This window comes from Chenopodium album, chromosome 1, assembly GCF_948465745.1.
Source record: "Chenopodium album chromosome 1, dcCheAlbu1.1, whole genome shotgun sequence".
Lineage (NCBI taxonomy): Eukaryota > Viridiplantae > Streptophyta > Magnoliopsida > Caryophyllales > Amaranthaceae > Chenopodium > Chenopodium album.
Window position 1 is genome coordinate 62,617,224 of NC_137834.1, and position 72,089 is coordinate 62,689,312.

At 35.2% G+C, this 72,089-nt stretch overlaps 3 protein-coding genes and 2 long non-coding RNA genes across 5 annotated transcripts; 4 read left to right on the plus strand and 1 right to left on the minus strand.

Moving 5' to 3' along the window:
* Positions 1-24,958: 24,958 nt before the first annotated feature.
* On the plus strand, positions 24,959-26,725 carry LOC145594590 (putative transmembrane ascorbate ferrireductase 3). The gene is made up of 4 exons (XM_081650948.1): positions 24,959-25,201; positions 25,300-25,348; positions 25,941-26,140; positions 26,240-26,725. The coding sequence occupies exons 1-4, from the start codon at positions 25,040-25,042 to the stop codon at positions 26,495-26,497; spliced, it is 669 nt and encodes a 222-aa protein (XP_081507074.1). The 5' UTR covers positions 24,959-25,039; the 3' UTR covers positions 26,498-26,725.
* Positions 26,726-28,844: 2,119 nt separating this feature from the next.
* LOC145556935 (microtubule-associated protein 70-2-like) lies at positions 28,845-36,390 on the minus strand. Its single transcript, XM_081618483.1, has 11 exons — positions 35,817-36,390; positions 35,609-35,694; positions 34,481-34,546; positions 34,229-34,399; positions 33,970-34,140; positions 33,683-33,838; positions 33,118-33,264; positions 32,865-32,936; positions 32,251-32,778; positions 31,975-32,162; positions 28,845-29,392 (listed from the first exon to the last, which is right to left on the minus strand). The coding sequence occupies exons 1-11, from the start codon at positions 36,109-36,111 to the stop codon at positions 29,353-29,355; spliced, it is 1,920 nt and encodes a 639-aa protein (XP_081474609.1). The 5' UTR covers positions 36,112-36,390; the 3' UTR covers positions 28,845-29,352.
* Positions 36,391-38,352: 1,962 nt separating this feature from the next.
* Positions 38,353-39,617, plus strand: LOC145594684 (uncharacterized). Its single transcript, XR_014102863.1, has 3 exons — positions 38,353-38,573; positions 38,700-38,782; positions 39,606-39,617. It is a non-coding gene; the product is annotated as an uncharacterized LOC145594684 (long non-coding RNA).
* Positions 39,618-43,602: 3,985 nt separating this feature from the next.
* Positions 43,603-44,257, plus strand: LOC145594750 (uncharacterized). The gene is made up of 3 exons (XR_014102870.1): positions 43,603-43,670; positions 43,758-43,877; positions 43,958-44,257. It is a non-coding gene; the product is annotated as an uncharacterized LOC145594750 (long non-coding RNA).
* Positions 44,258-51,244: 6,987 nt separating this feature from the next.
* LOC145634107 (protein FAR1-RELATED SEQUENCE 5-like) lies at positions 51,245-53,663 on the plus strand. Its single transcript, XM_081685556.1, has 2 exons — positions 51,245-52,031; positions 52,585-53,663. The coding sequence occupies exons 1-2, from the start codon at positions 51,245-51,247 to the stop codon at positions 53,661-53,663; spliced, it is 1,866 nt and encodes a 621-aa protein (XP_081541682.1).
* Positions 53,664-72,089: the final 18,426 nt, after the last annotated feature.

The window sequence follows — 72,089 nt, forward strand, 5'->3', positions numbered from 1 at the left end:
AACCGGTTTAGGTTCCTTTTTAATCTTGTTGTTTAATTGAAGTGATCACAATATTTTAGAATAATGTGTGCATTAATATTAAACCAATTTAGCTTAATAATAGTTTGGAGCGAATTGAATATTTTGTTTGTATGCCTTTGAGATCGCAGGAATCACTTTTCACTATAAGAATCGAGTAGAGGCCAATACGGGCGAATGTGACTCCATGACTCACTTCGTACCATCATCCCCGATCCTCCTTTCGTGGTTCCGAACCATATGGAGTTAGTAATCTCATGGATTATGAATGGGGTGTAACCTTCACGGGTCAATCGTTGTTGTCCCTTATTCGTGGTTGCCTTTTATGATCCGTGAACGGTTTACAAGTTCCTTAAAAACTTGTTGGCGGCTCCCTACTTTCCTTGTCCCTAATCGTGTCCCTTATAGTATTATGTCAATTCCCACTTCCTATGAGTGCTAAGCATATTCACACATGCTTTTAACGTAGGCGCACTTCGAGCAACGCCTACAATTTGGCGACTCCACCGGGGAGGATTCTTGGTTATTTATCGATTTGAGTGATCGATATTTAATTAAGATGAGTGGATGAGACTTGAAAGATTCTTGAAAAATATTCCTGTGATTAATTTGGCATTTTTGCATATGCATAGACGTTTTAACGTCGCATTTAGGTCTGTCCCGTAGGAAAAATTGAATAACTTGATTGCGTACGAATGAAAACAGGGCACCAGTCAGATTTTCTGACTGCCGTGCCACGGCAAAATCTGCCGTGTCACGGTACAGTGCACCGTCTGACGGTGTGTTGTACCGTGGCACGGGAATCTTTGCCGTGTCACGACAGTCCTAAAATCAGTCTGGTGGCTTATTTTCTCTTCTCACAGTCAACTTCCTTTGGTTTTTCTAAAAAAAACGTGTGTGTTCTACATACGTCTTATCCCCAGGGGATTTAAGCTCTATCAACCCTAAAACGCTCATGGCAATAAGGGTTCATCCGAGTTATTAAATCCACCCAAACCATGGAGTCGAGTTCGATTTCATCACGAACTCGCGGAGCCGCCCGTTGGCATACACCCTCAAGGGAGGATGCCTTGCTAACGCGTCCAAACTCTTAACCATGGTACCCTTTGACACCAAATAAACTTGACCATACTCGAACATAGAACTTGACCTTAGGTTGCGAACTATTCTTTGCATCATTGTGCCTACGTGTTTTATGTTTGGTCGTTCTGATCCTAACCTTAACGATCTTTCTTTGTCTATGGTGGATTATTTTATGACTAACGATTGCCAATGGACCGTACTCACTTAGTAATTAGCAAAAAAAAAAAAAAAAAAAAAAAAAAAAAAAAGGAAGGGTTGCCGCGACACGGGACTGACCACCGTGTCACGACACAGTCCACCGTGGCGCGGTGAACCTGCAGAAAAAAAAAAAAAAAAAAAAAAAAAAAAAAAAAAAGTCTGCCGCGCCACGGGAAACTCTACCGTGTCACGGCAACTTTCCACCGTGACACGGTGGATTTCTTAAAAAAAAAAAAAAAGAAAGAAAAAAAAGGGGGGGGGGGGGGGGGGGGGAAGGGTTGCCGCGACACGGGACTGTCCACCGTGTCACAGCACAGTCCACCGTGGCACGGGAATGTTTACCGTGGCACGGGAAAGTTCACCGTGTCACGGCAATTTCCACCGTGACACGGTGGATTTTCCACACAAAAAAAAAAAAAAAAAAAAAAAACCAAACCGCGTCAGTCAAGTCTTCCGTGTTAATTTGGTCCTCGCGTCAGTCATTTTGGTTATTGTTCACATGTCTAGCCATACGATCATACCACGAGTCTTATAACATCACTTAGTCCCTCACGAGTCAAGTATAGTCCACACACTTTCTTTATGTTCCGACTCGAGTCGTGCACCAGGTCGTTTATGATCGTATATTAGGTTCATGCACCCTTTTTTCGTCATAATAAAAAAATGAGTGGAGTTTTCTCACCTGTTTTCAAATGTCTATTTTTTTTTCCTTCCTATCTTGAGCAATGAGTCAAACAATTAAGTGAATTATTTTATTTCACAGTACTTAGTCAAGGAACAGGGATAGATTAATATAGTTCGAGTCATTACCGCAACAATCTCTCAGATCTAATAGGCGTTCAAAGAGAACTTTGTCATCTCCATTACTCATCACCTTACAATGGCCACTAAAGAAGATATTGAGAACATCAACAAATCCATCGAGGCACTTTCTTCCATGATGCAAACCCTTACCACTAGGATCACTACCATGGAACAAAACAAGGTCACTGTTTCCACCCTTGACAAACTGAAGGAACAAATGAGTAAGATTTATGAGGATTTCACTTATGTGGAACGGCCTCCCACTCCTTTGGATGCGAAAGACAAACTACCTGAAAAGTTCTCCACTGCTGATATTCCAAAGTTCAAGCCTACTGACAATCCAATATTCCATTTGAAGGCGTTCTCTACAACCATGGCTCTTAAGGGATTAGACGTAACACTCTTCCCTACGGTGTTCCCTCTCTCCTTAGAACATGCTTGCCAACAATGGTTCTATTCCCTAGATGCCAAGCGTACTACGACTTGGCAAGATGTCACCGAAAGTTTCATGAATCGTTACAAGTGTAACATTCAAACTAAAACTTCTGAACGTGAACTCTCCATTCTCAAACAGAAAGAGAATGAAGGCTTCACCGCTTATCTGAACAGGTGGAGGGAAACGGCTTCACTCTTGGTAGATCCTCCCAAAGAAAGAGAGATGGTTCGCCTCTTTATTCAAAATCTGACTCACAAGTATAGGGAACATCTCAAATTTCTTCCACTGAACACTTTCGAAGCTGTATACGACATCGGCATCAATATCGAGGATGAGCTAATAAAGACTGCTGGTAGTAACAATAATAACACTTGGAAAAACAAGAAGAACGACCATCCTTCTTCTTCGTCTTCTAAGCACGAAAATACTACCAACAATATAAGCCAAGTTGATATCAATGAAGTGTTAGCTTTTGATGCTCCATTGCCCAAGAAGAAAAGAACTTACACTCATTTAGGAATGACTTATGATGCGGCCTTTGATCGCCTTTACGGTCAAGGCTTGATCACACCTATTGGACCATTTCCAGAGCCAAAACCTGAAGAAAGGAGCGCCAAATGGAATCCCAATGCCTATTGCAAGTACCATCAAGGAAGGGGCCACACTACGGAGCAATGTTGGAATTTGAAGGACGTCATTCAAGACTTGATGGATGCAAACAAACTTCTTGTCCCTTCAGGCGGCAAGAAGTAATGAATACAAGGCACACAGATCCTTCGTGCAAGTTTTCATGATTTCTTTCTTTATCATTCTTCTCCATTCCCCCATTCATGTCTAGCATAGGTTTTCCACTTTGAATTTTTTTTATATGTTTCATGTGTTTCGTTCACCTTTTCCATTAATAAAATGAGCAATTTTCCTTTACATCTCGATCATAGAATTTTTCATTCATTCATTCATTCTCAATAAAAAAAAAATCAATTACCGAACTAAACCCAAGGTACACCAATGACTTGAGGCACCTTTGCAACCCTGTCATTCCCTGTTAACCGTTCAATCACATTCCATTTCTTCATCAACCATTTTGAGCCTCGTCTAACGTTTGGCCTTCATTTCTTCAACCCACATTCACTTAACCCTGGGATTGGAAGATGTGTAATTGTATAACATTCAAAAAGCAAGTATAAAAATAAAAAATAAAAAAAGCAGCAAAGAAACAATAAAACAATGTCTAAAGGCAAATGTTCCAATGTCTTTGATATGAACATGTCTCAAATTGCGTCTCTCATCGAGTGCTTGGTACCGTGCCTGAGAAACATGAATGCTAAGTGAGTGATGGACCGCATGATCTGAGATTGCCTACATTGATTCAAAAGAATAAAAAAAAAAAAAGAATGAAAAAAAATATACTGAAAATAAACTTGCAAAATTCAAAATTTTCAAATTCACAATTACACATCTTGGGAGCTTCTCTCGGGTCTTGAGCCTTTTACCCCTTTCTCCCTTAAACCATCAACTTAACCACATTAAAACCCTTGAAAGACCTCTTTGAGGTGTACATACACTTGTGCAAAGTTCGGTTAGAGCTACGTTCGGCCTGATTCCTAACGGATACGTAGGCAACCTCACATTGAGGTGCGGCCACATTCATATTCATATCTATACATGATCGAGTCAAAGAATATCCAATGCTTATCTCTATATACCTACCCATTTAGAGCTAGACTTGTGGGCTTGAACCCACATCACATTAGCTTACCCAGCCTAAAGAGTCACCATTTTGACTCTTCTCACATAAATTTCCATCACCGTAACCTTTGCAGCCAGTCTTAGTATCACTTTCACACACTTCTTTCACACATACATATCCATATCATCTTTCCCTTAGGAACCCTTTATCATGAAATCTTGTTTCCCTAACGCGCATGCTTCATCATCTTTCAAGACAACATTCATTAAAAGAAACATTGTATACTTGCTTAGCTTCTTGACCTGAGCAATGTTCATTATTTCATGCATCGCATAATGTACTAAGAAACATTTATATATCAATGATTTTTAATCATACAAAGCATATCGTGCTTAGCTCCTTGACCTAAGCAACGTTCATTATGCAATAATCACTTCATCTGTATACGTGCTTAGCTTCCAGACCTAAGTGACGTTCAAGATCGTTTCTTGATGCTTAGCTCCATGACTTAAGTTCATTCATCTATTGTGTCACATGATGTAATTGTCCTTAGCCTCCTGGCCTAAGAACATGCATCATGCATACATTACTTTCAAGAAAAGCAATCCAATCCATGCGATTCATTTTGTCTTGCTCAACGAGGAAGTTCAAAACTTCTTTCCTTTTTCGCGTCTTTTCTTTTGGGGAAGTTAAAAAAAAAAACTTTTTCCAAATTTTCTCATCGAGGGAAGTTCGAAAATAAAAGTTCAGTTTTCACATCTTTTTTTTCGGGAGAAAGTCGGTACCCTCCACTCATGACAAAAATTGACGGAAAATTTTTTTCTTTTGCATCTTCGTTTGCTTGTGTCTACACACACACACACACACTCACAAGTCATACACATGTCATGTCACATCAAGTCAAACTTGGTCAAGTTAGTGGTCAAGTCAATCACAGTATATACGAGTCCATTGGCAAATTTATTTTTGCAGGTCTTATCTACAGCCCACGTCCGGGGACAAACGGACCATTTACAGCCCACGTCCGGGGACAAGCGGACCATCTACAACCCACGTCCGGGGACAAGCAGACCATCTACAGCCCACGTCCGGGGACAAGCGGACCACCATCATTTCATGACGCAAGGTTCTCGATACACAGAGACTTGCAATCTCATCATCTTTCGACTTTCCTCAAGCATGGAAAGTATTATCCGGTGGATTTTTCTTCAAGTATAGAAAACCACCAAATCGGCTTTCCTCAAGCATGGAAGGCATTATCGGTGGAATTCTTCAAGCATAGAATGACACCATATTCATCAGTCGGCTTTCCTCAGGCCTGGAAAGCGTTATCGGTGGTTTTTTCTTCAAGTATAGAAAACCGCCAAGTCGGCTTTCCTCAAGCTTGGAAAGCGTTATCGGTGGATTTTTCTTCAAATATAGAAAACCGCCAAGTCGGCTTTCCTCAAGCATGGAAAGCATCATCGGTGGATTTCTTCAAGCATAGAATGACACCAAATTCAAACGTCGACTTTCCTCAAGCATGGAAAGTATTATCCGGTAGGTTTCTTCAGGCTTAGAAAACTACCAAACTCCTCAGTCGGCTTTCCTCAGGCATGGAAAGCGTTTCAACAGACGTCATCCGGTGGATTCCTTCAAGCATAGGAAGCTACCAAGCTCATTTGCCACCAATACACTGGTGTTAGATAAGCATTATATCCCTTTACTCTTTTATCTGTAGAACTAACATTTTTCTGCAGGTATCGGCGTATACTGAATGATTTAGGATCGCAGAACGTCTTTAATCATTCTTCGTCCCTATCGCCTACTTTGACTATCGTTTTCGAAACTGACGTTTCTACAAACTCAATCAAAGTGGGGGCTTCTGTAGACACCTAAAAATGTCTCCCCAAAGCCAAACCCGTTGATGAACACCTTTCACAGCCATTATTGGTCGAGTTGAGTATTTAATCTTTGGGGTGCTTAAATACATGTTCTATCCAATATATTTCATGAACCAATCCAATTTCTAGCTCATTTCCCTAAACCATAACCTATTTTCCACTTTTCGTGTCCACTGAGAGAAACTGATTTTATGGATATACAATTTTGATCCAATTATTATTTTTTTGTATAGGCCTTTAAATAAGCTTTACAACCATATATCATAAGCCTAATTCCGAGCTATAACGAAAAAAAATATGAGCAAAACACCAAACTCGGCCTAAAACCGACACCCTTCCACTAAAACGGCCATATCTTAAAATTTACATATTATTTTGACTTGATTCTAATTGGGTTGGAAAGTAGACTTTATAAGCTTTCCAATAATATATTATATGCCTCATTCCGAGTTACGGATCAAAAGTTATGATGGTTTTAAAAACGGGTAAAAACCTGGAATCACCGCGCACAGTGCAATTCCACCGTGTCACGGGAAATTGCACCGTCTGACGGTGGGAATCCCCGTGACACGGTGCCCTTGCTGTGACGCGGGGCTATTCCGTGTCCTATTTGCGTTCTTAGTACCTAAACAACTCCCGCGTCACGGCATTTTCCACCGTGTCACGGGAATTTACACCGTCTGACGGTGGGATTCCCCGTGACACGGAGCTGTTTCCGTGTAATTTCCGCGTCTCCCATACCGTGACACGGTGCACTGTACCGTGTCACGGTGGATACTGCCGTGTCACGGTACCTGTGCCGTGTCACGGTACCTGTGCCGTGTCACGGGACATTCCGCGTCTTTTCCGCGTAAACCCTTAACGCGTTTTCCTTCCCGTAACCTAAATATTTCCCGTGTCACGCAAATTTGTACCGTGTCACGGGAAAGTTTCCCGTCTGACGGTGGGATTTCTCGTGTCACGGTACACTTTGCCGTGTCGCGGGATACTTTTTTAGGGTTTTTATCATTTTAGGGTTCCGTGTGCTCCCTCAGCACATTTTCTCTATAAATACCCCCTCATTTCTGATGTACGGGGCACCAATAATCATTCTCTCTCACCTTACACCAAAAATCATTCTCTTCTCCCTCTTTAACCTAATTTCTAGCCTCCTTATTCTTTCATAACAATTCCCCTAAGCACTCCAAGGAGTCTATACTTAACCCGAGGTTCCGTCCTTAAACCAAGGCGTGAAAGGTACAAATAACTGAGGGTTTAGACCAAATCAAATCTAATATTTATTTAATTTAATTTAAATTTACTTTATATTTTTTATTGAAGTTACTAACAGTTTATTCATGATGTAGCAATTTAAAGGAACGCACGGAATGTGAGTAATTAATTAATTTAATTACTCTTATTTTATTTTCTTATTGCTAGTATCATGATTAGGTTATTTCATATTTAATTTGACTAACGCTATTATTGTTGAATTGCTTCCAATATTAATGTTGTTCTATTATTATTATGATCACCATATTGCATGTTTAAAGGGAATATGTAATTGAAAATCACGCCTAATAAGATAATTTGGACAACCGGTTTAGGTTCCTTTTTAATCTTGTTGTTTAATTGAAGTGATCACAATATTTTAGAATAATGTGTGCATTAATATTAAACCAATTTAGCTTAATAATAGTTTGGAGCGAATTGAATATTTTGTTTGTATGCCTTTGAGATCGCAGGAATCACTTTTCACTATAAGAATCGAGTAGAGGCCAATACGGGCGAATGTGACTCCATGACTCACTTCGTACCATCATCCCCGATCCTCCTTTCGTGGTTCCGAACCATATGGAGTTAGTAATCTCATGGATTATGAATGGGGTGTAACCTTCACGGGTCAATCGTTGTTGCCTATCGTTGTCCCTTATTCGTGGTTGCCTTTTATGATCCGTGAACGGTTTACAAGTTCCTTAAAAACTTGTTGGCGGCTCCCTACTTTCCTTGTCCCTAATCGTGTCCCTTATAGTATTATGTCAATTCCCACTTCCTATGAGTGCTAAGCATATTCACACATGCTTTTAACGTAGGCGCACTTCGAGCAACGCCTACAATTTGGCGACTCCACCGGGGAGGATTCTTGGTTATTTATCGATTTGAGTGATCGATATTTAATTAAGATGAGTGGATGAGACTTGAAAGATTCTTGAAAAATATTCCTGTGATTAATTTGGCATTTTTGCATATGCATAGACGTTTTAACGTCGCATTTAGGTCTGTCCCGTAGGAAAAATTGAATAACTTGATTGCGTACGAATGAAAACAGGGCACCAGTCAGATTTTCTGACTGCCGTGCCACGGCAAAATCTGCCGTGTCACGGTACAGTGCACCGTCTGACGGTGTGTTGTACCGTGGCACGGGAATCTTTGCCGTGTCACGACAGTCCTAAAATCAGTCTGGTGGCTTATTTTCTCTTCTCACAGTCAACTTCCTTTGATTTTTCTAAAAAAAACGTGTGTGTTCTACATACGTCTTATCCCCAGGGGATTTAAGCTCTATCAACCCTAAAACGCTCATGGCAATAAGGGTTCATCCGAGTTATTAAATCCACCCAAACCATGGAGTCGAGTTCGATTTCATCACGAACTCGCGGAGCCGCCCGTTGGCATACACCCTCAAGGGAGGATGCCTTGCTAACGCGTCCAAACTCTTAACCATGGTACCCTTTGACACCAAATAAACTTGACCATACTCGAACATAGAACTTGACCTTAGGTTGCGAACTATTCTTTGCATCATTGTGCCTACGTGTTTTATGTTTGGTCGTTCTGATCCTAACCTTAACGATCTTTCTTTGTCTATGGTGGATTATTTTATGACTAACGATTGCTAATGGACCGTACTCACTTAGTAATTAGCAAAAAAAAAAAAAAGGAAGGGTTGCCGCGACACGGGACTGACCACCGTGTCACGACACAGTCCACCGTGGCGCGGTGGACCTGCAGAAAAAAAAAAAAAGTCTGCCGCGCCACGGGAAACTCTACCGTGTCACGGCAACTTTCCACCGTGACACGGTGGATTTCTTAAAAAAAAAAAAAAAAAGAAAGAAAAAAAAGGGGGGGGGGAAGGGTTGCCGCGACACGGGACTGTCCACCGTGTCACAGCACAGTCCACCGTGGCACGGGAATGTTTACCGTGGCACGGGAAAGTTCACCGTGTCACGGCAATTTCCACCGTGACACGGTGGATTTTCCACACAAAAAAAAAAAAAAAAAAAAACCAAACCGCGTCAGTCAAGTCTTCCGTGTTAATTTGGTCCTCGCGTCAGTCATTTTGGTTATTGTTCACATGTCTAGCCATACGATCATACCACGAGTCTTATAACATCACTTAGTCCCTCACGAGTCAAGTATAGTCCACACACTTTCTTTATGTTCCGACTCGAGTCGTGCACCAGGTCGTTTATGATCGTATATTAGGTTCATGCACCCTTTTTTCGTCATAATAAAAAAATGAGTGGAGTTTTCTCACCTGTTTTCAAATGTCTATTTTTTTTTCCTTCCTATCTTGAGCAATGAGTCAAACAATTAAGTGAATTATTTTATTTCACAGTACTTAGTCAAGGAACAGGGATAGATTAATATAGTTCGAGTCATTACCGCAACAATCTCTCAGATCTAATAGGCGTTCAAAGAGAACTTTGTCATCTCCATTACTCATCACCTTACAATGGCCACTAAAGAAGATATTGAGAACATCAACAAATCCATCGAGGCACTTTCTTCCATGATGCAAACCCTTACCACTAGGATCACTACCATGGAACAAAACAAGGTCACTGTTTCCACCCTTGACAAACTGAAGGAACAAATGAGTAAGATTTATGAGGATTTCACTTATGTGGAACGGCCTCCCACTCCTTTGGATGCGAAAGACAAACTACCTGAAAAGTTCTCCACTGCTGATATTCCAAAGTTCAAGCCTACTGACAATCCAATATTCCATTTGAAGGCGTTCTCTGCAACCATGGCTCTTAAGGGATTAGACGTAACACTCTTCCCTACGGTGTTCCCTCTCTCCTTAGAACATGCTTGCCAACAATGGTTCTATTCCCTAGATGCCAAGCGTACTACGACTTGGCAAGATGTCACCGAAAGTTTCATGAATCGTTACAAGTGTAACATTCAAACTAAAACTTCTGAACGTGAACTCTCCATTCTCAAACAGAAAGAGAATGAAGGCTTCACCGCTTATCTGAACAGGTGGAGGGAAACGGCTTCACTCTTGGTAGATCCTCCCAAAGAAAGAGAGATGGTTCGCCTCTTTATTCAAAATCTGACTCACAAGTATAGGGAACATCTCAAATTTCTTCCACTGAACACTTTCGAAGCTGTATACGACATCGGCATCAATATCGAGGATGAGCTAATAAAGACTGCTGGTAGTAACAATAATAACACTTGGAAAAACAAGAAGAACGACCATCCTTCTTCTTCGTCTTCTAAGCACGAAAATACTACCAACAATATAAGCCAAGTTGATATCAATGAAGTGTTAGCTTTTGATGCTCCATTGCCCAAGAAGAAAAGAACTTACACTCATTTAGGAATGACTTATGATGCGGCCTTTGATCGCCTTTACGGTCAAGGCTTGATCACACCTATTGGACCATTTCCAGAGCCAAAACCTGAAGAAAGGAGCGCCAAATGGAATCCCAATGCCTATTGCAAGTACCATCAAGGAAGGGGCCACACTACGGAGCAATGTTGGAATTTGAAGGACGTCATTCAAGACTTGATGGATGCAAACAAACTTCTTGTCCCTTCAGGCGGCAAGAAGTAATGAATACAAGGCACACAGATCCTTCGTGCAAGTTTTCATGATTTCTTTCTTTATCATTCTTCTCCATTCCCCCATTCATGTCTAGCATAGGTTTTCCACTTTGAATTTTTTTTATATGTTTCATGTGTTTCGTTCACCTTTTCCATTAATAAAATGAGCAATTTTCCTTTACATCTCGATCATAGAATTTTTCATTCATTCATTCATTCTCAATAAAAAAAAAATCAATTACCGAACTAAACCCAAGGTACACCAATGACTTGAGGCACCTTTGCAACCCTGTCATTCCCTGTTAACCGTTCAATCACATTCCATTTCTTCATCAACCATTTTGAGCCTCGTCTAACGTTTGGCCTTCATTTCTTCAACCCACATTCACTTAACCCTGGGATTGGAAGATGTGTAATTGTATAACATTCAAAAAGCAAGTATAAAAATAAAAAATAAAAAAAGCAGCAAAGAAACAATAAAACAATGTCTAAAGGCAAATGTTCCAATGTCTTTGATATGAACATGTCTCAAATTGCGTCTCTCATCGAGTGCTTGGTACCGTGCCTGAGAAACATGAATGCTAAGTGAGTGATGGACCGCATGATCTGAGATTGCCTACATTGATTCAAAAGAATAAAAAAAAAAAAAAAGAATGAAAAAAAATATACTGAAAATAAACTTGCAAAATTCAAAATTTTCAAATTCACAATTACACATCTTGGGAGCTTCTCTCGGGTCTTGAGCCTTTTACCCCTTTCTCCCTTAAACCATCAACTTAACCACATTAAAACCCTTGAAAGACCTCTTTGAGGTGTACATACACTTGTGCAAAGTTCGGTTAGAGCTACGTTCGGCCTGATTCCTAACGGATACGTAGGCAACCTCACATTGAGGTGCGGCCACATTCATATTCATATCTATACATGATCGAGTCAAAGAATATCCAATGCTTATCTCTATATACCTACCCATTTAGAGCTAGACTTGTGGGCTTGAACCCACATCACATTAGCTTACCCAGCCTAAAGAGTCACCATTTTGACTCTTCTCACATAAATTTCCATCACCGTAACCTTTGCAGCCAGTCTTAGTATCACTTTCACACACTTCTTTCACACATACATATCCATATCATCTTTCCCTTAGGAACCCTTTATCATGAAATCTTGTTTCCCTAACGCGCATGCTTCATCATCTTTCAAGACAACATTCATTAAAAGAAACATTGTATACTTGCTTAGCTTCTTGACCTGAGCAATGTTCATTATTTCATGCATCGCATAATGTACTAAGAAACATTTATATATCAATGATTTTTAATCATACAAAGCATATCGTGCTTAGCTCCTTGACCTAAGCAACGTTCATTATGCAATAATCACTTCATCTGTATACGTGCTTAGCTTCCAGACCTAAGTGACGTTCAAGATCGTTTCTTGATGCTTAGCTCCATGACTTAAGTTCATTCATCTATTGTGTCACATGATGTAATTGTCCTTAGCCTCCTGGCCTAAGAACATGCATCATGCATACATTACTTTCAAGAAAAGCAATCCAATCCATGCGATTCATTTTGTCTTGCTCAACGAGGAAGTTCAAAACTTCTTTCCTTTTTCGCGTCTTTTCTTTTGGGGAAGTTAAAAAAAAAACTTTTTCCAAATTTTCTCATCGAGGGAAGTTCGAAAATAAAAGTTCAGTTTTCACATCTTTTTTTTCGGGAGAAAGTCGGTACCCTCCACTCATGACAAAAATTGACGGAAAATTTTTTTCTTTTGCATCTTCGTTTGCTTGTGTCTACACACACACACACACACTCACAAGTCATACACATGTCATGTCACATCAAGTCAAACTTGGTCAAGTTAGTGGTCAAGTCAATCACAGTATATACGAGTCCATTGGCAAATTTATTTTTGCAGGTCTTATCTACAGCCCACGTCCGGGGACAAACGGACCATTTACAGCCCACGTCCGGGGACAAGCGGACCATCTACAACCCACGTCCGGGGACAAGCGGACCATCTACAGCCCACGTCCGGGGACAAGCGGACCACCATCATTTCATGACGCAAGGTTCTCGATACACAGAGACTTGCAATCTCATCATCTTTCGACTTTCCTCAAGTATGGAAAGTATTATCCGGTGGATTTTTCTTCAAGTATAGAAAACCACCAAATCGGCTTTCCTCAAGCATGGAAGGCATTATCGGTGGAATTCTTCAAGCATAGAATGACACCATATTCATCAGTCGGCTTTCCTCAGGCCTGGAAAGCGTTATCGGTGGTTTTTTCTTCAAGTATAGAAAACCGCCAAGTCGGCTTTCCTCAAGCTTGGAAAGCGTTATCGGTGGATTTTTCTTCAAATATAGAAAACCGCCAAGTCGGCTTTCCTCAAGCATGGAAAGCATCATCGGTGGATTTCTTCAAGCATAGAATGACACCAAATTCAAACGTCGACTTTCCTCAAGCATGGAAAGTATTATCCGGTAGGTTTCTTCAGGCTTAGAAAACTACCAAACTCCTCAGTCGGCTTTCCTCAGGCATGGAAAGCGTTTCAACAGACGTCATCCGGTGGATTCCTTCAAGCATAGGAAGCTACCAAGCTCATTTGCCACCAATACACTGGTGTTAGATAAGCATTATATCCCTTTACTCTTTTATCTGTAGAACTAACATTTTTCTGCAGGTATCGGCGTATACTGAATGATTTAGGATCGCAGAACGTCTTTAATCATTCTTCGTCCCTATCGCCTACTTTGACTATCGTTTTCGAAACTGACGTTTCTACAAACTCAATCAAAGTGGGGGCTTCTGTAGACACCTAAAAATGTCTCCCCAAAGCCAAACCCGTTGATGAACACCTTTCACAGCCATTATTGGTCGAGTTGAGTATTTAATCTTTGGGGTGCTTAAATACATGTTCTATCCAATATATTTCATGAACCAATCCAATTTCTAGCTCATTTCCCTAAACCATAACCTATTTTCCACTTTTCGTGTCCACTGAGAGAAACTGATTTTATGGATATACAATTTTGATCCAATTATTATTTTTTTGTATAGGCCTTTAAATAAGCTTTACAACCATATATCATAAGCCTAATTCCGAGCTATAACGAAAAAAAATATGAGCAAAACACCAAACTCGGCCTAAAACCGACACCCTTCCACTAAAACGGCCATATCTTAAAATTTACATATTATTTTGACTTGATTCTAATTGGGTTGGAAAGTAGACTTTATAAGCTTTCCAATAATATATTATATGCCTCATTCCGAGTTACGGATCAAAAGTTATGATGGTTTTAAAAACGGGTAAAAACCTGGAATCACCGCGCACAGTGCAATTCCACCGTGTCACGGGAAATTGCACCGTCTGACGGTGGGAATCCCCGTGACACGGTGCCCTTGCTGTGACGCGGGGCTATTCCGTGTCCTATTTGCGTTCTTAGTACCTAAACAACTCCCGCGTCACGGCATTTTCCACCGTGTCACGGGAATTTACACCGTCTGACGGTGGGATTCCCCGTGACACGGAGCTGTTTCCGTGTAATTTCCGCGTCTCCCATACCGTGACACGGTGCACTGTACCGTGTCACGGTGGATACTGCCGTGTCACGGTACCTGTGCCGTGTCACGGTACCTGTGCCGTGTCACGGGACATTCCGCGTCTTTTCCGCGTAAACCCTTAACGCGTTTTCCTTCCCGTAACCTAAATATTTCCCGTGTCACGCAAATTTGTACCGTGTCACGGGAAAGTTTCCCGTCTGACGGTGGGATTTCTCGTGTCACGGTACACTTTGCCGTGTCGCGGGATACTTTTTTAGGGTTTTTATCATTTTAGGGTTCCGTGTGCTCCCTCAGCACATTTTCTCTATAAATACCCCCTCATTTCTGATGTACGGGGCACCAATAATCATTCTCTCTCACCTTACACCAAAAATCATTCTCTTCTCCCTCTTTAACCTAATTTCTAGCCTCCTTATTCTTTCATAACAATTCCCCTAAGCACTCCAAGGAGTCTATACTTAACCCGAGGTTCCGTCCTTAAACCAAGGCGTGAAAGGTACAAATAACTGAGGGTTTAGACCAAATCAAATCTAATATTTATTTAATTTAATTTAAATTTACTTTATATTTTTTATTGAAGTTACTAACAGTTTATTCATGATGTAGCAATTTAAAGGAACGCACGGAATGTGAGTAATTAATTAATTTAATTACTCTTATTTTATTTTCTTATTGCTAGTATCATGATTAGGTTATTTCATATTTAATTTGACTAACGCTATTATTGTTGAATTGCTTCCAATATTAATGTTGTTCTATTATTATTATGATCACCATATTGCATGTTTAAAGGGAATATGTAATTGAAAATCACGCCTAATAAGATAATTTGGACAACCGGTTTAGGTTCCTTTTTAATCTTGTTGTTTAATTGAAGTGATCACAATATTTTAGAATAATGTGTGCATTAATATTAAACCAATTTAGCTTAATAATAGTTTGGAGCGAATTGAATATTTTGTTTGTATGCCTTTGAGATCGCAGGAATCACTTTTCACTATAAGAATCGAGTAGAGGCCAATACGGGCGAATGTGACTCCATGACTCACTTCGTACCATCATCCCCGATCCTCCTTTCGTGGTTCCGAACCATATGGAGTTAGTAATCTCATGGATTATGAATGGGGTGTAACCTTCACGGGTCAATCGTTGTTGCCTATCGTTGTCCCTTATTCGTGGTTGCCTTTTATGATCCGTGAACGGTTTACAAGTTCCTTAAAAACTTGTTGGCGGCTCCCTACTTTCCTTGTCCCTAATCGTGTCCCTTATAGTATTATGTCAATTCCCACTTCCTATGAGTGCTAAGCATATTCACACATGCTTTTAACGTAGGCGCACTTCGAGCAACGCCTACAATTTGGCGACTCCACCGGGGAGGATTCTTGGTTATTTATCGATTTGAGTGATCGATATTTAATTAAGATGAGTGGATGAGACTTGAAAGATTCTTGAAAAATATTCCTGTGATTAATTTGGCATTTTTGCATATGCATAGACGTTTTAACGTCGCATTTAGGTCTGTCCCGTAGGAAAAATTGAATAACTTGATTGCGTACGAATGAAAACAGGGCACCAGTCAGATTTTCTGACTGCCGTGCCACGGCAAAATCTGCCGTGTCACGGTACAGTGCACCGTCTGACGGTGTGTTGTACCGTGGCACGGGAATCTTTGCCGTGTCACGACAGTCCTAAAATCAGTCTGGTGGCTTATTTTCTCTTCTCACAGTCAACTTCCTTTGATTTTTCTAAAAAAAACGTGTGTGTTCTACATACGTCTTATCCCCAGGGGATTTAAGCTCTATCAACCCTAAAACGCTCATGGCAATAAGGGTTCATCCGAGTTATTAAATCCACCCAAACCATGGAGTCGAGTTCGATTTCATCACGAACTCGCGGAGCCGCCCGTTGGCATACACCCTCAAGGGAGGATGCCTTGCTAACGCGTCCAAACTCTTAACCATGGTACCCTTTGACACCAAATAAACTTGACCATACTCGAACATAGAACTTGACCTTAGGTTGCGAACTATTCTTTGCATCATTGTGCCTACGTGTTTTATGTTTGGTCGTTCTGATCCTAACCTTAACGATCTTTCTTTGTCTATGGTGGATTATTTTATGACTAACGATTGCTAATGGACCGTACTCACTTAGTAATTAGCAAAAAAAAAAAAAAGGAAGGGTTGCCGCGACACGGGACTGACCACCGTGTCACGACACAGTCCACCGTGGCGCGGTGGACCTGCAGAAAAAAAAAAAAAGTCTGCCGCGCCACGGGAAACTCTACCGTGTCACGGCAACTTTCCACCGTGACACGGTGGATTTCTTAAAAAAAAAAAAAAAAAGAAAGAAAAAAAAGGGGGGGGGGAAGGGTTGCCGCGACACGGGACTGTCCACCGTGTCACAGCACAGTCCACCGTGGCACGGGAATGTTTACCGTGGCACGGGAAAGTTCACCGTGTCACGGCAATTTCCACCGTGACACGGTGGATTTTCCACACAAAAAAAAAAAAAAAAAAAAACCAAACCGCGTCAGTCAAGTCTTCCGTGTTAATTTGGTCCTCGCGTCAGTCATTTTGGTTATTGTTCACATGTCTAGCCATACGATCATACCACGAGTCTTATAACATCACTTAGTCCCTCACGAGTCAAGTATAGTCCACACACTTTCTTTATGTTCCGACTCGAGTCGTGCACCAGGTCGTTTATGATCGTATATTAGGTTCATGCACCCTTTTTTCGTCATAATAAAAAAATGAGTGGAGTTTTCTCACCTGTTTTCAAATGTCTATTTTTTTTTCCTTCCTATCTTGAGCAATGAGTCAAACAATTAAGTGAATTATTTTATTTCACAGTACTTAGTCAAGGAACAGGGATAGATTAATATAGTTCGAGTCATTACCGCAACAATCTCTCAGATCTAATAGGCGTTCAAAGAGAACTTTGTCATCTCCATTACTCATCACCTTACAATGGCCACTAAAGAAGATATTGAGAACATCAACAAATCCATCGAGGCACTTTCTTCCATGATGCAAACCCTTACCACTAGGATCACTACCATGGAACAAAACAAGGTCACTGTTTCCACCCTTGACAAACTGAAGGAACAAATGAGTAAGATTTATGAGGATTTCACTTATGTGGAACGGCCTCCCACTCCTTTGGATGCGAAAGACAAACTACCTGAAAAGTTCTCCACTGCTGATATTCCAAAGTTCAAGCCTACTGACAATCCAATATTCCATTTGAAGGCGTTCTCTGCAACCATGGCTCTTAAGGGATTAGACGTAACACTCTTCCCTACGGTGTTCCCTCTCTCCTTAGAACATGCTTGCCAACAATGGTTCTATTCCCTAGATGCCAAGCGTACTACGACTTGGCAAGATGTCACCGAAAGTTTCATGAATCGTTACAAGTGTAACATTCAAACTAAAACTTCTGAACGTGAACTCTCCATTCTCAAACAGAAAGAGAATGAAGGCTTCACCGCTTATCTGAACAGGTGGAGGGAAACGGCTTCACTCTTGGTAGATCCTCCCAAAGAAAGAGAGATGGTTCGCCTCTTTATTCAAAATCTGACTCACAAGTATAGGGAACATCTCAAATTTCTTCCACTGAACACTTTCGAAGCTGTATACGACATCGGCATCAATATCGAGGATGAGCTAATAAAGACTGCTGGTAGTAACAATAATAACACTTGGAAAAACAAGAAGAACGACCATCCTTCTTCTTCGTCTTCTAAGCACGAAAATACTACCAACAATATAAGCCAAGTTGATATCAATGAAGTGTTAGCTTTTGATGCTCCATTGCCCAAGAAGAAAAGAACTTACACTCATTTAGGAATGACTTATGATGCGGCCTTTGATCGCCTTTACGGTCAAGGCTTGATCACACCTATTGGACCATTTCCAGAGCCAAAACCTGAAGAAAGGAGCGCCAAATGGAATCCCAATGCCTATTGCAAGTACCATCAAGGAAGGGGCCACACTACGGAGCAATGTTGGAATTTGAAGGACGTCATTCAAGACTTGATGGATGCAAACAAACTTCTTGTCCCTTCAGGCGGCAAGAAGTAATGAATACAAGGCACACAGATCCTTCGTGCAAGTTTTCATGATTTCTTTCTTTATCATTCTTCTCCATTCCCCCATTCATGTCTAGCATAGGTTTTCCACTTTGAATTTTTTTTATATGTTTCATGTGTTTCGTTCACCTTTTCCATTAATAAAATGAGCAATTTTCCTTTACATCTCGATCATAGAATTTTTCATTCATTCATTCATTCTCAATAAAAAAAAAATCAATTACCGAACTAAACCCAAGGTACACCAATGACTTGAGGCACCTTTGCAACCCTGTCATTCCCTGTTAACCGTTCAATCACATTCCATTTCTTCATCAACCATTTTGAGCCTCGTCTAACGTTTGGCCTTCATTTCTTCAACCCACATTCACTTAACCCTGGGATTGGAAGATGTGTAATTGTATAACATTCAAAAAGCAAGTATAAAAATAAAAAATAAAAAAAGCAGCAAAGAAACAATAAAACAATGTCTAAAGGCAAATGTTCCAATGTCTTTGATATGAACATGTCTCAAATTGCGTCTCTCATCGAGTGCTTGGTACCGTGCCTGAGAAACATGAATGCTAAGTGAGTGATGGACCGCATGATCTGAGATTGCCTACATTGATTCAAAAGAATAAAAAAAAAAAAAAAGAATGAAAAAAAATATACTGAAAATAAACTTGCAAAATTCAAAATTTTCAAATTCACAATTACACATCTTGGGAGCTTCTCTCGGGTCTTGAGCCTTTTACCCCTTTCTCCCTTAAACCATCAACTTAACCACATTAAAACCCTTGAAAGACCTCTTTGAGGTGTACATACACTTGTGCAAAGTTCGGTTAGAGCTACGTTCGGCCTGATTCCTAACGGATACGTAGGCAACCTCACATTGAGGTGCGGCCACATTCATATTCATATCTATACATGATCGAGTCAAAGAATATCCAATGCTTATCTCTATATACCTACCCATTTAGAGCTAGACTTGTGGGCTTGAACCCACATCACATTAGCTTACCCAGCCTAAAGAGTCACCATTTTGACTCTTCTCACATAAATTTCCATCACCGTAACCTTTGCAGCCAGTCTTAGTATCACTTTCACACACTTCTTTCACACATACATATCCATATCATCTTTCCCTTAGGAACCCTTTATCATGAAATCTTGTTTCCCTAACGCGCATGCTTCATCATCTTTCAAGACAACATTCATTAAAAGAAACATTGTATACTTGCTTAGCTTCTTGACCTGAGCAATGTTCATTATTTCATGCATCGCATAATGTACTAAGAAACATTTATATATCAATGATTTTTAATCATACAAAGCATATCGTGCTTAGCTCCTTGACCTAAGCAACGTTCATTATGCAATAATCACTTCATCTGTATACGTGCTTAGCTTCCAGACCTAAGTGACGTTCAAGATCGTTTCTTGATGCTTAGCTCCATGACTTAAGTTCATTCATCTATTGTGTCACATGATGTAATTGTCCTTAGCCTCCTGGCCTAAGAACATGCATCATGCATACATTACTTTCAAGAAAAGCAATCCAATCCATGCGATTCATTTTGTCTTGCTCAACGAGGAAGTTCAAAACTTCTTTCCTTTTTCGCGTCTTTTCTTTTGGGGAAGTTAAAAAAAAAACTTTTTCCAAATTTTCTCATCGAGGGAAGTTCGAAAATAAAAGTTCAGTTTTCACATCTTTTTTTTCGGGAGAAAGTCGGTACCCTCCACTCATGACAAAAATTGACGGAAAATTTTTTTCTTTTGCATCTTCGTTTGCTTGTGTCTACACACACACACACACACTCACAAGTCATACACATGTCATGTCACATCAAGTCAAACTTGGTCAAGTTAGTGGTCAAGTCAATCACAGTATATACGAGTCCATTGGCAAATTTATTTTTGCAGGTCTTATCTACAGCCCACGTCCGGGGACAAACGGACCATTTACAGCCCACGTCCGGGGACAAGCGGACCATCTACAACCCACGTCCGGGGACAAGCGGACCATCTACAGCCCACGTCCGGGGACAAGCGGACCACCATCATTTCATGACGCAAGGTTCTCGATACACAGAGACTTGCAATCTCATCATCTTTCGACTTTCCTCAAGTATGGAAAGTATTATCCGGTGGATTTTTCTTCAAGTATAGAAAACCACCAAATCGGCTTTCCTCAAGCATGGAAGGCATTATCGGTGGAATTCTTCAAGCATAGAATGACACCATATTCATCAGTCGGCTTTCCTCAGGCCTGGAAAGCGTTATCGGTGGTTTTTTCTTCAAGTATAGAAAACCGCCAAGTCGGCTTTCCTCAAGCTTGGAAAGCGTTATCGGTGGATTTTTCTTCAAATATAGAAAACCGCCAAGTCGGCTTTCCTCAAGCATGGAAAGCATCATCGGTGGATTTCTTCAAGCATAGAATGACACCAAATTCAAACGTCGACTTTCCTCAAGCATGGAAAGTATTATCCGGTAGGTTTCTTCAGGCTTAGAAAACTACCAAACTCCTCAGTCGGCTTTCCTCAGGCATGGAAAGCGTTTCAACAGACGTCATCCGGTGGATTCCTTCAAGCATAGGAAGCTACCAAGCTCATTTGCCACCAATACACTGGTGTTAGATAAGCATTATATCCCTTTACTCTTTTATCTGTAGAACTAACATTTTTCTGCAGGTATCGGCGTATACTGAATGATTTAGGATCGCAGAACGTCTTTAATCATTCTTCGTCCCTATCGCCTACTTTGACTATCGTTTTCGAAACTGACGTTTCTACAAACTCAATCAAAGTGGGGGCTTCTGTAGACACCTAAAAATGTCTCCCCAAAGCCAAACCCGTTGATGAACACCTTTCACAGCCATTATTGGTCGAGTTGAGTATTTAATCTTTGGGGTGCTTAAATACATGTTCTATCCAATATATTTCATGAACCAATCCAATTTCTAGCTCATTTCCCTAAACCATAACCTATTTTCCACTTTTCGTGTCCACTGAGAGAAACTGATTTTATGGATATACAATTTTGATCCAATTATTATTTTTTTGTATAGGCCTTTAAATAAGCTTTACAACCATATATCATAAGCCTAATTCCGAGCTATAACGAAAAAAAATATGAGCAAAACACCAAACTCGGCCTAAAACCGACACCCTTCCACTAAAACGGCCATATCTTAAAATTTACATATTATTTTGACTTGATTCTAATTGGGTTGGAAAGTAGACTTTATAAGCTTTCCAATAATATATTATATGCCTCATTCCGAGTTACGGATCAAAAGTTATGATGGTTTTAAAAACGGGTAAAAACCTGGAATCACCGCGCACAGTGCAATTCCACCGTGTCACGGGAAATTGCACCGTCTGACGGTGGGAATCCCCGTGACACGGTGCCCTTGCTGTGACGCGGGGCTATTCCGTGTCCTATTTGCGTTCTTAGTACCTAAACAACTCCCGCGTCACGGCATTTTCCACCGTGTCACGGGAATTTACATCGTCTGACGGTGGGATTCCCCGTGACACGGAGCTGTTTCCGTGTAATTTCCGCGTCTCCCATACCGTGACACGGTGCACTGTACCGTGTCACGGTGGATACTGCCGTGTCACGGTACCTGTGCCGTGTCACGGTACCTGTGCCGTGTCACGGGACATTCCGTGTCTTTTCCGCGTAAACCCTTAACGCGTTTTCCTTCCCGTAACCTAAATATTTCCCGTGTCACGCAAATTTGTACCGTGTCACGGGAAAGTTTCCCGTCTGACGGTGGGATTTCCCGTGTCACGGTACACTTTGTCGTGTCGCGGGATACTTTTTTAGGGTTTTTATCATTTTAGGGTTCCGTGTGCTCCCTCAGCACATTTTCTCTATAAATACCCCCTCATTTCTGATGTACGGGGCACCAATAATCATTCTCTCTCACCTTACACCAAAAATCATTCTCTTCTCCCTCTTTAACCTAATTTCTAGCCTCCTTATTCTTTCATAACAATTTCCCTAAGCACTCCAAGGAGTCTATACTTAACCCGAGGTTCCGTCCTTAAACCAAGGCGTGAAAGGTACAAATAACTGAGGATTTAGACCAAATCAAATCTAATATTTATTTAATTTAATTTCCATTTACTTTATATTTTTTATTGAAGTTACTAACAGTTTATTCATGATGTAGCAATTTAAAGGAACGCGCGGAATGTGAGTAATTAATTAATTTAATTACTCTTATTTTATTTTCTTATTGCTAGTATCATGATTAGGTTATTTCATATTTAATTTGACTAACGCTATTATTGTTGAATTGATTCCAATATTAATGTTGTTCTATTATTATTATGATCACCATATTGCATGTTTAAAGGGAATATGTAATTGAAAATCACGCCTAATAAGATAATTTGGACAACCGGTTTAGGTTCCTTTTTAATCTTGTTGTTTAATTGAAGTGATCACAATATTTTAGAATAATGTGTGCATTAATATTAAACCAATTTAGCTTAATAATAGTTTGGAGCGAATTGAATATTTTGTTTGTATGCCTTTGAGATCGCAGGAATCACTTTTCACTATAAGAATCGAGTAGAGGCCAATACGGGCGAATGTGACTCCATGACTCACTTCGTACCATCATCCCCGATCCTCCTTTCGTGGTTCCGAACCATATGGAGTTAGTAATATCATGGATTATGAATGGGGTGTAACCTTCACGGGTCAATCGTTGTTGCCTATCGTTGTCCCTTATTCGTGGTTGCCTTTTATGATCCGTGAACGGTTTACAAGTTCCTTAAAAACTTGTTGGCGGCTCCCTACTTTCCTTGTCCCTAATCGTGTCCTTTATCGTATTATGTCAATTCCCACTTCCTATGAGTGCTAAGCATATTCACACATGCTTTTAACGTAGGCGCACTTCGAGCGACGCCTACAGTACACAAGGTCACTTGGGGAGAAAACGGAGTTTTTTCGCTCCCAATTCTTTTATTAAGTAGACCTTGTGTCTTATTAGTACACAAGGTCACTTGGGGGGGAAACGGAGTTTTTTCGCTCCCAATTCTTTTATTAAGTAGACCTTGTGTCTTATCGGTACACAAGGTCACTTGGGGGGAAATTGGATTTTTTTCGCTCCCAATTCTTTTATTAAGTAGACCTTGTGTCTTATCGGTACACAAGGTCACTTGGGGGGGGAAATGGAGTTTTTTCGCTCCCAATTCTTTTATTAAGTAGACCTTGTGTCTTATCGGTACACAAGGTCACTTGGGTTGAAAACGGAGTTTTTTCGCTCCCAATTCTTTTATTAAGTAGACCTTGTGTCTTATCGGTACACAGGGTCACTTGGGTGGAAAACGGAGTTTTTTCGCTCCCAATTCTTTTATTAAGTTGACCTTGTGACTTATCGGTACACAAGGTCACTTGGGGGGAAACGGAGATTTTTCGCTCCTAATTCTTTTATTAAGTAGACCAGAAGCCATCCTAAATATTACAGTACATATTTTTGCAAATATGCTCGACAGAGTACAAGAAACATAGTATTATACCAAATCAGTTTATATATCACACTTTATTACTAGAAAAAGAAAGCCTGAACATAACATAAAATTGAGAAATGCAAACAAAACGAAGCCAAAGTTTAGCCAATATCCTAAAGTGAGAACGTCGATCAGTAATACAACGTCCTCACTTGGGGGGGCTAGTTGTATGGGATGATATGTGAAAAGGGCTGATATGTTCCATAAAGCAAACATATCGGCCATATCGACTTTTCGATACTTGGCACGTGACAACTTTATCATTGACACTTGGCAAGTAAAGCCTTGCATGCCTCGTAGCCACCTGTCATGAAATTTATTATAAATAGTAGGTTAAGCTTCATTAAATGGTAAACATTTATTACTCTCTCTCTCTCTCTCTCTACTTTCTCTCTCTTACTTACCTTCTCTTTCTTAAACACATTCTAACTTTATCATCGGAGTGGTTATCCCCAGATCACCCCGGGGTTAGCTAACTTCTGTTCATTGTATAGGTTCTCAGTTTGCCGATAGGAGTATCAAGATCTCGGGTTCGGACTCTCGGGTAATCGGATCCAGACAGAAACAACTTGTTTACAGAGGAATCATTAGAATTACAATCCTTCTTTGATAAGATCAGCTCAAGAATATTTTACATATAAACATACAGCTAAGATTATAAGGCCAGTGTATAGTAAAATTTGTTGTTTACAAAAGCTAAATTCATAATATAGTAACTTTGCAGCATACATAAATATGCCAAACCTGTTATAAAAGCAATCCCAAAGCTGAAAAATCAGCAACCTGCTCCTTGATTACTATACTTTCCATAGTTTTATATCTAAAGAATTTTTACTTTATTTCTCCATATATATACTATAACTCTTACCACTATAATCATCACCAATTCATAACTAACATACCGAAAAAACTAAGTGATACATACATACGCGAATACAACCATGGATGCTATCGAGAGAGAGTGGTACAGAAGACGAGCATCTAGCATTACACCGGTGGCACATTTCTTTGGAATTTTGTCTATTATCTTGTTGTTAGTTTGGCTGTTGCATTATCGTGGCGGTCTTGGTCTTGATTCCGATAATCCATACCGTATTCTCAATGTTAGATGCTGATTTCTTATAATATGGATTTTAGCTTAGTTTGTTAATGAATTCATTATCGTTTGACTAAGTACGATGACTATTATATTTTTGTGCAGGTTCATATTTTTCTCATGTTCTTTGGTTTCATATTCTTTGCTGGTCAAGGTAATTACGCCACCCTCAGCACCTCCTCAGCTCCCGATGTCTTAATTTAATTAGACTTGATCAAAGTGAGGGTCGGGTCGGGTCAGAGATAAAAAAAAAAAAATCAACCCATTTCTCAGGTCGGGTCAAGATTTGGGCCAGATATCACATGTCCAGACTCCCCAAAATGGCTGAAGTAAGTGGGTTTTTTCAGGCCGATCCAAAAAAATAACTAAGAATACATAAAAGCGTATGTCCAAGCTGCCCAAAAAATAAAAAATTTCGGCCGATAAAATCCGCCCAAAACACACATGCCTAGTTTTAATCTATTAAATACGAATAATACAAGTACAACGATAGAGTATCATAAACCTATCCTGGACTACTAGCAATTGGACTAGGGAATGCAATTTGCATTATAATTAAGGGCACAATTGAAGGGATAACTTTAAGTACAATAATAAGCCATAGTTAGTTTTAATGGCCCTAAAGTTGATATTATTATTATTATATATGAGCCCCAGGTTGTAGAGCAATATATAGCAAGTCATATATTTGTGGTTTTTCATATTTAATCCTAAAATTTTGTTGCATGTATAAATAATTTGGGTAGCCATGATGGTGTACAAGAGCATAAATGCAGAAGCACGGATGCAAAAGTTGACACACATGTTAATGCACGTAATAGCGATTACACTGGGAATTATTGGCGTATATGCTGCCTTTAAGTACCATTACAAGGCAAACGTTACCAACATGTACAGCTTGCATTCTTGGATAGGTCTCGGAACCTTCATTGTTTACGGAATCCAGGTAAAAAAAATCTAAACTCCATCCATGATGTTTGCATTATTACTATTGGATTCGTCTCGAATTCAGACTTGTTACAATCCAATTATTGTACAATTGTAGTGGTTCTTCGGGTTTGTCACATTTTGGTTACCAAGGCCAGGCGCTACAAGAGCAAGGTTAGCACCGTGGCATGTGTGCTTCGGGAGAGCATTGCTGTACTTCGCAATATGCACAGCTGAAACAGGGCTTATGCAATTGTTTACTATCCTTAAATTGGCAAGCAGCAGTGAAGGTCGATTGATCAACTTTACCGGCCTCGCGATTCTGATCTTTGGCATTAGCGTTGATCTAGTTATCGCCTTATCTCACTATTACTGAGATGTTTTATTCTTGTGAATTTCTGGTGTTCTAAGATTGTAGTATATATATATTTTTTTTTTCTGGGTTGTGCATACAAACATATTCATATTATTGAAGTGATGAAAGTGTAACTTATTCTTTGAGTTTGTTGGATTGTTAGTTGGACGAGTTTATGTTATGATATGTGCATTTTGCATTTGCGATGCACACATAAAATCATTTATTTGTTTATATTAAATAAGAGATTATTGTGTGTGTTTTTTTTTTAACACAAAAGGAAGCAAATATATTACTTGGGCAAAGCCCTAATAATTACATCAGAACAACCATAGAGATGTTGATTGCAAAATGCACTCTATGATTCCAAAAGTAACCATAGTATCTTAAAACTGAAAATAAAATATTGTTTATAGACAAAGCAGAAGATAAACTAAATAAACTGGAGGAACTAAGCAGTGGGAGCATCCTGCAGAGCTCTCAGATCCTCTTCGAAAGCAGCAACTGCACTGGTAGGGCAAGCATAATGAGGAGTATGGCCCAAACTCATTGACATAGCATATTTAAATTAGCCAAATAGTGAGCTACAGAATTAAGCTCCCTGGGGATAGCGCTAAACACAATTACCATGTTCTTGTTGTTCAGGGCTCTAGCTACATCAATGATGAGAGCAGATAATTCATGATTCATATTATCCCCTTCTCTGTTGAGCAAGCTTTTTATCTCTTGAGCATCAGTCTCCACTTCCAAGTACTTCAAAGGCAGCCTGTGCAAAGTTAAGCCCTTCCCTTAGAGCATACAGCTCTGCACCTAAAGCACTGGGGGCATTGTACTTGCTTGAGTAACCAAAATACCATTCACCCTGAGCATTCCTGAAAACTCCTCCTCCACCACCTTTATCAGAAGACAACCAAGCTCCATCAATGTTAAGCTTCATCCATCCAGATTGTGGAGGCTTCCAGATTATTGTGTGTGTTATTTCAATTAAAAATTGATATATATTTCTCATTCCAGTTGAAATGTTGAATAATAAGTAGCTTGACTTTGTTGTGCATGGAGTAAGTATAAAGTATTCTTCTTACCTTAAGTTGTAAGATTGGGATCCAATAATATTGTACTATTGGATGGACGTACTACAGGTCTAGAGCACTACACTTTACAAGGAAGTTGGCAAATATTGGTCATGCTCAAAGACTTAAAAAGGGATTACTTCTTATTTAGGCTGGATCCTAATTTATTTTATTCTTAATTTTTATTTAGATCTATAAGCTTAAATTATTTCAAATTATATAAGATAAGAGAATACTTCCTCTAATTTTTTACACTTATAACACGAAATCGAGACAAATCTATCAAGTTATTAAATAATTATAGCTTTTCTCAACAATAAATTATCAAAAACGGCTGAAGTGATGGAATACATAATGGTGTGTGATCCAAAGTGTTGCAAGTAAAAAAAAAAAACAAGGATGGTTTCAAAACAAATTAAAAGAAACAAGATAAGGGTTAATAAGTTTACATCAAATTAATATAGGAATTGATAAGTTGAGATAATATAAAATGAGGGCAAATGATAATATTTGAAGTTCATCCATCCCAAACATGACCAAAAGTAAAGGAAGCTAAAAAAATTTAGCCTAATCCTATTTTGTATTGAAAAACAAGGGGCACGTGGCCACCTAGTAACTTAATAAAGTATGCTTAAGATGCATGAATGATATTGATGGAGTTTAGCACGGTCTTTTCGTCATTACCTTAGAAGTGTTAGAACCATCTTCATGGCTAAAACTAGAGTGGAGATTTTACCATATCAATTTGGCAAAAACAAAAGGAAGTAGGTGAAGAAGCTATGTATTTGCCTTGTTCGCCCAAAAGTTAGGCATTATTCTTTTCCATTTCAACTACTATCCCATTCCTTCGTTTTATTCACTTGTAACACATTAATTCTTGCATTATTCATATGTTCTATTTTCACTTCTCTTAATGATTTACTCCCTTAGGCCTAATCTCAATCACTTTTAAAGATTTATTACCCTCATCGCTTAATTTTTTTAAAAAAGGCCTAAATTATGATTGTTTTAGACCTAAATCATTAGTGAATATTCTCAAAGTAATGCATTGTCAAACATGCAGAGTCAAAATGAAAAGAACTTTTAGAAATGGAGATGCTAGAGCCAATTTTAACCTAAAAATTTATATTTGAAACTCGAGATCGTGAATCGAGCATATTCAAATAGGGTCTAGTTAGAAAATGGCTGTATAAAATCAGTGAGTCCATACAGATCAAACTTGAGAATAGATTGATGCATCACATTGGTTTAGTATCTTTGGATCAGATCAATCTTTGATAGTTCTACATATTAAAATCTAAAATAAATTAAATTTCCGCTTATATATGATTCCATTGTTAGCTTAAACAATACCAACAGAAGAAAGCAGACGGAACAATAAGAAACGGTAATAGAAACTGCAACTCTGATTTTGATCTGATTCCAAGAATATTAACAAACCTGAAAAACATCACACTAGCTGACTACAAATACAAGGGGCTCCAGCACATGAGCTAGAAGACTAATATCCCTATCTATACAACAAGCACACCACTGCCATTTGAAAATACTCTTGCCATAAGGTTAGTTACTTCGATATCCTTAACCCGAAAGTCTCAGCATGCGATACGGCGATAGCAGTCAACGTCAGAAGCATACCAAGTAAGGATGCCATAATTTCCACTCAATACAGAATAACTGGGATGCTGATTGCAATATTATAATCAATCACCAAATAAGATATATAAAGAATAAGAAAAGGACACATTGGAGCAGAACTGTCCAGTTTCACTCCTAAAGAGCTCCTAAAGCTGTTCTTGCTAGCTGTTATTGAGTGCTGCGTGTTAAACCACCTCGTCCAGCAGCCCTGCACAAATTACAATTGGTGGTTCAAAAGTTAGACTTGCATAGACAAGGTCACCGCATAATGTTGCCATCATGACTCATGACAACCAATCTGCTTCAAGCATTAGAACTCCACATGTTCCTTGTTAACTTTATGAAATGATCTCGATGCAATAAATACAAGTCTAACCTTAATCTAATCTTCACATACTTCATTTTTTTCAGAAAACATTTAAATTATTATAGTGATTTATGCCAAGGAAAAATATAGTTAAGTGGGATCATGCTAGATTTACCTCAATGTATATTTTCAAAAATATCTTTTTCTATAGTGAAACCAAACAAAGGAATCAGTATTTTGGGAAGACTATGCCGTTGGAATAAGCTGAAAATAGATATAAGGATCTACAAATACATGGAATTCCCCAGTTTGATAATGTTGAGACGGCCAAAGTGGACAATATTTAGCTTTTTTACCTCTCTGACTATACACCTAATTTAAACCCAACCTTTTCAACTCTCACTAAACATAACTGTGACATTCACAGAAGATTCTTATTGTTTGCCCAAAAGTTTCAAAGCTCCTTAGGAAACATGTGAAATGTCTCTATATGAAGGAACACAAAACATTTTGTTCTTTGCTAAATGTTAAGGGTCAATTGTCTTTTTTTTTTTTTTTTTTTTTTTATTGGAATGTCAGTCATCTTCTCTGTTGTTAGTTATCATCCATTTTCGTAGCTGTTTTGTTAGGGAGGAAATGCAAGAAAAAATTTGATAATATACCATTTTGCAGCTCTTACATAAGGGGAAATTATAAGAAAACTGGGAAAAGCAACAATGAATAAGTGAATGACCCTATGTATTTAAAAAAGCAAATAACCAAATATGTAACTAGTACGAATAGTGTGACTATGGAAGGGTTAAACGAGGGAGAGGGAGACCGAAAAGGACTTGGTTTGAAGGAGTTAGGAAGGATATGAAGTATATACTCAAAATACTCCATGCGTGCAGAAATTTGTGTATCAAATGTGGAAGATTGCACTTGGTAAGAGATGGAGAAGGCAGTCACTAGAGTTTAAGAAAATGACTTAACTATAGGAGAACAGGTGAGGCCACGGAACACTTAGTGAATGGAGGGAAGGGACTATGATAACCTTTACTCAGCAAAGGTATAATATTTTCAAGTAACGTACTAATGTTTCCTTGATATCTCTGTTTTTTGGAGCAAGTTTCGTCTTCAATGAGTAAGATTAACTTACCTACAGAATACTTCTAGAAGTTGTTGGTTTCTGCTCCAGAAAGCCTAAGGCTAATAATAACTAAGAGTAAAGGTAAATGAAAGTTTACAACGATTTATTATAAAATTAGTGTAAGAACCAGCAATCAACTTTAAATGGGTAATATACTTTTGCAAAAAAGTAAGAGTTAGAAACATAGGGAAAAACGACAGTAAATAAGGGCATAACTGTACAAGAGTGCACAATGATTTTTAGACACTCAGATGTTAAGCCCTACTTGGAACACAGCAATATTTTAACACTGCTTCATATGTCAAACAAACAACTTGCACTATTCTAAGGTTGTTTGATAGCATTAGCAATTAACACTAAACAGATTGGGCAACACCTTAGATAGATCCTATCAAAGATTTTAGAATTATCAATTAAGGTCTTGTCTGACAGATCCTCTTCAACATAACAAAACAGATTAAAAGATGGATGAGTAATGTGCAACTTACTAAGAATATTTAATTATTTACAAATTTACCTACTGAGGCTGATAAGCTAAGTAACAAAGTCTGATGAAATTTCATGTGAAAAATTGGTGTCAACATGCATATTAAATATGCTACCTTCCATACACCCTTAGCCAAACACCCCTTAAGTACAATAAGTTTATGGTTTTCCACAGTCTTACTGAATCAGAAGGGTGAGAAAGTAATTAAAGGAAGGTTTGGAAAAACTAAGTAGCAAGGATATGACAAAACGGACAAGTGAACAGATTTATATCTGTTCCCATCACCAAATTTCTTAGACCTGTACAGTGCAAGCAGGTGATTATTTAGCTGGGTTATTCATAGTAATCCTAAACAAATACTCAGTGAAGCAGTAGCATATGGTTTATAAAATAATCAAAAAGAGCTTAACGCCTAAACCACTGCATAAGTTCCAAGAAACAAATTATGCGGAATTCTAGATGGAGAACATGTCAATCAAGCGCTCCGTATAAAGTCCCACATATATGTACTTCATTTCATGTTATACTAGACCAGACGTTATGCAGAATAGAGACTTGCTCCGTAAAACATAGTAAATTGATAGAATGGAGCCTATTATCAAAGTGTTCTAATTTTTGGCATTGTAGTCCTAACATAACCTAACTATTTGTATTTTACAAATTGATAGAATGGAGCCTATTACCAAAGTGCTCTAATTTTTAGTGATCCCTAAGAAAAAACATGTTTTCATTCTATTGTAGAAAAGAATAAGGTCAGCCGATCAGGTAAATTTTTTCTGTTCCATTTAGAATAGGCCAATCTTTATCCATTAGAGTAACGAAAAATTGTAACATGCCTGACCAACTATAGAAGTTTAAAACACTGACCTTCCAGCGAGTAACTGGGAGCTAGCCATGGGACCCTTGGAACTACCAAAGCGCTTAGCTCTGTTCTCTTGCTCCTTTTCTAAGCGCATGGCAGCAACCTCCTTCTCCATAGCAGCTACTTCTCTTCGCATCTTTTTGGCCTCAACTTCCATAGCCTTTGTCAATGTCTCTACTTTCTTTGCTAGCATCTATAAAAAAACACAAACCTTTTACCAACAAGAAAAGAGATAATAAATTGAAAGATAAAGAATGATGTAGCAAGCGATAAATACCAACCTCAATGGCATCATCCTTGTCCTTAAGGCTTTGATCTTTTTCAAGACCAGCCTTCCTCAGAGCAACGACTTCCTTTTGTAACAAATCATATAATACACCTGGGACACTATCTTCCTTAGCAGCTGTCGGTACTTCACTTGGCTTTTCATCAGAATTTTCCTGGGAAGTACTTTGAGGCTCACAATCCTTTGATACTTCAGAAGATTGGTTGGCAGCATAGTTTGAGCTACTTCCATTTAACAAGATTTTACCCCTGTCTAATGACCTTGTACCACCATCGAATGATTTTGAGACCCCCTTTGCATGTCTTAACATCATACTAGCACTTGAAGTTAAAGAAGATCTTGATTGAAGACTCGGCGATCTCTTGGGTAAAAACCCATTAGCTTTGGACATGACATCTGCTCCTCCAAGGGATTGACGACGCCCATTACTTACACTTCTTCCCTCAGGTGTAGATCGGTTACTATTAGTTGAAACTCCCCTCAGGTTCTCTTCTAACACCTTGAGGCGTAGCTGAAACTTTTCCTGCAGAGTGCAGAGAGAAGTTTTACCTTTAACTAGGCAGGATACAACAGATATCAAAGCACCTTTTTGCAAAGAGGTTATCTTACTTTCAACTGGGCTTCAGATTTTGCTGCTCGCTCTGATATAGCAAGTTTATCCCGAAGCTGCTGCATTTCTCCCTGAAATGATATTTTATAAGGATTACACTGACTATGTAAAAGTTAACAGCAATTTTCTTCTCTCCTTTTTTCTTTATTGTGTGAGCGCATACATGTGCACATGAACTAACTTGATAAAGAGCAAATGAACCAAGTACAGTCAGCCTTAGGTAGTTAAGCGTTTAACAGATACAAGAAATACCTGTAAACATCGCCGCTCTTCAAGCCACTGCTTAACAGGCATCACCTTATCATTTGAATCTTTCCATTCATTGGCTACAACTGTGGCCACCCTGTTAGCAGTTACTTTCGCACGAGCTAGCTCCCTGTCCAGGGTTTTTCTTTCTTCCTGCAGATCAGAAGAAAGCAGAGACTCTAGGTTCAGAAAAGTCTCTTCTCACAACAAAGGCATTTTTATGCCTTGTCACAGAATAAATAAAATGAATAAATATATACTTCCTCCGTTTTTTTAATATTGCACCACTTGCCTTTTAAGGTGTTTCACAAAAATTGCACCATATCCATTTTAGGTAAAGAGATATTTGTGTTCACACTACAAACACCTAATATACCCTTGCTTTTCAACACTTACTTTTTATTTTGTATATACAATCACACGGGCAATTTTATATTTCTACCTTACTCTCTCATCATTTTTTCCACTACCAAAAAACTTGTGACAAACCTTTATGGTGCAATAATAAAATAACGGAGGAAGTATAATATTTAGTATCATCCAGTGGACAATTCAAAAACAATAAACGTACACTCATTTCTTGCATTTTTCTCTGGTAATCCCTCACTGCATTAGCAGCTGCACCACCAGCAAGAACAGCTTCCTCTAGTTCCCGTACTGTTTGGGTTAGCTTTTCTACTTCTGAAACCTTCTGTCGATGCATTTTGTCCAAAATCTTATTTTCTTCCTGCCAAACACACGCATTTTACATATAAATTTTATCTACTTATAACTCACTGAATACAGACTCGGAGACTCCATAGAGTGAAAAGGCCATCACGATGAATAATAAAAAAGCAATTTATCACAAAAAAATACCTGACATATTTCTATCTGTTTCATCAATTCTTGATTTTTGTTCTGAAGATCATCTACCATTGAAGCTTTAGCAAGGGCCGACTGAATTGTCCTCTCAGCTTCCAATAAAGCAGCTTCTTTTGATTTGGTAAGACGATCTAAAGCTTTGTTGTCATCCTGCAGCTTCCCAATCTGCAAAAATAGATGAACTTTTCAATAAATCCTTGAATGAAAACTGCAGTAAATCATCAAAAATTGATGGAAGGCCCGAGCTAGTTACCTCCTGTCGAGCAATTTTAAGCTCAGCTTCTAAAGGTGCAAGAATGGCTTCAATTGGAGGCATGTCATCATCCTTTTGAGCAGCGTGGACTCTTCTAAGGGTAGCTTCTGCCGCAAATTGAGCCGCCATAGATGCCTTCTTCTCTTCATTGATTTTCTTAATTTCTAGATTCTGAAAGCAACTGTTATTTAGATGGATGTAAACACAGATTTACATGACATACCAATAGGACAACAGATATTAATACATTACCTTGCTTTCTAAAGAATTTTCTGTAAGTTTAAGTTTTTCATCCACCTTCGTCAGTTCATCAGTGAGCTATTTCTCAGGGAAACACAGACAACAGAGTCAGTTTTGAAACAACAAAGGACTACGTAGAAAAGTAAGAAGACAATCAGAGACGTTATCCTTCAGAGTACCCAAATGAAGTAATTAAACAAACAAGGTTCAACAAGAAAACACGTTACACGGCTACATTCTCTATTCATCGATTTTCTGAAACAGCTTATTATTCATCCTGATGTGGCTTTTAAATTCTCCTAAAATCGGTAGAAACCAATACTGTTTTAAGTTACCCATACTTCTACCCAGAACAAAAGGTAATTCTTCTTCCCCAGCTGTAGAGTATGATGTGTCTTCAAGTCGTTACAGTCAATGTCAATTACTAATCTGAGAGCATCAAAGCGACAGAACCTCATGAGTAGACCAACCTTGAAATCAGTTCTAGAAACCTCTCAAACATATAAGAGGCATCATAATATTAGTATCCATTTTCCTTGAATCTATGGTCCTGAACCACATAACCCTTTATCGCTATAGGTATAGACAAGACGGATTGCTTTGCGGTTTTTTCCAAAGCATCCTCTAGTATAATTCACATACAGATATCTATCACCTGCCAGGCTCACACCACAAAACCATATCTCAGGCATTAACATCGATCTACCACTCCAAGCTTTGACGAATCGACGGTCAACATAATAACTCCATGTTGAACTATCCATTCATTACCGTAGAGCACAAACCGTAATCCCTCTAGTAATCCCACAACACTGTCCTTTTCCGGGTCCTCGAGGCTAATCTCAGAAAACCTTTGATGAGTCACTCAAGTCTCAAATTTCCACCCATTTTCACATAATAATACCATTTTATCAAGACAATGCAGCAAGTTTTACAGTATATAATTTTCCCAACTCCGAATTTCTCGCAAAAAATACCCAATTAACATTTTAGCAATGAGATCTCACAAAATCCTCTACACAAAAATCGGACAGAATTTACCAAACATAGCATATTTCAAATATAGAAGAAAATCCACAAGTGTAATCAAATTTTCAATTTAATTAATAAAGTAAAATAAATAAATAAAAATTAATTAACCTCTTCAACAGCTTTCTCCCTAAGGCGTTCAGACAACCTCAATGCTCTGATCTCAGCTTGTGCTTCAGCAAGTTCCCGCTCTTTATCTGCAAATCCAAAAAAAAAAAAAAAAAAAAAAAAAAACCAAAAACCCGAAATTCCAAATCAAAATAAAATCTAAGAGAACAAAGTAAAAGATCAAATTCGAAATCGAAATCAGCATTATGACCTCTGACTTCATTCTCAAGCCGATTTAGCTCCACTTTAACCGGATCCGACCCATGAAGAAGATTCAAGAACTCATCGGCATCAAGACTCGGACGTCGAGAAGGGCGTCGACGGGAAGAACTTTTGCCTTCTTTAAACGATCCAGACACCGCAAGAGGCGGCGGAGGAGTTGGGTTTGTCGGTGACAATGTATGAATAGTTGAAGTAGTTGTTGTTGGTAAAATTTCAGTACTATTTTCAGAAGAAGCCATTGAAATACTAAGCTCTTCATCACCCAGATGATGATGTTCAGCCATTGCTGTGAAATGGGGAAGAAAACCCCCTTAAAAAAAAAAAAACTAAATTTTTTTGTTTTTGAAGATCAAAATGAAAAACCCACAAAAATTCTTCCTTTATTTTTCTGTTTTTGTTTCTCTCTCTGCAATGTGGCAGAGGAAGAGGATTGAAATGGAGGTATTTCAAATCTGGGTTTTTGTTTTTTGGGTTTTTTTCATTTTTATTTATTTATTACTTTTAATTTAATTATTTAATGGGGTTTGATTTTGATTTTGATTTTGTTTTTTTAGAATAGACAGTAATTACAGTAAGGAAGAGTTAAGCAGAGAGAGAGTGAGAGAGAGAGTAAGTGAGGAGAGAGAAAGAGAGGGAATTAATTAAGCTGGGACGCTTTGCTGTTAAGCAGACATGACCCAGTGATTGTGAGAGAGATCACATTTCTGTGTTTCTGTGTGTATTACATTACCATTGAATTTGTTACTGATTTATTTTTCGTTAAGTTGCTAATTAGATCTACCAAGTGAGGTTCCAAACTAATACTCTCTTCGTTTTAATTAACAAGTATGTTATCATGCATATTGTTTAGGGTAAAAATACCCTAAATATGTGGACCAATGAGAGGAGGCCACGTGTCTAGTTCAAGATGGCCCACGTGGTTTAATATCCTCTTGACACATGGCCCCCTTGGATACATCCCTGAAATGGCGGCCTTCAAGGGCCCAAATTCCAAGAAACGTCGTAAAACGGCGCAGCCCACTAAAATCTAGGTCAAGTGACCTAGATTGGGGCACATTCTCCAATGACCCTATAAATAGGGAGATATTTCCCCATTTTGGGGACACATTCAATCATTTATTACACCCACATTCTCTCTCATCAGAGAAACACCTGAGCTTGGAATCCAAACAGATCCCCACCTAAATTTCCGCATTCTTTATTCCCTTTCAAGTTACTAACTTGATCGTCGGAGGTGGAGCTCCAACCACCCGGAGTCTCCGTTGTTTTGCAGGTACAACTCAGCCGGACCAGACTTCGTGACGTAACTCTCCCGAGGGACAAAAACACCCAAAACACATATCTCTAAAAAAAACGACAAAAAAAATTAATACTCATATATGCCCATGCAGCTATGCTAATGTACGGGTTATAACTAATGATAGAAGTATACTCCGTGTATAGTATTCAGTTGATCAAAAAATAGTGGACATCAAAACTCCCTAAGCCAAATAAAAATAAAATAAAGAAAAAATTGCTCATAGTGTTGTAAAATAAAGGAATATAAGAGAGATTGGGAGAGAATCGATCAGTATATTTCTATTCCATTAATTTCTATTCCATTAATGGGGTATATACGTAGTATATATATATATATGGTTTGCTTGAATAAGAATTTAAACTCTACATCTATGTAGAATATTCTAGAATGATACAAGAAATATAATAAGCATCCACACAATATTCCATAAACTCCCCCTTGGATGTCCATTATCGAAGATTGTACCTCGTTAAAACCTTACTACGAAAAACCCTATGGGATAAAAACATAGTAAAGGAAAAAGAGTACATCATTTTTCGTAATACGCTTGCATTGGTGCCTCATTAAAAACCTTACCATGAAAACCCCATGTGGCATAAAACCATGGTCAAGGAAAAAAAAGTGCGGCGCGTATTTCCTCCCCTGATGAATACATAACATATTAACGTAAAATCTTCCAGTGCAATAAATCCGACGCGATATGGTTGGGTAACTTCTTCCATGTAGCAGAACAACACTTTTTGATGATTGATTCTTTCAAATTGAACTTGAATCTTCAAATCTTCACATGGACTTATTGAGCCATCTTCATTTCTTCATACTTGTGGAAAAATACAAGTGTTAACCACTATTTCATTCGGTAGCTTTGTTTTGAATTATCAGAACAATTAGATGTATGCCTTCTTTTGAAGGTCATATATACTACAAAATGATGATCAATAATTGATCACATTGTCCAAACATAATTTCATGGTAACACTTGATATTATATATACTTGATATTATATATATATATATATATATATATATATATATATATATATATATATATATATATATAATAGGAACCAAGTCCTATAATAGGAACTAGGAACTCATCGTGATCGTTGATTGCTCTTAATCCGACGACTTGTGTTTCACCCGCCTTTTTCAATTTCATTAAGGGCGTTTTGGTAATTTTGCCAGTTGAATGACCTTTCACCTGTTCTTTTCGCAGCTCATTTGTTTCTCTCTCCTCTCTTGCACTTTCTCTCTCTACTCTCAAATCTCTCCTCTTTTGCATTCTCAAATCGGGATTTTTCTTTGCTGATCAATTTTTTCGCTGTGAATCTTTGATTTTCGTCATTTTTTAAGGCAATTATTTTTTATTTATTATAATTTTGTGATTTTGTGAATTCTTGAAGTTGTTTTTCGATCTTTGTTGATACTGTGACTAAATCTGGACAAGTAAGTTGTTTGTTTTGTGTTTTTTCTTTCTTTTTTATTCGATTAGGGTTTATGCTTTGTAGTTTTGATTGATTCAAGTTTATTGAAATTCCTGCGACCAAAAGTGATAAACATTTTGATTATTAGATTGCTGAAGAATCATGTTGAATGATGATATAAAGGAGGAGTTAGATCTTAGCTATCCTAAAGCGTTGCCGACATCGTATAAAGTAATTATTTGAATTTACGATTTATTTAACTATTTTAAATTGGTTGATTCAATTGTTTTGATTAGGATTTTTGCTTGAAATGTATAGTACTACTATGTTGTTGTTGTGATTTTCCTGGGTGTATCCTAAGAATTTGTATAATACTACTATGTTGTTGTTGTAGTTTCCCACAATTTACAATTTATTCAATTATTTTGTTTGATATTTGAGTTATTTTCGTTAAATCTTTAAGTGAATTTCAAGAATTGATTATGTTAAAAAAAAAACTCTTTGGATTCCTGCACATCTTCTGAGTTTTATTATTTAGTTTTGTGAAATTCATGGAGGAATTTTATTATTTAGTTTTATTTACTTTTGAGTTAGTCTTATTTACTTTTGAGTTAATGGTAGTTACTTTTGAGTTGATGTTAGGGACTGAGTTTGGTATATAATTGTGTGCATGGATTATTTAGTAGTAGACTACACTTTTAATATGGAGCAGGTGACTTCCAACCTACAAAGGCAGCAGACCTTTGCCTAGTGCATGTTTCCTCTTACACTGATAGCCACACACACACACACACACACACACACATCAAAAACAACCCAAAATTCAGTGTGTTGCTTGCACTGCTATTTTAATCTTGAAAACTGATTTGAGTAGATAACTTTGTTCTTCTTGGCTAACACCATCTAAATGCTGACCTAGAGCTGACACTATTGTCATGTCACAACGGATTGCACTTGTCAGATATGTGGGGCTTCGTGTGAATCTTTCATTCATGCCTTGTTCCAATGACTTGGGTTTGATCTGTGTTCTGACTTGGGTTGCTTGGTTTTGTAGGGATGAGCCCAGGACCCTGTGACTAGTCCTGTAAGTCTAGCAATTAATTATACCAAGCTACTGCATGATTATAACGAGTACTCTATGGAAATTGTCGATTCCTGCCATTTAAAACTTTGGTCACTCTAATTTTGATGTTGGTTATGTCTTTGCTGCATTATTAACCTTAGAGATGTTGAGGCTGATATATAGTTAATTTTAAGCATTTCTTTATTATGTTATCAGTTGTCATGAAGAACTCCTTGTGATTGAACTTCTTGTTATTTTCTTGATTGTGTTATTAGTTGTCATTTATTCCCATTTTCTATTTTGAGGGTAACAACATGATTAATAGGTCTAACAACCTTGACTGGTACAAAGGACATACCCTTCATGAGGATCTTAACCTGATTAATGAGCCATATCAAAGAGGTAATCATAGTTTATTTACTTTATGTATAGTTTTTCTTACTCTTAACTCAAAACCATTTACTTTGACCTCTTATACTACTTATTTGGTTGTTTTTGTTAATGGTAGAATAGATTATAATTTGGCTCCTTTTATGTGTGATAAAAGTCAATGACTCAGGATATTTTATGCTCATTATTGGTTGTGCATTATATGGTTGACCTATTATCAGTAATGGAAGTTTGCATCTTTTCCTACAAATGCTAGAATTTACCGCCTACTTGATCTATTATGAAGTTGAAGTTTAGAGGATGCACTACATGAAGTTCAGTTATAGAGTTGTTTGTTTAATTGGTTGCCGAATATATTGGGCTCTAAAACAAACGCATATATGGGGCAGTGAGACTCATAACTTGGACATGCTTATGTTGTGGGAGCAACAGCTCTAAGATTTGTTTTCCTTTCATGATTTACTTGCTCTACATCCCTTTTTTGAGGATGTTTCTACTGTGGTCATCTTCAATATGACCACCACTATACTTAATTTTCATTGGATGTTTTTTTAATTTTTTTTTAACCTTAGTCAAACACTATTTTTGGAATTTCCCCTTTTTAAGTCTTTTTTTAATTTTCCTAAATATAATTACTGATTTTCCAATTATTCAATTTATAATTTTCGAAAATAATTTATTAAAATTAGTATTTATTTTTAATAAAAAAAAGATTATATTTAATAAAAACAAAAATTGTTCATCAATGTTCATCAATGTTCTTGATGTTCATAATTGTTCTTCAACTTTGTTCAACAGTCGACGAATTTCCCTATTAATTAAGATCTACAATCGCGCGCGTAATACCAGTTTTGCGTCATGTTCATCGACAATCTTCACAATCTTCAACGTCCTTCAACAAAAATCGAATTTGCAAAGTACGAGGTTATAAAACAAATTGGCACAGACTTAGGATTCTTGAAAAATAGATTTTAGCAGTATAATATCAATCAACGGTGGCAAAAACATCAAATTTTTGTATTCTATGTAAAAGAATTTGAGGTAAATAGGTAATTTATGTTCTGTAAAATAATCTGATAAGAAACGTCTGATTTTTTTTCGATACGCTGTTTGATCGGAAAAAAAAGGAGACAGAATTACAAGTCGTGTTTGTGTGTAAGGGATTTACCCACTTACATATAGGACATTACATATGATAGACAATTTAAATGATAAAAGGTTAAGACCATATGGTATATTGGACATTACTTAATGTATGAAAGTACTTTACAACCTCTGCAAAATAGTTGTTAGACATGTTCAAAAATTTAAATGAATCTATTTTTATGATTAAATAAATAAAAAAAAAATAATTATGGAATCAATATCTTTAGGATATCTTTTAATATTAGAAATATTATTTAAAAACAATTCAATCACCAATTATAATAAGGATAGTTTCCTAATATCTTATCTTATTGTTATTGTGTAGAATATTTTACAATAAGTATAATTTTCAAATTTCAAAATGATTGTATTATAATATTTTCTAAATATATTACGCTGCTCATCATCATCGTTCTTCACGGAAAATTGTATACGGTCGCTGAATATTGTATTCAAACTTCGATTTGAACACCAACCATGGTTAATAAGAAAGCAGATGTAAGTGTACTCAAAACATATTTCTTTACATGTTTTTGTAACATAATTTAATTAATAAATTGTGTAATTCATATTCGATTTTCAACATTAATTGCATACGAAATCCAATTGCACATATGTTTATATATAGGGTTTATGCATTTGAAGTATGTTGTACAAATTAATATCATATATATAGGGTTTTTTCTTGAATCATGACGATAACCTTTGTTGTCATGAGTATGTATTTGAACGATTTGTAATTTCTTGGGATATTAGTAGCTTAAATTTAAAATATTCTTGCTTTTTTCTTGTAGAAAGATAAGAAAATGATAAAAGACATTCACACCAAAGTGTCAAAAATGGAGGTATCATTGGCTGCACTAATTACCAATGTTGCTAGTATAACCAAAAGTTTATCCAATAATATCTCCAAGGTTCCAGAATCAATTGGTACCATTGCGAATCAACCACTTGTAAATCGCTCAAAGTCTCCTTTCCTAAGCCCCAATGGTGAGTTGATTGTTAGTTCACAAGTCTCAACCACTAAGCGAAAGCTCAATGTGGATAACACTCTAGATGTGGATAACACTCTAGATGTGGGTAACACTTTAGAGGTGGAAAAGACTCTAGATGAGGAACACAATGCCGACGAAGAAGAAGAACAAGTTAAAAGCCTCGATATTGATTCATTCAGCATTCGCAATATCCGTTTCACTGAGCCTCAATTTCCTCCGGGTCTTGAAACGCTAAAGGACCTTATGGAGAAGGAGGAAACACTGAAGGACACAAAAGAAAAAGAGAAGGCGAAAAGCCCTGACAACAAAGTGAAAACTCCAAAGGCAAAAGCAACACCAAAGACTCCTAATGAAAAAGAAAGTGACATGATTTCCTCAGATTCAAATTCAGAGAGGAGGCCGCATAGGAGGCCAAGGACAAGAGCAATAAGTCAATTAATAGATAACTCTGTGATTGTAGCACAGGTAATCACTCATTCCTTTATTGGTCATAACATTTAATAAATATAATATTGATTTGTGGTAAACATTCATTAATATTATGGTCATTACATTTAATAAAGGATTCACCGTCCTCAAAGCCAGACAAAGGAAATAAAAGCAAATCAAAAGAACAACTGAAAAAGGTAATAGAGATGAATTATTCATCACAACAATTAAATTTGTGTACTGAGTATTGCTAACGGTGTATTGTAGCAACACATGCATGATCATGAAAAAACATCGACGTGTTATTTCGAGACGGAAAACCAAACTCTTGGTGAATTGGTAATCACATTTCCATTATGTTTTTTATTTTACTATTCTACTCTATGTGATTAGCAAGTTACATCGTAGAAACAATTATATGCAGGCCCAATTATCAAAATCAAAGAGGCAGAAGAAATGCACTACGAATGCAATTACCGGAGAGGTGATGTTGTATTAAATAAATTGTTTATATATCAATGTCTAAACTCAATATTGGTGAAAGCCTAAGTACTTTATTACCCTATGTCTCTATGGTTATAGCAATGACTAAACACAGTACTGGTTAAAACCTATGTTCTTTGTTATTTAAATTACTACGCATAAAACGCAGGAACCAAGTAATAAGGTTAAAGTACAAAGCTGTGATGACAATGGTGATGTGAAACGTTTTCAAGATCAGCATTCTCCAACTCCCCTATTTCTTGAATATGTATCACAATTAACATCCTTGGAGAAAAATATATGTATCATGGTTCACAAAGAACGGTATTCTGAAGAATTCTATTGTGCCAAAAATAAACCAATTATCAGGTTGACCGTTGGTGAATCTTGGTCTTTGTATCCAGATAGATTTATATCTAATCAGGTATGCTATATCGTAATCTTCCAACCAATTTTAGTTTATTGTAAATAGACATGTTAACCTATATTAAATGACATTTGTTTTTTTTTATTTATTTATTTTCTTCAAATGCAGCTGATAAATGTGTACTTATATGATATGGTAATGGGATTAAATGACCCAACTAAGCTCATATTGCCGGCAATATTTCAGGTATTTACAATACTTGATACTACACATGTCCAAACATGCCAATTGATTATGATTTATAACAATACTTTATTTACATGCTTCGCCCAGACTATAGTAATGAGATCAGATGAACGGTTCCCGCATATGATAAATCAATCGACTCTTAATTACTGTCACAAAGTGTTTGAACCCTTTATACCGTGTGGAGATCTAAACAAGATTGAACAGGTTTGAGCTATGTATGTTTTGTCTAACTTTTCATATGTGTTTAATGATATGTTTGTAATAAAATGATGTATGTTCATCAGATATTCATCCCAGTTACGGAATTAGGCGCACCTAATTGGTTCCTTCTGGTCTATAATGTCTTTGATAAAAAGGTGCACATTGTCGATCCGCAACAGTGTACTAACAGCCGATTCGTTCTTTCTATGGATGTGGTAACTACCTGACTTGGTGTTAGCCTTATAAACATTTGTTGTGTGATTATAATTAATTTTTGAAACTGTGAATAGATGAAATATGCTAGCATTGCTATGCGGAGAAATCCATTGGGTCGATTTTTCAAAGACTATATTGTTATTTCACATGAACTTGTAGATGTTCATCATAAGCAACCACACGGGTATATCTATTTAACACTATAACCATTAACCTATATATGAACCTGTTTAATTTATATTGCTAATTTTAATTGTTTTCTATCTCTCTTCAGCCGTGATTGTGGAATGTATATCTTGAACTACATCGAGTGTGGTGATATCAATGCCATGAAGGACATTACCTATACAGTATAATTTAAACTTTATTAGTTGTGACATTATTACTATTGTATAATCGCAGTAATTGTTACTCACTCCCTTCTTACTTTTGTTATTGAACAAACAATTGAAATGCGTGTTGAACGTTTAAAGTACCTGGCAAAGCTTCTTATTAGCGAGCATAATAATGATGACAACATCAAGAGGTTCTGCGGTGATAATTCCGTTTGAGCGGTGCTACTTATCTTGTTAGTTACAATAGCATTTAATTATATTGTTTAGTCTACGAACATGTTTGCATTTTGGGCAGGACATAAGTCAAATTTTTATTGTAACAAGATCATTCTTCAATAATCAATGAGTTATATATATATATATATATATATATATATATATATATATATATATATATATATTATTTTTCTTTTTTGGTACCAATTTCATATCACTTTAGATTAGGACATTAGCAAATATTGTTTACATTAATATGTATTGCCTTACATATAATAAAACACAATCCTAAAACTAAATTCATAGGTAATGTCCTATCTTAATTGAAGACAATACCAAATCATATAGGCATTGTCCAATTATATTCAACGATAATACCATATTTGGAAAAACAATAGGCAATGTCCCAGTGCCATGTGTTACCAATACACAAGACAATACCAAAACAAAACAGTAGTAAAAGCCTAATTTTTATAAATAATTGTTTCTTTCAAAAAAATAAAAAATAAAAGAGTTTAAAAAAATAAAAGATTTTAAAAAATAAAAGAGTTGACAAGTAGGCAATGTCCTACGTTACTTAAAGACAGTACCATAGTTTTAAAAATAGAAGAGTTTTAAAAAACAAATAAACAAACACTAGTGAAGACCTGCAATTTGTTTTTTTTGTTTTATTTTTTAAGAATACCACAATTACATTATATAAAAAAAATTTAAAAAAAAAAAGCGGGGCCTGTTTTTTATTTTTTAAACTGTAAAAAATTAACATATATACATTCTAATTTACAAACTTAGGCAATTTCCTTAAAATACAACAGACAATACCAAAATAACATGTAAAACAAAGAAAGAGTTGTGCTTACTTATTTATTTTTAGTCCCTTTGGTCAACATTTTTAGGCCATTTTGTTTTTTTGATATAAATTAATCAAAGGTACTATAACCAAAAATATTAACAATAAATTTAAACCATAAAAATATATACTGTTTCTACAAATATAATATTACTACTTACTGGTTATATTTGCCAAATATAAACCTTGTCCAAATAAAAAACATAAACTTGTCCAAACAAACCATAATTAAAATCAGCAATATTCAATATGTTATGTTAAAGCCAATCTAAATCAGAAACTTCAAGTAGGAGAGTCACCACGGCCATCACCACCTTGATCGGCTGCATTATCACCAATATCTTCACCATGCTTAACAACAAAACCTCCAACATTTTCAGCAACCTGTGTGGTAGTAGCAGGGACAGTAGGATCAGCAACCTGTGTGGTGGTAACAGGGATAGCAGGATCTGCAACCTGTGTGGTGATAGCAGAGACAGCGTGTTCACCACCATGCTCACCCTCAGCTCCATTGTCACTGTCCTCCGCTTCATTAGCTTTGATATCTTTAAATGTGGCAGCGTCTTCATGAACAACCTCTTTCTCCTTGGTATCTTTTTCGTGAACGTCCCCAAAATCGATCTTCTTAGCTATTTCAGGACCACTGCCCACAACATCTTCGATTTCTTCTGGTGTTTTTACAGCGGGGACATCAACATCACTTTTTGGAAGAACTTTCTCAGCGTCATCATGTGTGGGGAAATTTGTTGTTTCTGGTAGAATTTCCTCTACAACATGCGGCGGCTCCTAAACATTGTGAATGTATTGAGTTTCAATTGAAGATGAAAGGCGTGCAATAACAAGGTTCAATTCAAATCTTCGCCTTTGGCCTCGTCTTTATCAGTATCCACACTTGCATCCTGGGCTTCTTCAGTCACTGGTTCAGTTTTTTTGTTGTTACTTTCCTTCCGCTTTACCTTTGAATCAACTACAGGGGCCACAACAACATTCTCCTTCTTCCCCTTTTGGTTTCTCTCAGAAACATCCTTTGTCTTTTCCACATTTCTTTTTTTACCCTTGTTTTTTTTCTTTGGCACTTCCTCCACTTCTTCTTCCTCCACTACGTCTTCCTCCTCTACTACTTCAGCTTCCATGACTGCTCTCTGAGAAGGGAGGACAATATTCATAAGGTTACACAATGAGAAATTTAAAACATGTCAAAACAATCTGGCATCACACCATTAACACAAATTTGTATTGACAAACATGTTAATAGGTTAATACACTCCCAGATATGTGCCATTCCATAACACAATTTTATAGCATAAACTTACGAATAAATAATAAATATTATAATATTGATCATTACCTCCCTCAAGCGTTTCTTCCCCCTTTTTTTTTTCCTTTGTCCTCACTATCAGAATGATCGTCACCAACGTCTTCATCGTCCTCATAGTCACTGTAATCTTCCTCTTGGTCAATTTTTCCTTTACCCTTTCTTTGCTTTTTTGTCCTCGCTTCATCAACATCGCTGTCATTGTCCCCATGTATGTCTGCCAAAAAGCTGCCCATCAACCTCCACATCTGGTTCATGGCAGCACCCCATCTACCAATCTTATCTTGAATGAGGTCAAATGCTTTCTCGACGGTCTGGATATGGTCTGGTGGATACTTTCCGACTATTTGAGCCTTTTCCTTGTCAATAACCCCCATCAACTACAACAAAAACATAGTCATTTTATTGTAATTAATAAAAAGATGAATAATTACACATTGTTTTTAAAAAAAGGGCGCTTACTTTATTGGTTATGTATCCATCTTTTAACCCGTTGATCAAATAGTGCAAATTCTTCATCTTTGCATCAGTCCAGTCCCTAATCCTAGGCAAGTCAAACTTCCATATGCTGTACAGCCCATCCCGAGGAGAATACTCACAGAATATTGCCTGCATATGGAACACCAAACAATTTAAGGAATTTTGTCCTGTAATAAGTATATGTAATGACACAATAACTAATTTGTTATAACATACATACCAAAATTAGCAATAAACACTACAATGGTAAAGCATCCTCAGGTGATCACACACATAACAAGTGGTCATTACATACATTACACTAGTATAGCACAAGTTAACTGGTTAATACTGGTGACATATATAAATAACACAATATTGTACAAGAGTTTTGTCATAAGATATGTAATCACAAAATCACTTAGTGGGTATAACGCATATCAACAAAACAACTGCCTTCCAAACACAAAATATAATAAACAAAATATCTTTTATGGTTTGGTTATCCTTGATACGCTCATTGGTAAATACCTATTAAAATGAAGAACATAAACATACCATCAACAGCAGAGTACAACCACCCAAATGCACAAGTGATTCATCAGACTTAAATTCTGCAATGGCTTTAACCATACAATCGAGCACAAATTTTGCAAAATTCCAGTTTTCTATACAATCTTCTTCAACAACAAGATGAAGCCACTTTGCATCTGGCTTTTCTTCCACGTTTGGGCAGACTAAAGTCGTCATGACAAATATCGTAAACATTTGACCAAAGTTTGGGTCGTCATGCGCAACTTTCTTCAATTCAGATGCCATTCCTTGAATTTTCAGCGTCGTAAACCTATGTAAGGCTTCATCTATGGCACTTGTGTCATCCAACTCTGCGCTATCAGTATCAAAACCATGATCCTTGAAACCTAACAGGTACTCTACATGGTTAGGTGTGATTTCTAATGTGTCTCCATACAACCCAAGGGTTCTTGTGGATGGATCAAAGTGATCAATAACCCACTTGCACATCGTTTTCCTTGTTGTTTTTGTGTTGTAATGCAAAAGGAAACCAAATCCCATGGCCTCCACTTTCTCCTTTTTATCCCTTGGAAAGCCTTTAACAAGTGAAGTAAATTGTTCTAGGTTACACAATGCTTCCCATGTTACCTACCAAAATAAAACAGAAATATTTCATTATGATAAGTACAAAAATATTTCTGTTCGAAAGGAAAAACAAAATTCCACATATACAAACTTTACCCCTGTTTTTGATGAACTTCTCACGGGGAATGGTTTAAGTTTTTTCTCTAATGATAGAGATTCAGCACTTTCGGTTAGCTTTCTCTTTCGGGAAGACATTCTTGTCCTTGTTTCTGTTCGATTCCATTAATATAAGTTACACATTTAGTCTCAAATCAGATTTAATTTCTACCTAATACAATGCAAATCACAAGCATTGTATTAGCAATCACCAAAACACAACAAAAAATATGAAAACTGTAAAATTCTAGAGGAAAAAAAAACACTCTTCATACAAAATATAAGTAATTTTTAACACCACATATCGCAAAGAAATTAGCTACACCTTTTACATTCGACCCCTTAAACATTAATCACCAACACTATAAATATTAACCAAGTACATATATCTAAAATAGGCAAACCATAATTTTTAAATTAATCACCAACACTATAAATATAACAAAGGCACCCAATTGAACAGTAGTAGTTGGGTATCTCTAATTCACCACTAATAACATTTCGAAACTGAAAAATTAGAGCGAGAACATCTAATTAAACCACGAAAATCAACAAATTAAAGTCTAAACCCCAAAATATTTAAATTAAAGTCTAAACCCCATAATAGTTAAATTAAAATAGTCACACCATAATTATTCACCAACACTAAAAATAATTACAAGGGCACCCAATTGAACAATAGTAGTTTGTATTCGCCACTAATAACATTTCGAACTTGAAAGAGTAAAGCAAAAACATCTAATTAAACCACGAAAATCAACAAATTCAAGTCTAAACCCCAATCGTAAAACCCCAATTTAGTTCCCAAACATAATATTTTCCATTAATCGTCGGAATTATTGGAATAAGCAAATAGTCAAATTAAAGAATACATACGAAAAAATAAAACACACACACAAAATGGAAGATTTTTTTAAAAAAGAATGAGTTAATGGTACTTACAACACTAATGCCGGATTAATTGAGAATAGGTTGTCTTCGTTGTTGCCTCCTCTTTCACCGTGCTTTTCAAGATGGTAGAGTTGAATGTTTAGTGTATAAGGAAACTAGAGAGAGAAATAGTAAAATGTGAAAATAGAGAACATAATGAATAGTAACCGCCAAACTCACCTTCCTTGATATTTGTAGGCTTTTCAATTTTTTACTTTGCACGGTTGTAAATTTTGTATTTTCTTTTTTTTTTAAAAAATAAAAAATAAAATATTTTGCCAGACAGCAATTAATATGAAATATTTAATTAACAAAAAAAAATTAGTTTTTTTTTTAAATAACCATAATTTAGTTATTTAAAGATAATATGTTACAGATTATTCCTAAAAAAAAAGGGAAGATAATATGTTGCAGTTATATTTTTAAATTTTTTTGAAAATAACTAATCTCTATCAATTGGAAATTATGTGTGCTTACCTAATTTTTGATATCTTTCTAAAATAAATGATTCTCTATTATCCTTTTTTATATGAAATAATATATATATTCCAAAATTTATGGTACGTAGTTAACTATTTTAGTTATACGTATTTAAAGCACTTCACATATAACATATCATTTTAAAATTTAAATTATAAACTCGAACATTGATCAAGAATATCAAATTTCATTGTTATTTTTTTTATTCTTGAGTTTGTATATCATAATGGATTTTTCCTTAGAAGACGACGTTTCTGATATGGAGGAAACTAATCCACATCAAATTGATGGCTGCCCCTCTGCTTCTAAGGTTTGTGTTACTAAATTATTATGCGTAATTGGTACATTGTTCATAACAATTTCAATTTTCATAAGATAACTAATCTATATACCACGAACTAACATCTGGTTCATTTTAATTGTATTTTAAAATTTTTCCACAAGACTAATAATCAAGAGTTATCCAAGGAAGAGGAAGAGCTTATTGAGATACAAGATCTTCAGGTAAACATTAGTTGTAAACCTTTGGCATTGACATTTATTATAATTGGTCATTACTTTATATTTTGATACATTATGTATAACTACGTAGCATAAGCTTACTATAGACATCTGTCTTATATTATGTAGGATACTAACAATGGAGATGATAGCAATGGAGATGATAACGATGGAGATGGTGACAATGGAGAAGAAGATAACATTGAAGATGATGACAACAACCACCTAGATAACATTGAAGATGATGTCAACTATGAGATACCACAAACGTTTAGAGGTTTAGAAGTTTGGGAAGAAATTGGCAAGAGACTAGAGGATTTTACATTGGAAGACATGCAACAATTATCCTTCAAAGACCATCAAACATGCATTGATTTTTATAAGATGTATGCCAAGTGTACGGGGTTTGGAATACGGCGTAAGCATGCAACACTAAGCAAAATTGATGGTCATCCGACCTTCCAAGTCATTTGGTGCAACAGACGAGGTTTTCGGGAAGCAAAACACCTATTAAGACCTGATAGGAGGCGTAGAGAAAAACCAATAACTCGATGCGGTTGTAACGCACTGATTAGTTTTAAGTGGGACCACCGCTACGATTCATGGTTTGTGAAAGATTTTGTAGCTGAGCACAACCATAACCTAATACCCATGAACCAGGTTTATTTTGAAAGGTCGGATTTAAATTTTATTGCCAACTAATATTTTAAATAATTAATTATACGATTTATGGAGCATAAGTGTAATTGTTTCTTTTGAATCGGAATACACAAGACATTCAGAGACGTATGTAACCGAAGCCGATCAGATTTATATGAAGTCTTTGATTGACTCTAGAGTGAAACCATCTATCACTATGAGAAATTTGGCGCGTAATGCTGGGGGAATCCGTGGAGTAGGATTCTTAGCGAAAGACTTGTACAATACTTGTGAGAAGTTCAAAAAAGAAGAGATAAAAGACGGCGACTCAGAAACCGTCTTGGCGTACTTACTTGGTAAAACAGCCTCGGACCCATCCTTTTTTCTAAGATACACACGACATAAGGTTACTGGGATAGAAAAAATGTTTTGGTGTGATGGGATTAGCCAAGGGGATTATAAGGCTTTCGGTTCGGTAATTGCGTTTGACACGACTTACAAAGTCAACGCCTACCATAAACCAGTTGTTGTGATTGTGGGTGTAAATCATCACAGGAAGACTGTGCCATTCGGTGTTGCTCTTATTGCAAATGAATCAACAGATACATACATATGGGTGTTACGACAATTACTTGAGGCTGGTGGGAATGTCGCTCCCCATACTGTTGTAACAGACGGAGACAAGGCAATGGCAAAAGCAATTAAGGCTGTATTCCCAAAGGCTCATCATAGACTATGTCTTTGGCATCTAATGCGCAACGTCAAAGGCCACACAAACAGAAAGTTTTGCAATGGATTCATGAAATGTGTGGATGGTGCGCAGACACCTACTGAGTTCGAGGAGGCGTGGGAAGATTTAATGACATCATATCCTAAAGTCAAAGATAAAAAGTGGGCTAAAGATTTGTACAGTGACAAAACCAAATGGGCTGAGGCTTTTATGGTTGGTCAGTTTTATGCAGGTAATTCTAATTTAATGTATTTGTAATCACTGTTATGTTGATAGGCTATAACCTATATATAAATGAATCATATCATATGTTCCATGATAATAAAATCAGAACTATATGCTTTCACTAATACATTAAAGGGACATTACCAGTATATTGTATATTCCTATAAATGAATCATGTCTTTTGTTCAATGTGAAAAAAATTAGACCTATATGTTTTAGCACACATATGAGAAGGACATTACCAGTATATTGTATATTCATTTAAATGAATCATATCTTATGTTTCATGTGAAGAAAATTAAAACTATATGTTATAACTAATATATTAAAGGGTCATTACCAACATATTTTATTTTTTAAGAACGTTTTTGTTGTATTTATTTTTTATAATAATTACTTGTTTCCTTACAAAAAAATATATGTCTGCTGTTTTGATAATCAGATATACGTGTTTTACCCAATTATGTAATAGTATATTACATTCATGTTGTATACCTACACCTTTTGTTTTTATTTTTTTATTTTTTTTAACTTGTAACCATTTTTATTATTTTTTGTAGGTATGAGAAGCACCCAAAGATGTGAGTCCATGAATAGCACATTTAAAACGGTAATAACATCAAAAATAATGTTGTACCGGTTTGTTGAGCTATATGATCAAGTTCTTGAACTTATCCGGTTTGAAGAAGATAAAGATGATTACATATCCACACATAAGTTCCCTGTTATTGGTGGTGTCTTGACCGAAATAAAAACTCAAGCTGCGCGAACTTATACAAGGAACACTTACAATTTGTTTTGTAAGGAACTCAGTTATGAATCAAGGCACATTGTTACTAAAATAGAGGAGGACGATATGCATGTTGATGGGGATTCTGTTACCTTTTGGTTAAATGACTGTGTGGTGAAAGAGTGTAGGTACGTTGTCTGTTTCAACAAGAAATTACAACAAATGGTATGTTGTTGTATGAAGCTTGAGTCCATAGGCATTCCATGTCGCCATATGTTTGCATGCATGAAATATTATGGAATGGTGGAGTTACCAGTGGGTGTAATTCTCCGTAGATGGACAATTAGAGCAAAGACACATCTTGATAACAATTTCAAACAAGTGCAACTTAAGAAGACAAACGATCAAACATCAGCAAATGGGCGTTTTGCATTTCTAAGTGCTTTGAGCAGCCAACTTTGTAGAATGGTGTCTACCTCTTATGATAGATCAATGTCTTTAAAGGACAAACTGGCAAAGATGATTTTGGAAGTTGAGAAGGAGAAAACATTTCCGAAGGAAAAGGACATTATTATTGAGCAAAAGTTTGTTAAAAAAAATGGAAGGGGTAGACCCAAGCGTATGTTCGATGATGTAGGACCCACCGACGAGAAAACCTACGGTTTTGATGGGCACGATGTAGGTGAGGAGGGTCATGACATAGGTGAACAGGTTCCTGATATTGATGGCACGACACAAACTGCCCATCCTACTGTTATTAAACGGGGTGGTTTTGTTGACCTCTTAATACAGTTAATGCTAAGAACATACCTCACGGGTGATGTTGCTAGAGCTACTGATAGTTATGAGATTAGCATATTCGAGAGAATGCCTACCATTTTCGATTGGGATCCGAATGTCGGCTACTAGGAATATTTTCAAAATTAGGTACTTTTAATGTTACTGTTCAAACTATATAGGCATTATCCTATTATGTAATAAAGGATTACCTAATATTTTGTTTCCAATTGTTTAATCTAGTAATTCCGGACGAATGATTTCATATTTTCATTCCAATTGTTTAACCTACACAATTATAAGTATTTTCAATCTATATAACAGGCATTATCCAATTATTAAATGTTTTATTACCTATTATTTTCAATACTGTTAAACGAGTAATTTCAACCTATGATGTCCTTTATAATTTTCATTCTAGGTAAATAATTATGTAATTTTTTTAAAAAAATATATACCTACAAATTTGCGTAGCCAAACACTTGCATTATTTTTTTTAGGGATAATTTATTACCATAGTTATAGCTCCTTATTAAGAAATTGAAGGATCACAGTATACCATAAATTTATTTCTTTCCTAATATTTTTAAAACAGAATGGTGTCACAAAAATTATAACTGAGAGTTAAAAATAACTACTAATACATGTTCACATGATTTTGTTAACAACTATGTCGTGCCATGATATCAAAGGATATATTTTTAAAATAAAACTATATACTCTAGTAAAAAACATTGAGTAACAAAAGTACAACTACACTTCAAAACGGGGTTATACACCAAAAAAATAAATAAATAATAAAAATAAAACATAATATTTGTAATTACAATTAAGAACATTTTTCATTACATGGTAATTGTTCAACACAAATACAGTAAATTTACTAATTGAAATTTTAGTAAGATAACATACTAATAACACATAATATTTATTTAGTACATAAATTTAAAACTACTAACACATAATACTTACTTAGAAGAATTTTTTTTTTTTGACGTAGACGAGTCATATAATTCACGAAATCAGGCTTTGGCCTCTTGATTCGGTGTTGATTGGGGTTGTCATGAAACCAAGACCACTTCCGACGCACTATAGAATCATTCACAAAGAAGGGTATAGCCCTCCCCCATTCACGACAGACAAGCATTGCTTGAGCAACCCTTTTTTTACTCATTTTTGACCAAATTAACTCCATCACGGGCTGTACTCCTCCAATACAAGGACTTTTTAGATCAATAGGTAAGACATCATGAAATGTGCACAATTGAAAGTACAATGCTTTTGGCAACGGAGGAACAGACCAATTAGGGTCCCTCATTTTATCCTCCGCTATATTCTGTAAACAGTTGCAAATTTTAGTGTCTGGTTGTCCTTGTTGGTCATCAATTATCCTCTGTCTTTGTAACTGCCACTCATCATAGTTGGAAGCATCATGTGTCTTTTGTTTTTTGTTAGAAGATGTATTGCATCCTTCAATGAGTAATGGCCTTTTGCCTTCATTAGGCAAATCCTGACAATCAAATTAATGATGAAAATAATGATTAATTCAGCATATGTAATAACCAGAGACAGGATATGACATCCCACATTATGAGATCAAAACATGCATCCATTTTCCCTACGAACACTTCCACACTTAAAAGCGTTCAATATATCATAAACTACTAAAGTAACTAATAGTATCACATTAAAGAATAGTGTCAGAAAATTAAATTACCATGTACTTTGGAAAAAGCATCAAATATAAAAAATGCAAGTAATGAACATTTTTACAAGTCATTATATGATATCTATTTATATACTACTTCGTATATGTTTTACGAAATGCACAAAATATAGAACATGCATCATATACTTCATAAAACAACATGAAAGATACTATTACTATATTAATGCTTGCACCAAAAAAAAAAAAAAAAAAAAAAAAAAACCTATATTAATGCAGATTTTAAGAAAGGCTAACTATGTACAAAAATTGTTTGATATCTTTTATATAACAATATATAACACATACACTGTACTCCTCATCCATTTTGTGTGAACTGCTCTCTTTGATCTCCATTGTATCTTAATTAACTTCTTTTTTTTTTTTTGTTGTATTATAAGTAAAAGGACAGTAGAATGATTTATATAGATGCAACTTGTAACCGTTCTTTATTTTTAACACAATATTTTTAAATTTTTTATTTATTATGGTGTCATATTATAACTGTTTTTTGCAGATAAGAACTTGTTAATGTCAGTTTTTTTCCCTGTTTATTTTTTTTTATGAACGTGTTTAAAAAAAAAAACAGTTACAATTTTTTTAATTTTTTTTTTAATATGAACGTGGGTACATAAAAAAAAAACAAAAACTAATCGGTGATATTTGTTTAAAAGGGAAATATTTTATAAAATAAACATATGTTGTCAAATATTCCATTAGCAATAGAAATTTTTATAACCTCAATATTTGTAATCACCATTCAGGACATTTTTCATTACATATGTCTGATATATGTTGTTCAACACAATATTTATTATGGTTACTCCATTTTTGGATTAGGTCTGCCATGGTTGAATCAATTTTATATAGTATAAGATAGTTTTGGTACTTATATTTTACAATAATAAAAAATAAGAGTAAATGTCTTTTTTTTGTTAAAAAAATAAAAATAAAAAAGATTTAACAACATAAGAGGTAGACACCATTCTACAAAGTAATTTAAAAAACCTTATGTGCATCTTGCCAAAAAATATAATGTAATTTAAAAACTTGCCACAAACTAAATGTTAATGTACTCCTTAATAAACGCCCAATGTAGTTATGCATGTCGCAATTTAAGCAATAATATTGGCCATGATTTTATTTTTTAAGTGAATCTTAATTTAATTTTTGTAACTTTTTTAATTATGTTAATTTATTAAATACAAATGGAATTACTCTTTATACACATAAATACTGCGCTTGTCTTGATTATTGCATAAAAAAAATTAATCTCAATAAAACAAACAAAGTAAGTAATATATTATTAAAATATAAAAATTACATTAATGATATAAACCCTAATGATTTAAATCAATATTGAATAAATATTCAAACACCAAATAAAACAGAAATTCTAGAAAGCGAAGTTTAAAAATTCGAAACATCTAATCCTCCACCGTAAGATCAACAAAATCAATAAGTTTTGTAATCTTGGGTACTTTCTCAAGACGTTTGGTGAAGGCATTCGGCTTCCATGTTTCTTCATTTGAAACCATATCATATAGCGTTTCCGCAACCTCAAGTACACGTTTTCCATTTTCATTCAAAGACAACTTTTCGAACATATATTGCTCTTTATTATAAGAGTTACGTTCGAGACGAAATATTTTTTTCAAAAACTCTGGTTGACCTACAATCAAAGACTCCGCTTGTGAAACACCACAAGCGATGATTAGTCTTTTCATAAATATTTGAAATTGGATGAAATCTCTAGCTTGACCTACATCATCACCAAGTATTCCAGGAGGAGGTCCACCATTAGGGTTGTCATCGAATGACATACCATTATCCATACGATACACCGCAATTTGATCATCAAAAATCATTTGAACCGTTGGTAGTTGGCCACAAGTATGCAAGATGTCAATAATTTTTTTCCCCAATAGTGTAAAGTAAATGGGACATAAATAAACTAAAGTGTATAATATCAAACAAATGATCAAACACTGCATCTGGATTAGGAGCCATTTGTGAATAAACTTATATGATAACACAGAAAAATAAATCGTGGAAGTATTAAAAGATAAATTGAATAATTGTGGTGCTTTAATCTAGTTTAACTCTTAAGTATATATAGCATAATAATGGCGCCAAAATGCATTGATTTTCCCTCCAAATTGTGACGCCAAAATGTATTCACTTATGTCCCTCTAAATATTAGTGGTTTAATATAAGATTGCTTTGAGTAAATATGGAATAAATCCTTATGAATCAAATAAATAATTACTTAGTAAAGTATATATAATTAAAAAAAAATTAAGTCATTAACTTTACTAACTTTATTGATTATAGTTACGATATTTATATAATGTTATAACTCAAATAAACACATTTATGGCTGTATAAGGAACATTGATCAAATGTACCTGATAACCCACGAAGCATTAAATAAATTAGCATTAGGTAATAACATATATAATATATGGACATTACATATATAGTTTAAGTATTGTTATTATTTTTTGAGAAAATTATTGTTTATACATATATATATATATACACACACACACACACACACACTACTAGTATATATTAACAACTAATATCGAATTGTTGGAGAAAACTATTTATTTGATTTTTGATAATGATAAAAAAAATGCTTGTTATTAAAACAAAAGCACAATAATAAAATAGAACCAACACGCTATTTATTCTTATCTTTTGGTCCCCATTTATTCTATCTATTTCTTCTATTTTTTAGTTATTCAACTATCTTTTCATAATCTCATCAAATCCTCCAACAAAAATGCCAATACTCCAAATTTCATGATTCTTTTATAATCCTGTCTTAATTACGTCTAATTTGAATGTTCGACAAAAGTTCTATTTGGATACAATAATCCAACTGTAGCGGGTATAGTTTAGTGGTAAAAGTGTGATTCGTTTTATATAACCCTTTAATAGTTAGGGGTCTGCCGGTTTGATTAATATTCCGATCAAAAACTTTATTTCTTAAAAGGAATTAATCCTTTCCCTCTCAATGAAAAGTTTGAGGAAAATTATACATTCTCGTAATTTGTATCCAAAAGTCAATTAAAAGTGGAATTTTTGGATTATGAAATTAAGAAACAGAAAATTGTATTGAAATTGAATTGGATCAATACTAGTTCGGGCCGAAGAAACAATGTCACTCGATCACTCTGACTGCAAGCTTTTTCTGTCCGTGAGGATCCCACCAGAGCGCCTTCTACTTCTAATAGGCCATGAACTAGATAAGAATCATTCTCAACGAGTCCATAAGAAGTGATCCCGTTTTTTTCATCGGGTCCAGGTAGAGACCAAAGATCTTGAGCGACCGATCCGGCAGAACAACTCAAAAGATAAAGAAGTATCGTTAATTTCTTCATGCTCGTTCCAAGTATATATATATATATATATATATATATATATATATATATATATATATATATATATATATATATATATATATATATATATATATATATATATATATATATATATATATATATATATATATATATATATACACACACACACACACACACACACACTACTAGTATATATTAACAACTAATATCGAATTATTGGTATTGACCTAAATACCAAGTTTGTATCACATATATATATTTATTTGGAGCTTTAAAGGGTACAATTGGTTTTTATTAAATTTTTAAACTTTTTTAGGTGATAAAAATAGTTATTTTTTCTCAGAAAAAAAAAAATAAAGGATTATATTTAATTGGTAACAACTAATTATTGAGTGCTAGGGGTGGATATAGTTATGCCATAATTATAGGCACGTACTGTGGATTATTCAGGTTATGCTGCTAAACTTAAGTGCTGTTAATACATTTACGTAACAATTACGGTTATTTTAGATTTTTAATGTGAACAAATTTTTAAAAAAGGTTTGATGATATATTTTTGGTTTTTAAATGATAAGATATTGTATTTGAAGCAGATACAAAAGATAACAATAGAAATTCAAATAATCATATTATTCGGATACATAAGTGATATTATAGGATATATTTTGACCATGATTACAGCCACTTATCAAGGAATTGTAAGATCACGTTTTATCTTTTTTTTTTTTAATTTATTTTTTTTTAATTTTTGGTATAAACTAGGGAATTGCTCAGAATATTTTATTTCCTACAATGTATAAAATAGGATTTCATATATAATAATATTTTTTTAAAGTAATTTTTTTGATATTGGAAATTTGTTACCATATGATATGTCAATTAAAATCATATAAGGAGTACTTTTTTAGCAGTTGTTCTTTTTTTAAGTGATAAATTTATAATTAATACTACCAATCAATAACTAATACACTTGACAAATTTCTTTTCAAGATAAAATAAAATAAATTCACAGTTATACTAATAATGTTAGTGAACTAAATTATTACTAGTGTTAACATAACATTTAATACATTATTAAATTCAAAAACATTTTAAACTACACATCACCAATTTATATTAACATTAGTAGGTTTGAATACTTATTTGGCATTGACATAGTATATTATAAGTAATTACAAATCTATAATTTTTTACAAGTACTTGATTGATGTAACAAATAATGTTGAATACTACATGCAAATTGCACAGTAATTGACATTACATATTATACAAAATTTGTTTACATATAATATAAAAAATAGAGATAAACTTGTAATGGGTAATTACATAAACTAGTAATAATGATATATATAAAAACAAACCATAAATCATTAAATGCATAGATTATGGTTAAAAAAAAAATACAAAAACATTAAAAGGTGATGTAATCATCATAATCACATCAACCAAGACACTCCACCATCCCCATCCACACAATATTACTTGCCTCGTATAAAGTGAACAAAAAAAAAATCAAATTTCAAATCAATGCCATTTAAACTTACTCATTAAGGACAAAAATAATTTTAAATAAAAACCCCTCAAATCCGCCTCTCAAGACCCCAATACTCCATAAACCGTCATTCTCACAAAATTGTCTCCATCTTCTTCTCCAAACCGTCTTTCTCCAACTCCAATAAAAAACACAATATTGTCCACATCCTAACCAAAATTCTTGTAAGTTAATAACTCTTTAATTATTTAACGTTTTTAATTAATATTTTTTCTAAATTTTTGTTGCATGGTTGCAATGACTGTGTTAGTAATAATGGCTTTTGATGTGATTGGATTTGTTTGTGTTAATTAGTACTAAAACTACTTTATTTTTTTAAATTTTTTGTTGACGCATGTCTAATTTAGTTTATTAGGGTTTGGATTTGTTTTTTTTTTTTTTTGGGTGTTTTTGTGTATGGTTAGAATCAACACTAGTATTGTTCGGATTTCGGTATTGTTCTCATGATATCTAAAATCAATTTCTTTTTTTGTTAATTTGTTTAGTTTCATATATTTGAAAAAGTACTCCATATTTCAATTTACTTTGCGATTCTTGTTGAAATTGTTGATTTCAATTATAAGTTGGGAACTTGAAGTATAATTATGATGTTGAACTCTAATTTTATAGAAATTCTTTTGTGAAATGCATATTTAAATTGTATGCTTTATTTTGTGGTTACACTCTGTTTTTTTTTTTCATTAACCTCTATCTCTGTTGTATTTAGTTGTAATGGCAATCTATTACACTGGCTATCACCAATAATTATATATTTTTTCTTTCATGTTTTCGTATGTGAGATACCAAAATGTCCTGTTTTAACTTATTTTTCAATGACCATTCATTTGATAGTTTAAAACCAAACTGCTTTTATAAGGAAAATCTATTCAGTTGGGATTTTTTGAAGTTTACCTACATGTTCAAAATCTAATGTCATGTTGTATTGGGTTTGTGATTACTCTTTGCTATTGTGGTTATTACCTATTTTGTTAGGATAGTTGGTCAAAACTTCTGGTTTTTGTCTATCCATGATGACCCTTCTTGAATTAGACAGTTCATCTAAGCTTAAGTTTTTGTCTTCCTATGAGCCTTATTTTTGCTCAATGTGTCTAGCCATTTCATATGAAAATTTAAATTGAATTTGCATTATCCATTAAGTTGAAATCTTCTTTTTGGGATAAAAGATAATGTTCTGTTTTTCCTTTGGGATGAAAGATAATGTTTTGTTTAATTGGTTCATTCAGTGTGGTTATTTCTGGTTTTCCTTTGGGATATAATGACCCTTATTTTAGTTCATTCTGTGTGGTTATTTCTGGGTTTCCTTTGGGATATAAGATAATGTTCTGTTGAAATATACATGTAATAAGCCTTTGTTGTTTTGGTTATTACCTATTTTAATATGATAGTGGCTCTAATCTTTTGCTGCTTATGTGACCCTTATTTTTGGTCAATATGCGTGGCCTATTTTAATATGAATTTGTATTATCCATTTTCTAGATTGGTGAATACATATGATTATTTTAGATGGAATGCAATCAGCTAGTTATTTCTGTTTTAATTTGGGATATAACATAATGTTCTGTTTAGTTGTTTATGTAAAATCCCTTTGTTGTTTTGGTTATTACCTATTTAAATATGATAATAGGTCTATTCATATATGTTTGTGTACTTTTGACACTTGGTTTTGTTCCTGTGTCTGGGAATTTCAAAATGTATTCTGATTTGATTTTTCTTAATGTAATTTTTGTTTTGGTGATTATTTTTTTTTTTTTTTTGGTAGCAAAATGGCCAGAGTTAAGCATGTAGCAAGGAAACCTAACAAGAAACCCAGAAGAGGGGCACGTATCATTGGGCTTGAAGAAGAAGAACAAACCACTTCTAGAAGAAAATCAACAAGGAAAGCTTCCACTTCTGCTGCACCACCCTCTCCAGATGTTGCTGATACTAGCAGTGACGACGAAGCAATAGACGCAGATCCACGGTTCAAGTCGACCCTTTACCGTGAGTTGTACTACAAGACATTCACTAGTAGGACAATTTGTGAATGCCGACATGTAGACTTCGATTCACTTGACCAAGTCCACGCTGATTTTTTACGACGGTGGTTTAAGCACCAACAATGGGACAAGTTGCTAATGGAAAATCACCCTATATACCCCGATCTTGTTCGCCAGTTCTACACTCACTTTGACCATGCAAACACAACGGAAGGAGTAATATTCACTTGGGTAAAGGGAAAAGAGATAAAGTTGGATGAACATTCTTTGAGCAGAATCTTGAAGATCCCTCGAGGAGGAGTGCGTGCCATTCTCCCGGGTAAGAAATGGAGCACTGTTACGGAATTTGATGTTCAAAAAAGTCTTAATTCTGTGCTTGAAGAAGAAGACTGTGGTAGGACTAAGAAACCAGAAATTTATGAACTGCCACTGCCTACGCGTCTTCTTCATCTGATTCTCTTCAGGTCCTTTAATTGCCGTAATGGTAGACTGTCCTCACTAACCTACCTAGACATGATGGTCATGTACTTTATACTTGCTGGTATTAAAATGAATATGCCGAGGATGATGATTGACTACATGGTTACTACTCAAAGATCAACATAGGAAGGTCTATTCCTTCCTTATGGGATGTGGTTAACAAAGATTTTTAAGCATTTTGAAGTTGACTTATCTGATGAAGTAGTGATAGCTGCAAAGCAACCATTCAACGATAATACCATTTCTAATGCTTTGGGGTACACATATGATACCGAGGCAAAAAAGTGGGTTAATGTAGGGGTAAAGCGTGCACCTAAACGCGCTCGCGAGCCTGAAGTGCATGAGGCAGATATTGGAGATGCTGAGGAAGATGATCAAGAACGCCATCAAGCATCATCTAACGCTGTCATGCTTGAGAGCATCGTTGTGCAACAAATGCTTAAGCGGATGAGGCCAGACCTATTCACTGACGATGTTATGAGCGACATCCGAGAGAGTGCACAGTCTATAATAGACGCTCGTAATGACGCTCTAGGTACCCTTTTTTTTTTCTAAAGACGGGCTGCTATTATTAATTGTACGTAAAATTCTTTAATTTACAGAATTGTATTTATATTAAACTGGCAATGGGTTATGAATATGTTGGTAATTACCTATATGTTTGAACAGGGGTAAGCTACTTTCTGTTGTGTACATTAATATATACTGACATACTATAAAGCGGGTTATTACCTATCTTATTAATACTAGCAAGTACTGTTGTGTACATTAATATGTACTGACATACTATAAATCGGGTTATTACCTATCTTATTAATACTAGCAAGTACAGAAAACTAATTGTATTACTTTTCTTCTGTTTTGGAAAGCTGTTGAGGAAGGTGGAAGAGACGACATTGGGGGAGAAGGGCCTACTGATGGTGCACCTACTAATGATGGTGATGATTCTGATTCTGATTCTGGACTAGGAGACTTCGGTGATAATTAAGCTATCTATACCTGGGAACTATTTATTTTTGGTTGTAATATTTGTGTTGTTTCAAGTTTGGTGTGAAGACAATTTAAGTCATTTGTACTCTAGGTCTAAAAATATTTTGGGCCCTTTGTGGCAAAATTCTACTGATGGCACGTATGGTATTTAACTTATTAAGTTGTTTTTTTAAAAAAAAGAATCTTATTAAGTACTTACGTATGGTATGTTTTATGAAGTTTATTACCAATTTAAATTAAAATGTGTTTTATATGGAAAACATGATGTCTCCATCTTATGAACTTAACTTCAATATGCAATGTTTTCATTAATTCTACAACTATATAAGGTCATTGATATGCACTTATTATAATAAGCAATTTTTGTATGTTAACTTGGTGTATAAAAGGCACATTTTAATATACTTTGTAGATAACTGGAATAATATTTAGCAATAACAAAATCCCAAACAAGTGATTCGACAATGAGCCTTATTCAATTGTAATTAGCAATAGGTACATCATTCAATAATATTTGAAAAGTAAAAGCCAGTTTGGGCCATAATTTAGGTACAACTATAAAGTACATAACCATTTGGGCCATACTCTAGGTCCAACTATCATCATGTAAAAATCATGTTTGGCAAACTAATTATCAATATATTGACAAATTATAATCTAAAAATTGGTAATGTCCAGAACATGTAATGGACATATCCAATGATCAATTAATTAGATTTCTCAGTTAAAATTTTAATCTTAGTTTTTTGGTTTCAAACAAGGGAATGTTTAATCTAATATTGAAGTATATGCATACAGAAAACAAACCACAATAGTAAATTACAATAAATATATATTAGTTACCATTTATACCAAACCCTGGTTAACGTAAATTGTGGTTCTCCAGTGATGACCAAAATCATATTTACTACCAATTAAGCAGATAACAATATATTAATGAATAATAAATTAGTAATTGACAATGTCCAACAGAACTTGCGGTTATATGTTTTTAATCAAATAGTGAATTAACCAGGCAATGACCAATTTTAATTTGTGGTAATGCTTTATATGCAAACAGATTTGAAAACCATATATTTTTTTATTCGGATTAAAATAGTATTACAAGACAAAATATGGTTGTCTTGTCCAATCGTAAAGTACTTTAATACAATTGGTAATGTCCAACATACCTTATGAGCTTAACCTTTTAACATTTAAATTGTCTATCATATGTAATATCCTATATGTAAGTGGGTAATTACCTTACACACAAACACGATTTCTAATTCTGTCTCCCTTTTTTTCTGATCAAACAACGTTTCGAAGAAAAATCAGACGTTTTTTATCAAATTATTTTGTAGAACGTAAATGACCAAATTACCTCAAATTCTTTGACATAGAATAAATAAATTTCATGTTTTTGCCACCGTTGATTGATATTATACTACTGAAATATATTTTCCAACAATCTTATATTTGCACCAATATGCTTTATGACCCCGTATTCTGCAAATTCGATTTTTGAACAAAGTTGAAGGATGTTGAAGATTGTGAATTTTGTCGATGAACAGTGACACAAAACTGTTATTACGCGCAGGATCTTAATCAATAGGGAAATTTAGTCATATAATGAACAAAGTTGAAGGACATTGAAGAACTCGAAGAACAATGATGAACGTGAAGAACATTGATTTACAATTTTTAATTTTTTTTATATTAATTTAATCTTTTTTTTATTAAAATAAATACTAATTTTAATAAATGATTTTCGAAAATTATAGAATGAATATTTGGAAAATCAGTAATTATATGCAGGAAAATTAAAAAAAGACTTAAAAAGGGGAAATTCCAAAAATAGTGTTTGACTAAGGTTTTAAAAAATGAAAAAAACATCCAATGAAAATTAAGCATAGTGGTGGTCATAGTGAAAAAGACCATAGTAGAATTTTCGCTTTTTTGATGGTTATTTGACATATGTACAAGTATATGTTCAAGTTTTCAGAAAAAAAAAGTAGCATAAACAACAAGGAATATAATATAAAACTGTCTTAATTGACTGGTGTAGTAAGTATTTATAATCGGATAAAATCGGTGCCTTTAATCTCATTTGAACAGTTGGTTTTTACGTTTTTATTATTTACTTTTTACAATTTTCTATTTACTTTTGAATTAGCCTACTAGCTCAATAGGAAGAGCATTGTGCAATTGCACAAAAGATGTGGGTTCAAATTCCACGTAGGTTCCTTTGGGTAATCTAAAAGACTTTGTGTTAAAGTTTACTTTATTTGTATGTTTTGTTAGAATCCTTTTTTTTTTATTATTTTTTTTCCTCTTTTGTTTACTTTCGATATTGTTTTATTTACTTTAAATTTGAAAACCTCTACATTAAACTCAATATATTTGTTTCTTATAACTTGACTCATCTTATAATGATTTGAAAGTCAATGATTGGAGTTTTTGTGATATAATTAACAAAGTTTCGTAATCATTTATCATTTCAAGCTAATTTATTGTTCGTATAGTTAAGAGCTAATGTGATTTACTTTTGAGCTATTTTAAATAACTTTAAAGTGTTTTTATATGTTATTATAGAGAACCTATGTAAGAATCGAACCTACACCTTTATGCATCCAAAATAGTGCTCTACCACTTGATCTAATAGGTTAGTGGAGGAGTTATGAATTAGGGTAGTGGTTGAGTTCTGCTACCCTACTACCGTGGCTTGCTGAAAAAATCCGAATTTATATATATTTTTTTATTACTTACGCGATGATTTTATTTACTTTTAAAAAAAAATTATTTAATCTTCCTTTACCTTTACTTCGAATGTTTAATATATACTAGCCTACTTTGATAGATTAGTTCATTTACTTTTAAGATATTTTGATTTACCTTTAAGTAATTTTTCTTTACTATTAATGTTTTGGATACTAGCTCAATTTGTTATGTTGAATTAATTTGCATGACTTGTTTTCTTTGTTAGAATTGGTACTACATAAACATGTTAATAACACTAATCTACTAGCTCAATTGGTAGAGCATAAGGATGTGGGTTCGAATCCCACGTAGGTTTAATCCCACATAACTTGAAATAATTTTATAGTTATTTTTTTATTTACTTTTATGACATTTTAAATAACTTTAAAGTGTTTCATATTTACTTCAAGTTGGAGGATGAAATAATAGAGCTGAAGCTAGGTCTCTAATCAATCTTGGTACTGTGAATTTATTTATTTATTTATTTTTTTTTTGAAGTTTTCAGGTTTAATAATGACAAAATACATCCAAAGCCAATTAATTTTCAATACACCTTTAAGCTAAGTTGATTTACGTTTTGGTTATTTTACTTTACTTTTGAGGTATTTTGAATAACTTTATAGTGTTTTATATTTAGTTTTAGAGATAACCTGTGTAGGAATCGAACCTACACCTCTATGCATTTGCATAGTGCTCTACCACTTGAGCTAATAGGTTTAATTTAAAGTCTTTGTTTTTTTTTTTTTTTTGAGGAAACGTTAGTCGGGCTATATTATTAAATTAAATTAAGTTCCGCCAAAGTTGTAAAACTTTGGGGAGAATTGTCCGACCATACAAAAATCGACTCACTAGTACTATATCTTGCCACAAGTTATGCAAGAGTATTACCCGTCCACTGCATCTTGGACGATTTTTCGAGCCACATAATATGCATCACACTCCAGCTCTATGTGCATATATCCCAACTGCCTAGCCACTTGAACCCCAAACCTCGCAGCAGCAACTTCCGCCATTTCCACCTCCCATCGAGCTTGAATTCTCGTTGTTGCAGCAACAACAATTTTGCCAGCATTGTCCCTCAGGATCACACCCAAACCCACCCATCTTCCTGCTTCTATCTGTGCATCAGAGTTTATTTTGATGTGGCCAGCTGCAGGAGGATTCCAGCGATCACTCCCCATCCCACAAGCTGTTGACAGTGGCTTAAAAACTCGTCCAGTATATTCCATATAATCCCACGACATTTTTGAATAGCCTGCAGCAACCTGTACAGGGTCATCGACAGGTTCTTGACGTTTCTTAACTTTTCTGCAGAACCACGAAGCCCAAATAAGCATACAAAAGTGACTAAATTCCTTCCTGTTAACACGATCAACAATCCAACATAAGCGGTGATTAAAGAGGAGGAGCATCAGATCAGACAAAAGAGGAGGTCAACGTGTAACACAAAATGGTAAATATAGTGACTACAAATCCAAAGTTATCCCCTTCATCTCCCATGGTCCAACTTTCCAAGTTGCCACAAACCTACTCTAGCAGAACTTAGCATCAAGCTATTGACAAGCTACAAAAGTACATGATTGACTTGATCTTCATCACTTTCCCATACTCCCTGTTTCTTCCATCTAACATTCTCCAAATCCTTCAATCTTTCTCCTTTCTCACTCTTGCAATTTTATCCTTCTGCCTCTTTCTAAATTCTAAAAGCAGTAATCTCAGATGCTCTAGGAAAACCCACAGTAAAATTACTTTCATGTCTTTTAAAGATTGAGAATCTGGTTTAAACCTTCTAGGTGAGACATGGAGATAAGCTAAGACTTTAAAATAACATGGTCCATACAATACATATCTTGTAAGTTGTAAGCACAACTACTTATAACTCGTGTAAAGGTGCCAACACCTAGGAAACAAAAATTATATTGATTATTGCTGCTTTGATAACCATACAAAATCTTAAATTCATTACATGTACTTGAAAAGTTGAAACTTGGAAGTATAACTAGTATCACATCAGATTTCCATTGGAAAAGTCAGTCACTTTTTTCTTCTCTAACAAGAGAAAATAAAATCTACAATTTTTTATTGCTCATATGTATAGATAGTTTTACATTTTTAATTTACTTCAGAAAATAATTAGTTTACTTCTATTTGGATATAGTAGGAAACATTAATCGTTCAATTAAAATTTAAGCACAATTTGTAAGCAAGTAACACTAGCTTAGGTTCAGCTTTGTAGATACCCATTTGTGTCTCCCCAAAACCAAACCCGGTGATGAGTACCTTTCACGTCGAATCATACTCGAATAAAGTGAAAGTGTGGAAAGTCTAGTGTTGCGGATAGTTTTAATTTCTTTTCTTTTCTCTCTGTTTTTTAAAACCTATTTTAAGAAAACAGTCAATCCAGTTTGGTTGGTCCATGATATGGGTCCAATAGTAGTGTAGTTGGATGGGGCTTGAAAAGAGCTTTCCAACGATATATTATAAGCCCAATTCCGATGAATATTGAGGAAGTTATGGCCAAATTACTAAACTGGGCCCGGTTTGAGCCTCATATGCGGCCCAATGATCTAGAGGAGGGCCTAATATGGATTTATCATTCCTAATGCAATTAGAAATGGTTTTAGTCTTCTAGATTCTTCTAGAAGGTTCTTTTCATTCCTAATTCAATTAGCATTGATAAATTGACTTTTGTTGACTTTTTAGAGTTTTAATCAGAATAAAAGAGTGTTTTTGAGAAAAATACGATTTTATCCTCCTGTACGGTTAAATTTTATCTGATTTTAGAAAACACATCAAAAACTTGATTAGCGCCTAACGTCTGGCGCTAAGCTTGGCGCTTGACGCTAGCATTAGCGTCTGGCGCTAATGTCAGCGTCTGGCGCTAACTCCGTTTTTTCACGTTAGAACTTTGGTTCGATTTTCTATCTTTTTGGCTGATTTTCTCTATAAATAGCCTCCTAAAAACTCCATTTTCAATCACCAACTCTCATCAAGAAATTCTTGATTCTCTCTCTATTTCTAGCCTAGCTTTTTACAAACACAATTCCTCATACATTAGCACTAGACATACCTAGCATTGTTCGAAGTTGCCTTCGCCCTAGACGTGAAAGGTTTTAATTTCTGAGGGTTTTGTCCCAAATCTTTATTTCAATTATTTAATTTAATTGTTGTTTATTATTTTCCTTGAAGTTACTAACGTGTGTATTTTGTTATTAGAAAGAGGTACGAGGCATCCAAGTAAGTGCTTTAATTGATTTATTGATTTTATGATATAGAAATCATGATTAGGTTGTTATTATGATTCCTAATGTCATGTTAGGGCGCTTTGATCTTCCTAGTATGATATTTAGGGTGATTTGCTTATATTAAATATGTCAATTGTGTTTCCTGCGATGCTTCCTATTCTCTTCCTAATTTTCATGTTAGTATCATGTTAGGGTTAAAGCTTTGATTTTTAATGTTTAGTGACATGCTAGGGTTTTTTATTAATCTTGTTAGTATCATGCCTAGGATCTTGCAATTATTATGCTTTAACATGATTATTTTGATTATTATAATCGTTATTATTTATAATTATTATGTTGCTTGATTTATTGTTATTGCTTGATCACGCTTTTTATGCTTGTTTAAAGGGAATTGGTACTTGTAATCACGCTTAATAAGATAATTAACAATCTTGTTTAGGGTTAATTTGATTATAATTCAAGTGATCGCCAATAATAGATTCATTTGTGCATTAATATTCAACCGACATAGATAAACAGGTTTAGGGTTAAACATATTGATTGCATGCATGTTAGTCAGAAAGCGCACATGAATACGATCAGAATAAAGTAGAGGCCTATTATTAGGGCAGGTTCAATCTCTTTTAGGTTGGATTTGTACCTTCATCCCCAAACTACCAGTCATGGTTCCAGACCTATTGGAGTTGACGATCTCTTGGATCGTTAAGGGGTGTAACCTTCACCTCGTGAACGGTTTACAAGTTCCTAAAACTTGTTGGCGACTCTTTTGCTCTATCTTCTTTCCCTTTGGACGCCACCGTACTTTAGTGTATGATCACAGTGGGGTTCAAGCCAGGGGTAATGCTTGAAATATTCCCTACAAGCTTCAATTCTAATAACTAAATTATACAGAGCAATTATGGCTAACAAGCAGTAACAAGCAACTAACTATTTAAAATAATTGCAATTTTTGCAGTAAACAATTAAACAAATTAAACAACCATATATCGCAATTATACCTATTTTGAACTCAATTTGCATCTCGAGCGAATAATTGAGAGTCGTTGCAAAAGTTATACGAACAAAATTCATCAAATTAAACGAGCATACTTCAATTTTAGCAAGATCTTGATGAATTTACAGCAAATTGTTCTAATTTTGCTATATAATTTTCAGAATTTGAAGAACCCTAAATCGATTATACAGGATGTAAAAGTAATAAATTAAAATCGGTGTTCTACAAAATAAATATCTTACCTAAGAAACTACTTCAAATTGAATATAGAAAGCTAAGAAGCCGCTTCAATGGAGTAGTGAAAGCACGAAACTCCCTTCAATAGAGTAGAGAAAGCTCGAATGCCGTTGTAATAGAGGATAGAGAAAATGCTTGAGGAGAGAGAAAGGAGAGAAAGTGCGTTTATTTTGGGGAATTGAATTGAATATGTCTGGGCAAATTTGGGCCGTTAGATCACGCGCCTTTTGTGTTAGATCAGACGGTCCAGATTAGTTCCTAGTTCCTATTATAGGATTGGTTCTCGTTATAACCTGACCCTATATATATATATATATATATATATATATATATATATATATATATATATATATATATATATATATATATATATATATATATATTTATTTATTTCATTTTTCATTATCATATGAATTAAGAAATCAAACTAATTACAGTAGACACTCATTTGTGTCTCCCCAAAACCAAACCCAGCAATGAATACCTTTCGCGTCGAATCATAATCGAATGAAGTGAAAGTGTGGAAAGTCTAATGTTGTGGTTAGTTTTTATTAAAAATCTTTCTTTCTGTTTTCGAAAACCTACTCCATTTTATGAAAATAGCTAATCCAGTTTAGTTTGGTCCATGATATGAGTCCAATAATAGTGTAGTTGGATGGGGCTTGAAATTTTTTTTCCAACTATATATTATAAGCCCAATTCCGATGAATAATGAGGAAGTTATATGGCCAAAATATCAAACTGGGCCTAAACAGGATTTTACCTACGACCCAATGATCATGTGGAGGGTCCAAAGGTTTAACCCTATTCCGAAACTTATTAGGATGTATTAGAAGTTTCTATGAGTTTCTAAAAGATCTTAATTATCCTTTTTGAAAAGATAAAATAATCAAAGAGTTTGAAATTGAATAAAACTTTCCTTTTTTTTAATCCTAATTTTAATCGAATTTAAAGATGTTCAAAGACAGTCATATATTATTTTTGTGCCTCATAGTCTTTATCCAATTCTTATATGGTTGGATAGATCTTGAAATTATCTTTCCAATGATACATTATAATATTAATTCCTAGCTATACCGAAAAAGATATGAATGGAATACGAAACTCTATCCAAAACTGACACCCTTCCACTATTTCGGCCATATCTTTTTATCTACAAAAGATTTTAATCTGATCTTATTGTGTTGGAAAGTAGACTTCAATATCTTTCCAACGACATATTATATGACTAATTTAGACTTCTGGATCAAAAGATATGATAAAAACAAA

Coding starts and splice junctions, on each gene's coding strand:
- LOC145594590 (XM_081650948.1), top strand. CDS start 25,040: ATGGATGCTATCGAGAGAGAGTGGTACAGAAGACGAGCATCTAGCATT. Junction 25,202..25,299: donor ATCCATACCGTATTCTCAAT/GTTAGATGCTGA, acceptor ATTTTTGTGCAG/GTTCATATTTTTCTCATGTT. Junction 26,141..26,239: donor TCATTGTTTACGGAATCCAG/GTAAAAAAAATC, acceptor GTACAATTGTAG/TGGTTCTTCGGGTTTGTCAC.
- LOC145556935 (XM_081618483.1), bottom strand. CDS start 36,111: ATGGCTGAACATCATCATCTGGGTGATGAAGAGCTTAGTATTTCAATG. Junction 34,141..34,228: donor TTAAAATTGCTCGACAGGAG/GTAACTAGCTCG, acceptor CTATTTTTGCAG/ATTGGGAAGCTGCAGGATGA. Junction 29,393..31,974: donor TCCCAGTTACTCGCTGGAAG/GTCAGTGTTTTA, acceptor TAATTTGTGCAG/GGCTGCTGGACGAGGTGGTT.
- LOC145634107 (XM_081685556.1), top strand. CDS start 51,245: ATGAAGTCTTTGATTGACTCTAGAGTGAAACCATCTATCACTATGAGA. Junction 52,032..52,584: donor GGTTGGTCAGTTTTATGCAG/GTAATTCTAATT, acceptor TATTTTTTGTAG/GTATGAGAAGCACCCAAAGA.